This window comes from Diceros bicornis, chromosome 16 (genome assembly GCF_020826845.1).
Source record: "Diceros bicornis minor isolate mBicDic1 chromosome 16, mDicBic1.mat.cur, whole genome shotgun sequence".
Taxonomy (NCBI): domain Eukaryota; kingdom Metazoa; phylum Chordata; class Mammalia; order Perissodactyla; family Rhinocerotidae; genus Diceros; species Diceros bicornis.
In genome coordinates, this window is record NC_080755.1 from 2,198,535 (window position 1) to 2,270,623 (window position 72,089).

The following is a 72,089-nucleotide window of genomic DNA, read 5'->3' on the forward strand; positions in this document are numbered from 1 at the left end:
TGAAGTTATTTCTATGAGTTGGACACATACCAAGTTTAGCTCAGTTCTGGGCATCTTTGAAATACCTATACAAACTTGTTGCTACATAGTAACTTGCATCATTAATGAGAATGTGCTTGCTTACAGCAACGTGCTATATGTTCTGAATGCCCGAATTGAGAATCTGTGTCAAAACTTTGTTAGGAATTATGTGATCCTTACTAGCTGGAAGTAAGGGAGATGGGGCATGAAGTTATTTCTAGGAGTTGGACACATACCAAGTTTAGCTCAGTTCTGGGCATCTTTGAAATACCTATACAAACTTGTTCCTACATAGTAACTTGCAACTTTGAATTAGAATATGCTTGCTTACAGCAACGTGCTATATGTTCTGAATGCCCGAATTGGGAATCTGTGTCAAAACTTTGTTAGGAATTATGTGATCCTTACTAGCTGGAAGTAAGGGAGATGGGGCATGAAGTTATTTCTAGGAGTTGGACACATACCAAGTTTAGCTCAGTTCTGGGCATCTTTGAAATACCTATACAAACTTGTTCCTACATAGTAACTTGCATCTTTGAATGAGAATCTGCTTGCTTACAGCAACGTGCTATATGTTCTGAATGCCCGAATTGGGAATCTGTGTCAAAGCTTTGTTAGGAATTATGTGATCCTTACTAGCTGGAAGTAAGGGAGATGGGGCATGAAGTTATTTCTAGGAGTTGGACACATACTAAGTTTAGCTCAGTTCTGGGCATCTTTGAAATACCTATACAAACTTGTTCCTACATAGTAACTTGCATCTTTGAATGAGAATCTGCTTGCTTACAGCAACGTGCTATATGTTCTGAATGTCAGAATTGGCAATCTGTGTCAAAACTTTGTTAGGAATTATGTGATCCTTACTAGCTGGAAGTAAGGGAGATGGGGCATGAAGTTATTTCTAGGAGTTGGACACATACCAAGTTTAGCTCAGTTCTGGGCATCTTTGAAATACCTATACAAACTTGTTCCTACATAGTAACTTGCATCTTTGAATGAGAATCTGCTTGCTTACAGCAACGTGCTATATGTTCTGAATGCCCGAATTGGCAATCTGTGTCAAAACTTTGTAGGGAATTATGTGATCCGTACTAGCTGGAAGTAAGGGAGATGGGGCATGAAGTTATTTCTAGGAGTTGGACACATACCAAGTTTAGCTCAGTTCTGGGCATCTTTGAAATACCTATACAAACTTGTTGCTACATAGTAACTTGCATCATTAATGAGAATGTGCTTGCTTACAGCAACGTGCTATATGTTCTGAATGCCCGAATTGAGAATCTGTGTCAAAACTTTGTTAGGAATTATGTGATCCTTACTAGCTGGAAGTAAGGGAGATGGGGCATGAAGTTATTTCTAGGAGTTGGACACATACCAAGTTTAGCTCAGTTCTGGGCATCTTTGAAATACCTATACAAACTTGTTCCTACATAGTAACTTGCATCTTTGAATGAGAATCTGCTTGCTTACAGCAACGTGCTATATGTTCTGAATGCCCGAATTGGGAATCTGTGTCAAAACTTTGTTACGAATTATGTGATCCTTACTAGCTGGAAGTAAGGGAGATGGGGCATGAAGTTATTTCCAGGAGTTGGACACATACCAAGTTTAGCTCAGTTCTGGGCATCTTTGAAATACCTATACAAACTTGTTCCTACATAGTAACTTGCATCTTTGAATGAGAATCTGCTTGCTTACAGCAACGTGCTATATGTTCTGAATGTCAGAATTGGCAATCTGTGTCAAAACTTTGTTAGGAATTATGTGATCCTTACTAGCTGGAAGTAAGGGAGATGGGGCATGAAGTTATTTCTAGGAGTTGGACACATACCAAGTTTAGCTCAGTTCTGGGCATCTTTGAAATACCTATACAAACTTGTTCCTACATAGTAACTTGCATCTTTGAATGAGAATCTGCTTGCTTACAGCAACGTGCTATATGTTCTGAATGCCCGAATTGGGAATCTGTGTCAAAACTTTGTTAGGAATTATGTGATCCTTACTAGCTGGAAGTAAGGGAGATGGGGCATGAAGTTATTTCTAGGAGTTGGACACATACCAAGTTTAGCTCAGTTCTGGGCATCTTTGAAATACCTATACAAACTTGTTGCTACATAGTAACTTGCATCATTAATGAGAATGTGCTTGCTTACAGCAACGTGCTATATGTTCTGAATGCCCGAATTGAGAATCTGTGTCAAAACTTTGTTAGGAATTATGTGATCCTTACTAGCTGGAAGTAAGGGAGATGGGGCATGAAGTTATTTCTAGGAGTTGGACACATACCAAGTTTAGCTCAGTTCTGGGCATCTTTGAAATACCTATACAAACTTGTTCCTACATAGTAACTTGCAACTTTGAATGAGAATGTGCTTGCTTACAGCAACGTGCTATATGTTCTGAATGCCCGAATTGGGAATGTGTGTCAAAACTTTGTTAGGAATTATGTGATCCTTACTAGCTGGAAGTAAGGGAGATGGGGCATGAAGTTATTTCTAGGAGTTGGACACATACCAAGTTTAGCTTAGTTCTGGGCATCTTTGAAATACCTATACAAACTTGTTCCTACCTAGTAACTTGCATCTTTGAATGAGAATGTGCTTGCTTACAGCAACGTGCTATATGTTCTGAATGCCCGAATTGGGAATCTGTGTCAAAACTTTGTTAGGAATTATGTGATCCTTACTAGCTGGAAGTAAGGGAGATGGGGCATGAAGTTATTTCTAGGAGTTGGACACATACCAAGTTTAGCTCAGTTCTGGGCATCTTTGAAATACCTATACAAACTTGTTCCTACATAGTAACTTGCATCTTTGAATGAGAATCTGCTTGCTTACAGCAACGTGCTATATGTTCTGAATGCCCGAATTGGGAATCTGTGTCAAAACTTTGTTAGGAATTATGTGATCCTTACTAGCTGGAAGTAAGGGAGATGGGGCATGAAGTTATTTCTAGGAGTTGGACACATACCAAGTTTAGCTCAGTTCTGGGCATCTTTGAAATACCTATACAAACTTGTTCCTACATAGTAACTTGCATCTTTGAATGAGAATGTGCTTGCTTACAGCAACGTGCTATATGTTCTGAATGCCCGAATTGGCAATCTGTGTCAAAACTTTGTTAGGAATTATGTGATCCTTACTAGCTGGAAGTAAGGGAGATGGGGCATGAAGTTGTTTCTAGGAGTTGGAGACATACCAAGTTTAGCTCAGTTCTGGGCATCTTTGAAATACCTATACAAACTTGTTCCTACATAGTAACTTGCAACTTTGAATGAGAATCTGCTTGCTTACAGCAACGTGCTATATGTTCTGAATGCCCGAATTGGGAATCTGTGTCAAAACTTTGTTAGGAATTATGTGATCCTTACTAGCTGGAAGTAAGGGAGATGGGGCATGAAGTTATTTCTAGGAGTTGGACACATACCAAGTTTAGCTCAGTTCTGGGCATCTTTGAAATACCTATACAAACTTGTTCCTACATAGTAACTTGCATCTTTGAATGAGAATGTGCTTGCTTACAGCAACGTGCTATATGTTCTGAATGCCCGAATTGGGAATCTGTGTCAAAACTTTGTTAGGAATTATGTGATCCTTACTAGCTGGAAGTAAGGGAGATGGGGCATGAAGTTATTTCTAGGAGTTGGACACATACCAAGTTTAGCTCAGTTCTGGGCATCTTTGAAATACCTATACAAACTTGTTCCTACATAGTAACTTGCAACTTTGAATGAGAATGTGCTTGCTTACAGCAACGTGCTATATGTTCTGAATGCCCGAATTGGGAATGTGTGTCAAAACTTTGTTAGGAATTATGTGATCCTTACTAGCTGGAAGTAAGGGAGATGGGGCATGAAGATATTTCTAGGAGTTGGACACATACCAAGTTTAGCTCAGTTCTGGGCATCTTTGAAATACCTATACAAACTTGTTCCTACATAGTAACTTGCATCTTTGAATGAGAATGTGCTTGCTTACAGCAACGTGCTATATGTTCTGAATGCCCGAATTGGCAATCTGTGTCAAAACTTTGTTAGGAATTATGTGATCCTTACTAGCTGGAAGTAAGGGAGATGGGGCATGAAGTTATTTCTAGGAGTTGGAGACATACCAAGTTTAGCTCAGTTCTGGGCATCTTTGAAATACCTATACAAACTTGTTCCTACATAGTAACTTGCAACTTTGAATGAGAATCTGCTTGCTTACAGCAACGTGCTATATGTTCTGAATGCCCGATTTGGGAATCTGTGTCAAATCTTTGTTAGGAATTATGTGATCCTTACTAGCTGGAAGTAAGGGAGATGGGGCATGAAGTTATTTCTAGGAGTTGGACACATACCAAGTTTAGCTCAGTTCTGGGCATCTTTGAAATACCTATACAAACTTGTTCCTACATAGTAACTTGCATCTTTGAATGAGAATGTGCTTGCTTACAGCAACGTGCTATATGTTCTGAATGCCCGAATTGGCAATCTGTGTCAAAACTTTGTTAGGAATTATGTGATCCTTACTAGCTGGAAGTAAGGGAGATGGGGCATGAAGTTATTTCTAGGAGTTGGACACATACCAAGTTTAGCTCAGTTCTGGGCATCTTTGAAATACCTATACAAACTTGTTCCTACATAGTAACTTGCATCTTTGAATGAGAATGTGCTTGCATACAGCAACGTGCTATATGTTCTGAATGCCCGAATTTGGAATCTGTGTCAAAACTTTGTTAGGAATTATGTGATCCTTACTAGCTGGAAGTAAGGGAGATGGGGCATGAAGTTATTTCTAGGAGTTGGACACATACCAAGTTTAGCTCAGTTCTGGGCATCTTTGAAATACCTATACAAACTTGTTCCTACATAGTAACTTGCATCTTTGAATGAGAATGTGCTTGCTTACAGCAACGTGCTATATGTTCTGAATGCCCGAATTGGGAATCTGTGTCAGAACTTTGTTAGGAATTATGTGATCCTTACTAGCTGGAAGTAAGGGAGATGGGGCATGAAGTTATTTCTAGGAGTTGGACACATACCAAGTTTAGCTCAGTTCTGGGCATCTTTGAAATACATATACAAACTTGTTCCTACATAGTAACTTGCAACTTTGAATGAGAATGTGCTTGCTTACAGCAACGTGCTATATGTTCTGAATGCCCGAATTGGGAATGTGTGTCAAAACTTTGTTAGGAATTATGTGATCCTTACTAGCTGGAAGTAAGGGAGATGGGGCATGAAGATATTTCTAGGAGTTGGACACATACCAAGTTTAGCTCAGTTCTGGGCATCTTTGAAATACCTATACAAACTTGTTCCTGCATAGTAACTTGCATCTTTGAATGAGAATGTGCTTGCTTACAGCAACGTGCTATATGTTCTGAATGCCCGAATTGGCAATCTGTGTCAAAACTTTGTTAGGAATTATGTGATCCTTACTAGCTGGAAGTAAGGGAGATGGGGCATGAAGTTATTTCTAGGAGTTGGACACATAGCAAGTTTAGCTCAGTTCTGGGCATCTTTGAAATACCTATACAAACTTGTTCCTACATAGTAACTTGCATCTTTGAATGAGAATGTGCTTGCTTACAGCAACGTGCTGTATGTTCTGAATGCCCGAATTGGGAATCTGTGTCAAAACTTTGTTAGGAATTATGTGATCCTTACTAGCTGGAAGTAAGGGAGATGGGGCATGAAGTTATTTCTAGGAGTTGGACACATACCAAGTTTAGCTCAGTTCTGGGCATCTTTGAAATACCTATACAAACTTGTTCCTACATAGTAACTTGCATCTTTGAATGAGAATGTGCTTGCTTACAGCAACGTGCTATATGTTCTGAATGCCCGAATTGGGAATCTGTGTCAAAACTTTGTTAGGAATTATGTGATCCTTACTAGCTGGAAGTAAGGGAGATGGGGCATGAAGTTATTTCTAGGAGTTGGACACATACCAAGTTTAGCTCAGTTCTGGGCATCTTTGAAATACCTATACAAACTTGTTCCTACATAGTAACTTGCAACTTTGAATGAGAATGTGCTTGCTTACAGCAACGTGCTATATGTTCTGAATGCCCGAATTTGGAATGTGTGTCAAAACTTTGTTAGGAATTATGTGATCCTTACTAGCTGGAAGTAAGGGAGATGGGGCATGAAGATATTTCTAGGAGTTGGACACATACCAAGTTTAGCTCAGTTCTGGGCATCTTTGAAATACCTATACAAACTTGTTCCTACATAGTAACTTGCATCTTTGAATGAGAATGTGCTTGCTTACAGCAACGTGCTATATGTTCTGAATGCCCGAATTGGCAATCTGTGTCAAAACTTTGTTAGGAATTATGTGATCCTTACTAGCTGGAAGTAAGGGAGATGGGGCATGAAGTTATTTCTAGGAGTTGGACACATACCAAGTTTAGCTCAGTTCTGGGCATCTTTGAAATACCTATACAAACTTGTTGCTACATAGTAACTTGCCTCATTAATGAGAATGTGCTTGCTTACAGCAACGTGCTATATGTTCTGAATGCCCGAATTGGGAATCTGTGTCAAAACTTTGTTAGGAATTATGTGATCCTTACTAGCTGGAAGTAAGGGAGATGGGGCATGAAGTTATTTCTAGGAGTTGGACACATAGCAAGTTTAGCTCAGTTCTGGGCATCTTTGAAATACCTATACAAACTTGTTCCTACATAGTAACTTGCATCTTTGAATGAGAATGTGCTTGCTTACAGCAACGTGCTATATGTTCTGAATGCCCGAATTGGGAATCTGTGTCAAAACTTTGTTAGGAATTATGTGATCCTTACTAGCTGGAAGTAAGGGAGATGGGGCATGAAGTTATTTCTAGGAGTTGGACACATACCAAGTTTAGCTCAGTTCTGGGCATCTTTGAAATACCTATACAAACTTGTTCCTACATAGTAACTTGCATCTTTGAATGAGAATGTGCTTGCTTACAGCAACGTGCTATATGTTCTGAATGCCCGAATTGGGAATCTGTGTCAAAACTTTGTTAGGAATTATGTGATCCTTACTAGCTGGAAGTAAGGGAGATGGGGCATGAAGTTATTTCTAGGAGTTGGACACATACCAAGTTTAGCTCAGTTCTGGGCATCTTTGAAATACCTATACAAACTTCTTCCTACATAGGTACTTGCATCTTTGAATGAGAATGTGCTTGCTTACAGCAACGTGCTATATGTTCTGAATGCCCGAATTGGGAATCTGTGTCAAAACTTTGTTAGGAATTATGTGATCCTTACTAGCTGGAAGTAAGGGAGATGGGGCATGAAGTTATTTCTAGGAGTTGGACACATACCAAGTTTAGCTCAGTTCTGGGCATCTTTGAAATACCTATACAAACTTGTTCCTACATAGTAACTTGCATCTTTGAATGAGAATTAGCTTGCTTACAGCAACGTGCTATATGTTCTGACTGCCCGAATTGGCAATCTGTGTCAAAACTTTGTTAGGAATTATGTGATCCTTACTAGCTGGAAGTAAGGGAGATGGAGCATGAAGTTATTTCTAGGAGTTCGACACATACCAAGTTTAGCTGAGTTCTGGGCATCTTTGAAATACCTATACAAACTTGTTCCTACATAGTAACTTGCATCTTTAATGAGAATCTGCTTGCTTACAGCAACGTGCTATATGTTCTGAATGCCCGAATTGGCAATCTGTGTCAAAACTTTGTTAGGAATTATGTGATCCTTACTAGCTGGAAGTAAGGGAGATGGGGCATGAAGTTATTTCTAGGAGTTGGACACATACCAAGTTTAGCTCAGTTCTGGGCATCTTTGAAATACCTATACAAACTTGTTCCTACCTAGTAACTTGCATCTTTGAATGAGAATGTGCTTGCTTACAGCAACGTGCTATATGTTCTGAATGCCCGAATTGGCAATCTGTGTCAAAACTTTGTTAGGAATTATGTGATCCTTACTAGCTGGAAGTAAGGGAGATGGGGCATGAAGTTATTTCTAGGAGTTGGACACATACCAAGTTTAGCTCAGTTCTGGGCATCTTTGAAATACCTATACAAACTTGTTCCTACCTAGTAACTTGCATCTTTGAATGAGAATGTGCTTGCTTACAGCAACGTGCTATATGTTCTGAATGCCCGAATTGGCAATCTGTGTCAAAACTTTGTTAGGAATTATGTGATCCTTACTAGCTGGAAGTAAGGGAGATGGGGCATGAAGTTATTTCTAGGAGTTGGACACATACCAAGTTTAGCTCAGTTCTGGGCATCTTTGAAATACCTATACAAACTTGTTCCTACATAGTAACTTGCATCTTTGAATGAGAATGTGCTTGCTTACAGCAACGTGCTATATGTTCTGAATGCCCGAATTGGCAATCTGTGTCAAAACTTTGTTAGGAATTATGTGATCCTTACTAGCTGGAAGTAAGGGAGATGGGGCATGAAGTTTTTTCTAGGAGTTGGACACATACCAAGTTTAGCTCAGTTCTGGGCATCTTTGAAATACCTATACAAACTTGTTCCTACATAGTAACTTGCATCTTTGAATGAGAATGTGCTTGCATACAGCAACGTGCTATATGTTCTGAATGCCCGAATTGGGAATCTGTGTCAAAACTTTGTTAGGAATTATGTGATCCTTACTAGCTGGAAGTAAGGGAGATGGGGCATGAAGTTATTTCTAGGAGTTGGACACATACCAAGTTTAGCTCAGTTCTGGGCATCTTTGAAATACCTATACAAACTTGTTCCTACATAGTAACTTGCATCTTTGAATGAGAATGTGCTTGCTTACAGCAACGTGCTATATGTTCTGAATGCCCGAATTGGGAATCTGTGTCAAAACTTTGTTAGGAATTATGTGATCCTTACTAGCTGGAAGTAAGGGAGATGGGGCATGAAGTTATTTCTAGGAGTTGGACACATACCAAGTTTAGCTCAGTTCTGGGCATCTTTGAAATACATATACAAACTTGTTCCTACATAGTAACTTGCAACTTTGAATGAGAATGTGCTTGCTTACAGCAACGTGCTATATGTTCTGAATGCCCGAATTGGGAATGTGTGTCAAAACTTTGTTAGGAATTATGTGATCCTTACTAGCTGGAAGTAAGGGAGATGGGGCATGAAGATATTTCTAGGAGTTGGACACATACCAAGTTTAGCTCAGTTCTGGGCATCTTTGAAATACCTATACAAACTTGTTCCTGCATAGTAACTTGCATCTTTGAATGAGAATGTGCTTGCTTACAGCAACGTGCTATATGTTCTGAATGCCCGAATTGGCAATCTGTGTCAAAACTTTGTTAGGAATTATGTGATCCTTACTAGCTGGAAGTAAGGGAGATGGGGCATGAAGTTATTTCTAGGAGTTGGACACATACCAAGTTTAGCTCAGTTCTGGGCATCTTTGAAATACCTATACAAACTTGTTCCTACATAGTAACTTGCATCTTTGAATGAGAATGTGCTTGCTTACGGCAACGTGCTGTATGTTCTGAATGCCCGAATTGGGAATCTGTGTCAAAACTTTGTTAGGAATTATGTGATCCTTACTAGCTGGAAGTAAGGGAGATGGGGCATGAAGTTATTTCTAGGAGTTGGACACATACCAAGTTTAGCTCAGTTCTGGGCATCTTTGAAATACCTATACAAACTTGTTCCTACATAGTAACTTGCATCTTTGAATGAGAATGTGCTTGCTTACAGCAACGTGCTATATGTTCTGAATGCCCGAATTGGGAATCTGTGTCAAAACTTTGTTAGGAATTATGTGATCCTTACTAGCTGGAAGTAAGGGAGATGGGGCATGAAGTTATTTCTAGGAGTTGGACACATACCAAGTTTAGCTCAGTTCTGGGCATCTTTGAAATACCTATACAAACTTGTTCCTACATAGTAACTTGCAACTTTGAATGAGAATGTGCTTGCTTACAGCAACGTGCTATATGTTCTGAATGCCCGAATTTGGAATGTGTGTCAAAACTTTGTTAGGAATTATGTGATCCTTACTAGCTGGAAGTAAGGGAGATGGGGCATGAAGATATTTCTAGGAGTTGGACACATACCAAGTTTAGCTCAGTTCTGGGCATCTTTGAAATACCTATACAAACTTGTTCCTACATAGTAACTTGCATCTTTGAATGAGAATGTGCTTGCTTACAGCAACGTGCTATATGTTCTGAATGCCCGAATTGGCAATCTGTGTCAAAACTTTGTTAGGAATTATGTGATCCTTACTAGCTGGAAGTAAGGGAGATGGGGCATGAAGTTATTTCTAGGAGTTGGACACATACCAAGTTTAGCTCAGTTCTGGGCATCTTTGAAATACCTATACAAACTTGTTCCTACATAGTAACTTGCATCTTTAATGAGAATGTGCTTGCTTACAGCAACGTGCTATATGTTCTGAATGCCCGAATTGGGAATCTGTGTCAAAACTTTGTTAGGAATTATGTGATCCTTACTAGCTGGAAGTAAGGGAGATGGGGCATGAAGTTATTTCTAGGAGTTGGACACATACCAAGTTTAGCTCAGTTCTGGGCATCTTTGAAATACCTATACAAACTTGTTGCTACATAGTAACTTGCATCATTAATGAGAATGTGCTTGCTTACAGCAACGTGCTATATGTTCTGAATGCCCGAATTGGGAATCTGTGTCAAAACTTTGTTAGGAATTATGTGATCCTTACTAGCTGGAAGTAAGGGAGATGGGGCATGAAGTTATTTCTAGGAGTTGGACACATACCAAGTTTAGCTCAGTTCTGGGCATCTTTGAAATACCTATACAAACTTGTTCCTACATAGTAACTTGCATCTTTGAATGAGAATGTGCTTACTTACAGCAACGTGCTATATGTTCTGAATGCCCGAATTGGGAATCTGTGTCAAAACTTTGTTAGGAATTATGTGATCCTTACTAGCTGGAAGTAAGGGAGATGGGGCATGAAGTTATTTCTAGGAGTTGCACACATACCAAGTTTAGCTCAGTTCTGGGCATCTTTGAAATACCTATACAAACTTGTTCCTACATAGTAACTTGCATCTTTGAATGAGAATGTGCTTGCTTACAGCAACGTGCTATATGTTCTGAATGCCCGAATTGGGAATCTGTGTCAAAACTTTGTTAGGAATTATGTGATCCTTACTAGCTGGAAGTAAGGGAGATGGGGCATGAAGTTATTTCTAGGAGTTGGACACATACCAAGTTTAGCTCAGTTCTGGGCATCTTTGAAATACCTATACAAACTTCTTCCTACATAGGTACTTGCATCTTCGAATGAGAATGTGCTTGCTTACAGCAACGTGCTATATGTTCTGAATGCCCGAATTGGGAATCTGTGTCAAAACTTTGTTAGGAATTATGTGATCCTTACTAGCTGGAAGTAAGGGAGATGGGGCATGAAGTTATTTCTAGGAGTTGGACACATACCAAGTTTAGCTCAGTTCTGGGCATCTTTGAAATACCTATACAAACTTGTTCCTACATAGTAACTTGCATCTTTGAATGAGAATGTGCTTGCTTACAGCAACGTGCTATATGTTCTGACTGCCCGAATTGGCAATCTGTGTCAAAACTTTGTTAGGAATTATGTGATCCTTACTAGCTGGAAGTAAGGGAGATGGAGCATGAAGTTATTTCTAGGAGTTCGACACATACCAAGTTTAGCTGAGTTCTGGGCATCTTTGAAATACCTATACAAACTTGTTCCTACATAGTAACTTGCATCTTTAATGAGAATCTGCTTGCTTACAGCAACGTGCTATATGTTCTGAATGCCCGAATTGGCAATCTGTGTCAAAACTTTGTTAGGAATTATGTGATCCTTACTAGCTGGAAGTAAGGGAGATGGGGCATGAAGTTATTTCTAGGAGTTGGACACATACCAAGTTTAGCTCAGTTCTGGGCATCTTTGAAATACCTATACAAACTTGTTCCTACCTAGTAACTTGCATCTTTGAATGAGAATGTGCTTGCTTACAGCAACGTGCTATATGTTCTGAATGCCCGAATTGGCAATCTGTGTCAAAACTTTGTTAGGAATTATGTGATCCTTACTAGCTGGAAGTAAGGGAGATGGGGCATGAAGTTATTTCTAGGAGTTGGACACATACCAAGTTTAGCTCAGTTCTGGGCATCTTTGAAATACCTATACAAACTTGTTCCTACATAGTAACTTGCATCTTTGAATGAGAATGTGCTTGCTTACAGCAACGTGCTATATGTTCTGAATGCCCGAATTGGGAATCTGTGTCAAAACTTTGTTAGGAATTATGTGATCCTTACTAGCTGGAAGTAAGGGAGATGGGGCATGAAGTTATTTCTAGGAGTTGGACACATACCAAGTTTAGCTCAGTTCTGGGCATCTTTGAAATACCTATACAAACTTGTTCCTACATAGTAACTTGCAACTTTGAATGAGAATGTGCTTGCTTACAGCAACGTGCTATATGTTCTGAATGCCCGAATTGGGAATGTGTGTCAAAACTTTGTTAGGAATTATGTGATCCTTACTAGCTGGAAGTAAGGGAGATGGGGCATGAAGTTATTTCTAGGAGTTGGACACATACCAAGTTTAGCTCAGTTCTGGGCATCTTTGAAATACCTATACAAACTTGTTCCTACATAGTAACTTGCATCTTTGAATGAGAATGTGCTTCGTTACAGCAACGTGCTATATGTTCTGAATGCCCGAATTGGCAATCTGTGTCAAAACTTTGTTAGGAATTATGTGATCCTTACTAGCTGGAAGTAAGGGAGATGGGGCATGAAGTTATTTCTAGGAGTTGGACACATACCAAGTTTAGCTCAGTTCTGGGCATCTTTGAAATACCTATACAAACTTGTTCCTACATAGTAACTTGCATCTTTAATGAGAATGTGCTTGCTTACAGCAACGTGCTATATGTTCTGAATGCCCGAATTGGCAATTTGTGTCAAAACTTTGTTAGGAATTATGTGATCCTTACTAGCTGGAAGTAAGGGAGATGGGGCATGAAGTTATTTCTAGGAGTTGGACACATACCAAGTTTAGCTCAGTTCTGGGCATCTTTGAAATACCTATACAAACTTGTTGCTACATAGTAACTTGCAACTTTGAATGAGAATGTGCTTGCTTACAGCAACGTGCTATATGTTCTGAATGCCCGAATTGGGAATCTGTGTCAAAACTTTGTTAGGAATTATGTGATCCTTACTAGCTGGAAGTAAGGGAGATGGGGCATGAAGTTATTTCTAGGAGTTGGACACATACCAAGTTTAGCTCAGTTCTGGGCATCTTTGAAATACCTATACAAACTTGTTGCTACATAGTAACTTGCAACTTTGAATGAGAATGTGCTTGCTTACAGCAACGTGCTATATGTTCTGAATGCCCGAATTGGGAATGTGTGTCAAAACTTTGTTAGGAATTATGTGATCCTTACTAGCTGGAAGTAAGGGAGATGGGGCATGAAGTTATTTCTAGGAGTTGGACACATACCAAGTTTAGCTCAGTTCTGGGCATCTTTGAAATACCTATACAAACTTGTTCCTACATAGTAACTTGCATCTTTGAATGAGAATGTGCTTGCTTACAGCAACGTGCTATATGTTCTGAATGCCCGAATTGGCAATCTGTGTCAAAACTTTGTTAGGAATTATGTGATCCTTACTAGCTGGAAGTAAGGGAGATGGGGCATGAAGTTATTTCTAGGAGTTGGACACATACCAAGTTTAGCTCAGTTCTGGGCATCTTTGAAATACCTATACAAACTTGTTCCTACATAGTAACTTGCATCTTTGAATGAGAATGTGCTTGCTTACAGCAACGTGCTATATGTTCTGAATGCCCGAAGTGGCAATCTGTGTCAAAACTTTGTTAGGAATTATGTGATCCTTATGAGCTGGAAGTAAGGGAGATGGGGCATGAAGTTATTTCTAGGAGTTGGACACATACCAAGTTTAGCTCAGTTCTGGGCATCTTTGAAATACCTATACAAACTTGTTCCTACATAGTAACTTGCATCTTTGAATGAGAATGTGCTTGCTTACAGCAACGTGCTATATGTTCTGATTGCCCGAATTGGGAATCTGTGTCAAAACTTTGTTAGCAATTATGTGATCCTTACTAGCTGGAAGTAAGGGAGATGGGGCATGAAGTTATTTCTAGGAGTTGGACACATACCAAGTTTAGCTCAGTTCTGGGCATCTTTGAAATACCTATACAAACTTGTTCCTACATAGTAACTTGCATCTTTAATGAGAATCTGCTTGCTTACAGCAACGTGCTATATGTTCTGAATGCCCGAATTGGCAATCTGTGTCAAAACTTTGTTAGGAATTATGTGATCCTTACTAGCTGGAAGTAAGGGAGATGGGGCATGAAGTTATTTCTAGGAGTTGGACACATACCAAGTTTAGCTCAGTTCTGGGCATCTTTGAAATACCTATACAAACTTGTTCCTACATAGTAACTTGCATCTTTAATGAGAATCTGCTTGCTTACAGCAACGTGCTATATGTTCTGAATGCCCGAATTGGCAATCTGTGTCAAAACTTTGTTAGGAATTATGTGATCCTTACTAGCTGGAAGTAAGGGAGATGGGGCATGAAGTTATTTCTAGGAGTTGGACACATACCAAGTTTAGCTCAGTTCTGGGCATCTTTGAAATACCTATACAAACTTGTTCCTACATAGTAACTTGCAACTTTCAATGAGAATGTGCTTGCTTACAGCAACGTACTATATGTTCTGAATGCCCGAATTGGGAATCTGTGTCAAAACTTTGTTAGGAATTATGTGATCCTTACTAGCTGGAAGTAAGGGAGATGGGGCATGAAGTTATTTCTAGGAGTTGGACACATACCAAGTTTAGCTCAGTTCTGGGCATCTTTGAAATACCTATACAAACTTGTTCCTACATAGTAACTTGCAACTTTGAATGAGAATGTGCTTGCTTACAGCAACGTGCTATATGTTCTGAATGCCTGAATTGGGAATCTGTGTCAACACTTGGTTAGGAATTATGTGATCCTTACTAGCTGGAAGTAAGGGAGATGGGGCATGAAGTTATTTCTAGGAGTTGGACACATACCAAGTTTAGCTCAGTTCTGGGCATCTTTGAAATACCTATACAAACTTGTTCCTACATAGTAACTTGCATCTTTGAATGAGAATGTGCTTGCTTACAGCAACGTGCTGTATGTTCTGAATGCCCGAATTGGGAATCTGTGTCAAAACTTTGTTAGGAATTATGTGATCCTTACTAGCTGGAAGTAAGGGAGATGGGGCATGAAGTTATTTCTAGGAGTTGGACACATACCAAGTTTAGCTCAGTTCTGGGCATCTTTGAAATACCTATACAAACTTGTTCCTCCATAGTAACTTGCATCTTTGAATGAGAATCTGCTTGCTTACAGCAACGTGCTCTATGTTCTGAATGCCCGAATTGGGAATCTGTGTCAAAACTTTGTTAGGAATTATGTGATCCTTACTAGCTGGAAGTAAGGGAGATGGGGCATGAAGTTATTTCTAGGAGTTGGACACATACCAAGTTTAGCTCAGTTCTGGGCATCTTTGAAATACCTATACAAACTTGTTCCTACATAGTAACATGCATCTTTGAATGAGAATCTGCTTGCTTACAGCAACGTGCTATATGTTCTGAATGCCCGAATTGGGAATCTGTGTCAAAACTTTGTTAGGAATTATGTGATCCTTACTAGCTGGAAGTAAGGGAGATGGGGCATGAAGTTATTTCTAGGAGTTGGACACATACCAAGTTTAGCTCAGTTCTGGGCATCTTTGAAATACCTATACAAACTTGTTCCTACATAGTAACTTGCAACTTTGAATGAAAATGTGCTTGCTTACAGCAACGTGCTATTTGTTCTGAATGCCCGAATTGGCAATCTGTGTCAAAACTTTGTTAGGAGTTATGTGATCCTTACTAGCTGGAAGTAAGGGAGATGGGGCATGAAGTTATTTCTAGGAGTTGGACACATACCAAGTTTAGCTCAGTTCTGGGCATCTTTGAAATACCTATACAAACTTGTTCCTACATAGTAACTTGCATCTTTGAATGAGAATCTGCTTGCTTACAGCAACGTGCTATATGTTCTGAATGCCCGAATTGGGAATCTGTGTCAAAACTTTGTTAGGAATTATGTGATCCTTACTAGATGGAAGTAAGGGAGATGGGGCATGAAGTTATTTCTAGGAGTTGGACACATACCAAGTTTAGCTCAGTTCTGGGCATCTTTGAAATACCTATACAAACTTGTTCCTACATAGTAACTTGCAACTTTGAATGAGAATGTGCTTGCTTACAGCAACGTGCTATATGTTCTGAATGCCCGAATTGGGAATCTGTGTCAAAACTTTGTTAGGAATTATGTGATCCTTACTAGCTGGAAGTAAGGGAGATGGGGCATGAAGTTATTTCTAGTAGTTCGACACATACCAAGTTTAGCTCAGTTCTGGGCATCTTTGAAATACCTATACAAACTTGTTCCTACATAGTAACTTGCATCTTTGAATGAGAATGTGCTTGCTTACAGCAACGTGCTATATGTTCTGAATGCCCGAATTGGCAATCTGTGTCAAAACTTTGTTAGGAATTATGTGATCCTTACTAGCTGGAAGTAAGGGAGATGGGGCATGAAGTTATTTCTAGGAGTTGGACACATACCAAGTTTAGCTCAGTTCTGGGCATCTTTGAAATACCTATACAAACTTGTTCCTACATAGTAACTTGCATCTTTGAATGAGAATCTGCTTGCTTACAGCAACGTGCTATATGTTCTGAATGCCCGAATTGGGAATCTGTGTCAAAACTTTGTTAGGAATTATGTGATCCTTACTAGCTGGAAGTAAGGGAGATGGGGCATGAAGTTATTTCTAGGAGTTGGACACATACCAAGTTTAGCTCAGTTCTGGGCATCTTTGAAATACCTATACAAACTTGTTCCTACATAGTAACTTGCAACTTTGAATGAGAATGTGCTTGCTTACAGCAACGTGCTATATATTCTGAATGCCCGAATTGGGAATCTGTGTCAAAACTTTGTTAGGAATTATGTGATCCTTACTAGCTGGAAGTAAGGGAGATGGGGCATGAAGTTATTTCTAGGAGTTGGACACATACCAAGTTTAGCTCAGTTCTGGGCATCTTTGAAATACCTATACAAACTTGTTCCTACATAGTAACTTGCATCTTTGAATGAGAATGTGCTTGCTTACAGCAACGTGCTATATGTTCTGAATGCCCGAATTGGGAATCTGTGTCAAAACTTTGTTAGGAATTATGTGATCCTTACTAGCTGGAAGTAAGGGAGATGGGGCATGAAGTTATTTCTAGGAGTTGGACACATACCAAGTTTAGCTCAGTTCTGGGCATCTTTGAAATACCTATACAAACTTGTTCCTACATAGTAACTTGCATCTTTGAATGAGAATGTGCTTGCTTACAGCAACGTGCTATATGTTCTGAATGCCCGAATTGGCAATCTGTGTCAAAACTTTGTTAGGAATTATGTGATCCTTACTAGCTGGAAGTAAGGGAGATGGGGCATGAAGTTATTTCTAGGAGTTGGACACATACCAAGTTTAGCTCAGTTCTGGGCATCTTTGAAATACCTATACAAACTTGTTCCTACATAGTAACTTGCATCTTTGAATGGGAATCTGCTTGCTTACAGCAACGTGCTATATGTTCTGAATGCCCGAATTGGGAATCTGTGTCAAAACTTTGTTAGGAATTATGTGATCCTTACTAGCTGGAAGTAAGGGAGATGGGGCATGAAGTTATTTCTAGGAGCTGGACACATACCAAGTTTAGCTCAGTTCTGGGCATCTTTGAAATACCTATACAAACTTGTTCCTACATAGTAACTTGCAACTTTGAATGAGAATGTGCTTGCTTACAGCAACGTGCTATATGTTCTGAATGCCCGAATTGGGAATCTGTGTCAAAACTTTGTTAGGAATTATGTGATCCTTACTAGCTGGAAGTAAGGGAGATGGGTCATTAAGTTATTTCTAGGAGTTGGACACATACCAAGTTTAGCTCAGTTCTGGGCATCTTTGAAATACCTATACAAACTTGTTCCTACATAGTAACTTGCATCTTTGAATGAGAATGTGCTTGCTTACAGCAACGTGCTATATGTTCTGAATGCCCGAATTGGCAATCTGTGTCAAAACTTTGTTAGGAATTATGTGATCCTTACTAGCTGGAAGTAAGGGAGATGGGGCATGAAGTTATTTCTAGGAGTTGGACACATACCAAGTTTAGCTCAGTTCTGGGCATCTTTGAAATACCTATACAAACTTGTTCCTACCTAGTAACTTGCATCTTTGAATGAGAATGTGCTTGCTTACAGCAACGTGCTATATGTTCTTAATGCCCGAATTGGCAATCTGTGTCAAAACTTTGTTAGGAATTATGTGATCCTTACTAGCTGGAAGTAAGGGAGATGGGGCATGAAGTTATTTCTAGGAGTTGGACACATACCAAGTTTAGCTCAGTTCTGGGCATTTTTGAAATACCTATACAAACTTGTTCCTACATAGTAACTTGCAACTTTGAATGAGAATGTGCTTGCTTGCAGCAACGTGCTATATGTTCTGAATGCCCGAATAGGGAATTTGTGTCAAAACTTTGTTAGGAATTATGTGATCCTTACTAGCTGGAAGTAAGGGAGATGGAGCATGAAGTTATTTCTTGGAGTTGGACACATACCAAGTTTAGCTCAGTTCTGGGCATCTTTGAAATACCTATACAAACTTGTTCCTACCTAGTAACTTGCAACTTTGAATGAAAATGTGCTTGCTTACAGCAACGTGCTATATGTTCTTAATGCCCGAATTGGGAATCTGTGTCAAAACTTTGTTAGGAATTATGTGATCCTTACTAGCTGGAAGTAAGGGAGATGGGGCATGAAGTTATTTCTAGGAGTTGGACACATACCAAGTTTAGCTCAGTTCTGGGCATCTTTGAAATACCTATACAAACTTGTTCCTACATAGTAACTTGCAACTTTGAATGAAAATGTGCTTGCTTACCCCAACGTGCTATATGTTCTGAATGCCCGAATTGGGAATCTGTGTGAAAACATTGTTAGGAATTATGTGATCCTTACTAGCTGGAAGTAAGGGAGATGGGGCATGAAGTTATTTCTAGGAGTTGGACACATACCAAGTTTAGCTCAGTTCTGGGCATCTTTGAAATACCTATACAAACTTGTTCCTACCTAGTAACCTGCATCTTTGAATGAGAATGTGCTTGCTTACAGCAACGTGCTATATGTTCTGAATGCCCGAATTGGGAATCTGTGTCAAAACTTTGTTAGGAATTATGTGATCCTTACTAGCTGGAAGTAAGGGAGATGGGGCATGAAGTTATTTCTAGGAGTTGGACACATACCAAGTTTAGCTCAGTTCTGGGGATCTTTGAAATACCTATACAAACTTGTTCCTACATAGTAACTTGCATCTTTGAATGAGAATCTGCTTGCTTACTGCAACGTGCTATATGTTCTGAATGCCCGAATTGGGAATCTGTGTCAAAACTTTGTTAGGAATTATGTGATCCGTACTAGCTGGAAGTAAGGCAGATGGGGCATGAAGTTATTTCTAGGAGTTGGACACATACCAAGTTTAGCTCAGTTCTGGGCATCTTTGAAATACCTATACAAACTTGTTCCTACATAGTATCTTGCAACTTTGAATGAGAATGTGCTTGCTTACAGCAACGTGCTACATGTTCTGAATGCCCGAATTGGGAATCTGTGTCAAAACTTTGTTAGGAATTATGTGATCCTTACTAGCTGGAAGTAAGGGAGATGGGGCATGAAGTTATTTCTAGGAGTTGGACACATACCAAGTTTAGCTCAGTTCTGGGCATCTTTGAAATACCTATACAAACTTGTTCCTACATAGTAACTTGCAACTTTGAATGAGAATGTGCTTGCTTACAGCAACTTGCTATATGTTCTGAATGCCCGAATTGGGAATCTGTGTCAAAACTTTGTTAGGAATTATGTGATCCTTACTAGCTGGAAGTAAGGGAGATGGGGCATGAAGTTATTTCTAGGAGTTGGACACATACCAAGTTTAGCTCAGTTCTGGGCATCTTTGAAATACCTATACAAACTTGTTCCTACCTAGTAACTTGCATCTTTGAATGAGAATCTGCTTGCTTACAGCAACGTGCTATATGTTCTGAATGCCCGAATTGGGAATCTGTGTCAAAACTTTGTTAGGAATTATGTGATCCTTACTAGCTGGAAGTAAGGGAGATGGGGCATGAAGTTATTTCTAGGAGTTGGACACATACCAAGTTTAGCTCAGTTCTGGGCATCTTTGAAATACCTATACAAACTTGTTCCTACATAGTAACTTGCATCTTTAATGAGAATGTGCTTGCTTACAGCAACGTGCTATATTTTCTGAATGCCCGAATTGGGAATCTGTGTCAAAACTTTGTTAGGAATTATGTGATCCTTACTAGCTGGAAGTAAGGGAGATGGGGCATGAAGTTATTTCTAGGAGTTGGACACATACCAAGTTTAGCTCAGTTCTGGGCATCTTTGAAATACCTATACAAACTTGTTCCTACCTAGTAACTTGCATCTTTGAATGAGAATCTGCTTGCTTACAGCAACGTGCTATATGTTCTGAATGCCCGAATTGGGAATCTGTGTCAAAACTTTGTTAGGAATTATGTGATCCTTACTAGCTGGAAGTAAGGGAGATGGGGCATGAAGTTATTTCTAGGAGTTGGACACATACCAAGTTTAGCTCAGTTCTGGGCATCTTTGAAATACCTATACAAACTTGTTCCTACATAGTAACTTGCAACTTTGAATGAGAATGTGTTGCTTACAGCAACGTGCTTTATGTTCTGAATGCCCGAATTGGGAATCTGTGTCAAAACTTTGTTAGGAATTATGTGATCCTTACTAGCTGGAAGTAAGGGAGATGGGGCATGAAGTTATTTCTAGGAGTTGGACACATACCAAGTTTAGCTCAGTTCTGGGCATCTTTGAAATACCTATACAAACTTGTTCCTACATAGTAACTTGCAACTTTGAATGAAAATGTGCTTGCTTACAGCAACGTGCTATATGTTCTGAATGCCCGAATTGGGAATCTGTGTCAAAACTTTGTTAGGAATTATGTGATCCTTACTAGCTGGAAGTAAGGGAGATGGGGCATGAAGTTATTTCTAGGAGTTGGACACATACCAAGTTTAGCTCAGTTCTGGGCATCTTTGAAATACCTATACAAACTTGTTCCTACATAGTAACTTGCAACTTTGAATGAGAATCTGCTTGCTTACAGCAACGTGCTATATGTTCTGAATGCCCGAATTGGGAATCTGTGTCAAAACTTTGTTAGGAATTATGTGATCCTTACTAGCTGGAAGTAAGGGAGATGGGGCATGAAGTTATTTCTAGGAGTTGGACACATACCAAGTTTAGCTCAGTTCTGGGCATCTTTGAAATACCTATACAAACTTGTTCCTACATAGTAACTTGCATCTTTTAATGGAATCTGCTTGCTTACAGCAACGTGCTATATGTTCTGAATGCCCGAATTGGGAATCTGTGTCAAAACTTTGTTAGGAATTATGTGATCCGTACTAGCTGGAAGTAAGGCAGATGGGGCATGAAGTTATTTCTAGGAGTTGGACACATACCAAGTTTAGCTCAGTTCTGGGCATCTTTGAAATACCTATACAAACTTGTTCCTACATAGTATCTTGCAACTTTGAATGAGAATGTGCTTGCTTACAGCAACGTGCTACATGTTCTGAATGCCCGAATTGGGAATCTGTGTCAAAACTTTGTTAGGAATTATGTGATCCTTACTAGCTGGAAGTAAGGGAGATGGGGCATGAAGTTATTTCTAGGAGTTGGACACATACCAAGTTTAGCTCAGTTCTGGGCATCTTTGAAATACCTATACAAACTTGTTCCTACATAGTAACTTGCAACTTTGAATGAGAATGTGCTTGCTTACAGCAACTTGCTATATGTTCTGAATGCCCGAATTGGGAATCTGTGTCAAAACTTTGTTAGGAATTATGTGATCCTTACTAGCTGGAAGTAAGGGAGATGGGGCATGAAGTTATTTCTAGGAGTTGGACACATACCAAGTTTAGCTCAGTTCTGGGCATCTTTGAAATACCTATACAAACTTGTTCCTACCTAGTAACTTGCATCTTTGAATGAGAATCTGCTTGCTTACAGCAACGTGCTATATGTTCTGAATGCCCGAATTGGGAATCTGTGTCAAAACTTTGTTAGGAATTATGTGATCCTTACTAGCTGGAAGTAAGGGAGATGGGGCATGAAGTTATTTCTAGGAGTTGGACACATACCAAGTTTAGCTCAGTTCTGGGCATCTTTGAAATACCTATACAAACTTGTTCCTACATAGTAACTTGCATCTTTAATGAGAATGTGCTTGCTTACAGCAACGTGCTATATGTTCTGAATGCCCGAATTGGGAATCTGTGTCAAAACTTTGTTAGGAATTATGTGATCCTTACTAGCTGGAAGTAAGGGAGATGGGGCATGAAGTTATTTCTAGGAGTTGGACACATACCAAGTTTAGCTCAGTTCTGGGCATCTTTGAAATACCTATACAAACTTGTTCCTACCTAGTAACTTGCATCTTTGAATGAGAATCTGCTTGCTTACAGCAACGTGCTATATGTTCTGAATGCCCGAATTGGGAATCTGTGTCAAAACTTTGTTAGGAATTATGTGATCCTTACTAGCTGGAAGTAAGGGAGATGGGGCATGAAGTTATTTCTAGGAGTTGGACACATACCAAGTTTAGCTCAGTTCTGGGCATCTTTGAAATACCTATACAAACTTGTTCCTACATAGTAACTTGCAACTTTGAATGAGAATGTGTTGCTTACAGCAACGTGCTTTATGTTCTGAATGCCCGAATTGGGAATCTGTGTCAAAACTTTGTTAGGAATTATGTGATCCTTACTAGCTGGAAGTAAGGGAGATGGGGCATGAAGTTATTTCTAGGAGTTGGACACATACCAAGTTTAGCTCAGTTCTGGGCATCTTTGAAATACCTATACAAACTTGTTCCTACATAGTAACTTGCAACTTTGAATGAAAATGTGCTTGCTTACAGCAACGTGCTATATGTTCTGAATGCCCGAATTGGGAATCTGTGTCAAAACTTTGTTAGGAATTATGTGATCCTTACTAGCTGGAAGTAAGGGAGATGGGGCATGAAGTTATTTCTAGGAGTTGGACACATACCAAGTTTAGCTCAGTTCTGGGCATCTTTGAAATACCTATACAAACTTGTTCCTACATAGTAACTTGCAACTTTGAATGAGAATCTGCTTGCTTACAGCAACGTGCTATATGTTCTGAATGCCCGAATTGGGAATCTGTGTCAAAACTTTGTTAGGAATTATGTGATCCTTACTAGCTGGAAGTAAGGGAGATGGGGCATGAAGTTATTTCTAGGAGTTGGACACATACCAAGTTTAGCTCAGTTCTGGGCATCTTTGAAATACCTATACAAACTTGTTCCTACATAGTAACTTGCATCTTTGAATGAGAATGTGCTTGCTTACAGCAACTTGCTATATGTTCTGAATGCCCGAATTGGGAATCTGTGTCAAAACTTTGTTAGGAATTATGTGATCCTTACTAGCTGGAAGTAAGGGAGATGGGGCATGAAGTTATTTCTAGGAGTTGGACACATACCAAGTTTAGCTCAGTTCTGGGCATCTTTGAAATACCTATACAAACTTGTTCCTACATAGTAACTTGCATCTTTGAATGGAATCTGCTTGCTTACAGCAACGTGCTATATGTTCTGAATGCCCGAATTGGGAATCTGTGTCAAAACTTTGTTAGGAATTATGTGATCCTTACTAGCTGGAAGTAAGGGAGATGGGGCATGAAGTTATTTCTAGGAGTTGGACACATACCAAGTTTAGCTCAGTTCTGGGCATCTTTGAAATACCTATACAAACTTGTTGCTACATAGTAACTTGCATCATTAATGAGAATGTGCTTGCTTACAGCAACGTGCTATATGTTCTGAATGCCCGAATTGGGAATCTGTGTCAAAACTTTGTTAGGAATTATGTGATCCTTACTAGCTGGAAGTAAGGGAGATGGGGCATGAAGTTATTTCTAGGAGTTGGACACATACCAAGTTTAGCTCAGTTCTGGGCATCTTTGAAATACCTATACAAACTTGTTCCTACATAGTAACTTGCATCTTTGAATGAGAATGTGCTTGCTTACAGCAACGTGCTATATGTTCTGAATGCCCGAATTGGGAATCTGTGTCAAAACTTTGTTAGGAATTATGTGATCCTTACTAGCTGGAAGTAAGGGAGATGGGGCATGAAGTTATTTCTAGGAGTTGGACACATACCAAGTTTAGCTCAGTTCTGGGCATCTTTGAAATACCTATACAAACTTGTTCCTACATAGTAACTTGCATCTTTGAATGAGAATGTGCTTGCTTACAGCAACGTGCTATATGTTCTGAATGCCCGAATTGGGAATCTGTGTCAAAACTTTGTTAGGAATTATGTGATCCTTACTAGCTGGAAGTAAGGGAGATGGAGCATGAAGTTATTTCTAGGAGTTGGACACATACCAAGTTTAGCTCAGTTCTGGGCATCTTTGAAATACCTATACAAACTTCTTCCTACATAGGTACTTGCATCTTTGAATGAGAATGTGCTTGCTTACAGCAACGTGCTATATGTTCTGAATGCCCGAATTGGGAATCTGTGTCAAAACTTTGTTAGGAATTATGTGATCCTTACTAGCTGGAAGTAAGGGAGATGGGGCATGAAGTTATTTCTAGGAGTTGGACACATACCAAGTTTAGCTCAGTTCTGGGCATCTTTGAAATACCTATACAAACTTGTTCCTACATAGTAACTTGCAACTTTGAATGAAAATGTGCTTGCTTACAGCAACGTGCTATATGTTCTGAATGCCCGAATTGGGAATCTGTGTCAAAACTTTGTTAGGAATTATGTGATCCTTACTAGCTGGAAGTAAGGGAGACGGGGCATGAAGTTATTTCTAGGAGTTGGACACATACCAAGTTTAGCTCAGTTCTGGGCATCTTTGAAATACCTATACAAACTTGTTCCTACCTAGTAACTTGCATCTTTGAATGAGAATCTGCTTGCTTACAGCAACGTGCTATATGTTCTGAATGCCCGAATTGGGAATCTGTGTCAAAACTTTGTTAGGAATTATGTGATCCTTACTAGCTGGAAGTAAGGGAGATGGGGCATGAAGTTATTTCTAGGAGTTGAACACATATCAAGTTTAGCTCAGTTCTGGGCATCTTTGAAATACCTATACAAACTTGTTCCTACATAGTAACTTGCATCTTTGAATGAGAATGTGCTTGCTTACAGCAACGTGCTATATGTTCTGAATGCCCGAATTGGGAATCTTTGTCAAAACTTTGTTAGGAATTATGTGATCCTTACTAGCTGGAAGTAAGGGAGATGGGGCATGAAGTTATTTCTAGGAGTTGGACACATACCAAGTTTAGCTCAGTTCTGGGCATCTTTGAAATACCTATACAAACTTGTTCCTACATAGTAATTTGCATCTTTGAATGGAATCTGCTTGCTTACAGCAACGTGCTATATGTTCTGAATGCCCGAATTGGGAATCTGTGTCAAAACTTTGTTAGGAATTATGTGATCCTTACTAGCTGGAAGTAAGGGAGATGGGGCATGAAGTTATTTCTAGGATTTGGACACATACCAAGTTTAGCTCAGTTCTGGGCATCTTTGAAATACCTATACAAACTTGTTGCTACATAGTAACTTGCATCATTAATGAGAATGTGCTTGCTTACAGCAACGTGCTATATGTTCTGAATGCCCGAATTGGGAATCTGTGTCAAAACTTTGTTAGGAATTATGTGATCCTTACTAGCTGGAAGTAAGGGAGATGGGGCATGAAGTTATTTCTAGGAGTTGGACACATACCAAGTTTAGCTCAGTTCTGGGCATCTTTGAAATACCTATACAAACTTGTTCCTACATAGTAACTTGCATCTTTGAATGAGAATGTGCTTGCTTACAGCAACGTGCTATATGTTCTGAATGCCCGAATTGGGAATCTGTGTCAAAACTTTGTTAGGAATTATGTGATCCTTACTAGCTGGAAGTAAGGGAGATGGGGCATGAAGTTATTTCTAGGAGTTGGACACATACCAAGTTTAGCTCAGTTCTGGGCATCTTTGAAATACCTATACAAACTTGTTCCTACATAGTAACTTGCATCTTTGAATGAGAATGTGCTTGCTTACAGCAACGTGCTATATGTTCTGAATGCCCGAATTGGGAATCTGTGTCAAAACTTTGTTAGGAATTATGTGATCCTTACTAGCTGGAAGTAAGGGAGATGGAGCATGAAGTTATTTCTAGGAGTTCGACACATACCAAGTTTAGCTGAGTTCTGGGCATCTTTGAAATACCTATACAAACTTGTTCCTACATAGTAACTTGCATCTTTAATGAGAATCTGCTTGCTTACAGCAACGTGCTATATGTTCTGAATGCCCGAATTGGCAATCTGTGTCAAAACTTTGTTAGGAATTATGTGATCCTTACTAGCTGGAAGTAAGGGAGATGGGGCATGAAGTTATTTCTAGGAGTTGGACACATACCAAGTTTAGCTCAGTTCTGGGCATCTTTGAAATACCTATACAAACTTGTTCCTACATAGTAACTTGCATCTTTGAATGAGAATGTGCTTGCTTACAGCAACGTGCTATATGTTCTGAATGCCCGAATTGGGAATCTGTGTCAAAACTTTGTTAGGAATTATGTGATCCTTACTAGCTGGAAGTAAGGGAGATGGGGCATGAAGTTATTTCTAGGAGTTGGACACATACCAAGTTTAGCTCAGTTCTGGGCATCTTTGAAATACCTATACAAACTTGTTCCTACATAGTAACTTGCATCTTTGAATGAGAATGTGCTTGCTTACAGCAACGTGCTATATGTTCTGAATGCCCGAATTGGGAATCTGTGTCAAAACTTTGTTAGGAATTATGTGATCCTTACTAGCTGGAAGTAAGGGAGATGGGGCATGAAGTTATTTCTAGGAGTTGGACACATACCAAGTTTAGCTCAGTTCTGGGCATCTTTGAAATACCTATACAAACTTGTTCCTACATAGTAACTTGCAACTTTGAATGAGAATGTGCTTGCTTACAGCAACGTGCTATATGTTCTGAATGCCCGAATTGGGAATCTGTGTCAAAACTTTGTTAGGAATTATGTGATCCTTACTAGCTGGAAGTAAGGGAGATGGGGCATGAAGTTATTTCTAGGAGTTGGACACATACCAAGTTTAGCTCAGTTCTGGGCATCTTTGAAATACCTATACAAACTTGTTCCTACATAGTAACTTGTATCTTTGAATGAGAATGTGCTTGCTTACAGCAACGTGCTATATGTTCTGAATGCCCGAATTGGCAATCTGTGTCAAAACTTTGTTAGGAATTATGTGATCCTTACTAGCTGGAAGTAAGGGAGATGGGGCATGAAGTTATTTCTAGGAGTTGGACACATACCAAGTTTAGCTCAGTTCTGGGCATCTTTGAAATACCTATACAAACTTGTTCCTACATAGTAACTTGCATCTTTAATGAGAATGTGCTTGCTTACAGCAACGTGCTATATGTTCTGAATGCCCGAATTGGGAATCTGTGTCAAAACTTTGTTAGGAATTATGTGATCCTTACTAGCTGGAAGTAAGGGAGATGGGGCATGAAGTTATTTCTAGGAGTTGGACACATACCAAGTTTAGCTCAGTTCTGGGCATCTTTGAAATACCTATACAAACTTGTTGCTACATAGTAACTTGCAACTTTGAATGAGAATGTGCTTGCTTACAGCAACGTGCTATATGTTCTGAATGCCCGAATTGGGAATCTGTGTCAAAACTTTGTTAGGAATTATGTGATCCTTACTAGCTGGAAGTAAGGGAGATGGGGCATGAAGTTATTTCTAGGAGTTGGACACATACCAAGTTTAGCTCAGTTCTGGGCATCTTTGAAATACCTATACAAACTTGTTCCTACATAGTAACTTGCATCTTTGAATGAGAATGTGCTTGCTTACAGCAACGTGCTATATGTTCTGAATGCCCGAATTGGCAATCTGTGTCAAAACTTTGTTAGGAATTATGTGATCCTTACTAGCTGGAAGTAAGGGAGATGGGGCATGAAGTTATTTCTAGGAGTTGGACACATACCAAGTTTAGCTCAGTTCTGGGCATCTTTGAAATACCTATACAAACTTGTTCCTACATAGTAACTTGCATCTTTGAATGAGAATGTGCTTGCTTACAGCAACGTGCTATATGTTCTGAATGCCCGAATTGGGAATGTGTGTCAAAACTTTGTTAGGAATTATGTGATCCTTACTAGCTGGAAGTAAGGGAGATGGGGCATGAAGTTATTTCAAGGAGTTGGACACATACCAAGTTTAGCTCAGTTCTGGGCATCTTTGAAATACCTATACAAACTTGTTCCTACATAGTAACTTGCATCTTTGAATGAGAATGTGCTTGCTTACAGCAACGTGCTATATGTTCTGAATGCCCGAATTGGCAATCTGTGTCAAAACTTTGTTAGGAATTATGTGATCCTTACTAGCTGGAAGTAAGGGAGATGGGGCATGAAGTTATTTCTAGGAGTTGGACACATACCAAGTTTAGCTCAGTTCTGGGCATCTTTGAAATACCTATACAAACTTGTTCCTACATAGTAACTTGCATCTTTGAATGAGAATGTGCTTGCTTACAGCAACGTGCTATATGTTCTGATTGCCCGAATTGGCAATCTGTGTCAAAACTTTGTTAGGAATTATGTGATCCTTACTAGCTGGAAGTAAGGGAGATGGGGCATGAAGTTATTTCTAGGAGTTGGACACATACCAAGTTTAGCTCAGTTCTGGGCATCTTTGAAATACCTATACAAACTTGTTCCTACATAGTAACTTGCATCTTTAATGAGAATCTGCTTGCTTACAGCAACGTGCTATATGTTCTGAATGCCCGAATTGGCAATCTGTGTCAAAACTTTGTTAGGAATTATGTGATCCTTACTAGCTGGAAGTAAGGGAGATGGGGCATGAAGTTATTTCTAGGAGTTGGACACATACCAAGTTTAGCTCAGTTCTGGGCATCTTTGAAATACCTATACAAACTTGTTCCTACATAGTAACTTGTAACTTTGAATGAGAATGTGCTTGCTTACAGCAACGTGCTATATGTTCTGAATGCCCGAATTGGGAATCTGTGTCAAAACTTTGTTAGGAATTATGTGATCCTTACTAGCTGGAAGTAAGGGAGATGGGGCATGAAGTTATTTCTAGGAGTTGGACACATACCAAGTTTAGCTCAGTTCTGGGCATCTTTGAAATACCTATACAAACTTGTTCCTACATAGTAACTTGCATCTTTGAATGAGAATGTGCTTGCTTACAGCAACGTGCTATATGTTCTGAATGCCCGAATTGGGAATCTGTGTCAAAACTTTGTTAGGAATTATGTGATCCTTACTAGCTGGAAGTAAGGGAGATGGGGCATGAAGTTATTTCTAGGAGTTGGACACATACCAAGTTTAGCTCAGTTCTGGGCATCTTTGAAATACCTATACAAACTTGTTCCTACATAGTAACTTGCATCTTTGAATGAGAATGTGCTTGCTTACAGCAACGTGCTATATGTTCTGAATGCCCGAATTGGGAATCTGTGTCAAAACTTTGTTAGGAATTATGTGATCCTTACTAGCTGGAAGTAAGGGAGATGGAGCATGAAGTTATTTCTAGGAGTTCGACACATACCAAGTTTAGCTGAGTTCTGGGCATCTTTGAAATACCTATACAAACTTGTTCCTACATAGTAACTTGCATCTTTAATGAGAATCTGCTTGCTTACAGCAACGTGCTATATGTTCTGAATGCCCGAATTGGCAATCTGTGTCAAAACTTTGTTAGGAATTATGTGATCCTTACTAGCTGGAAGTAAGGGAGATGGGGCATGAAGTTATTTCTAGGAGTTGGACACATACCAAGTTTAGCTCAGTTCTGGGCATCTTTGAAATACCTATACAAACTTGTTCCTACATAGTAACTTGCATCTTTGAATGAGAATGTGCTTGCTTACAGCAACGTGCTATATGTTCTGAATGCCCGAATTGGGAATCTGTGTCAAAACTTTGTTAGGAATTATGTGATCCTTACTAGCTGGAAGTAAGGGAGATGGGGCATGAAGTTATTTCTAGGAGTTGGACACATACCAAGTTTAGCTCAGTTCTGGGCATCTTTGAAATACCTATACAAACTTGTTCCTACATAGTAACTTGCATCTTTGAATGAGAATGTGCTTGCTTACAGCAACGTGCTATATGTTCTGAATGCCCGAATTGGGAATCTGTGTCAAAACTTTGTTAGGAATTATGTGATCCTTACTAGCTGGAAGTAAGGGAGATGGGGCATGAAGTTATTTCTAGGAGTTGGACACATACCAAGTTTAGCTCAGTTCTGGGCATCTTTGAAATACCTATACAAACTTGTTCCTACATAGTAACTTGCAACTTTGAATGAGAATGTGCTTGCTTACAGCAACGTGCTATATGTTCTGAATGCCCGAATTGGGAATCTGTGTCAAAACTTTGTTAGGAATTATGTGATCCTTACTAGCTGGAAGTAAGGGAGATGGGGCATGAAGTTATTTCTAGGAGTTGGACACATACCAAGTTTAGCTCAGTTCTGGGCATCTTTGAAATACCTATACAAACTTGTTCCTACATAGTAACTTGTATCTTTGAATGAGAATGTGCTTGCTTACAGCAACGTGCTATATGTTCTGAATGCCCGAATTGGCAATCTGTGTCAAAACTTTGTTAGGAATTATGTGATCCTTACTAGCTGGAAGTAAGGGAGATGGGGCATGAAGTTATTTCTAGGAGTTGGACACATACCAAGTTTAGCTCAGTTCTGGGCATCTTTGAAATACCTATACAAACTTGTTCCTACATAGTAACTTGCATCTTTAATGAGAATGTGCTTGCTTACAGCAACGTGCTATATGTTCTGAATGCCCGAATTGGGAATCTGTGTCAAAACTTTGTTAGGAATTATGTGATCCTTACTAGCTGGAAGTAAGGGAGATGGGGCATGAAGTTATTTCTAGGAGTTGGACACATACCAAGTTTAGCTCAGTTCTGGGCATCTTTGAAATACCTATACAAACTTGTTGCTACATAGTAACTTGCAACTTTGAATGAGAATGTGCTTGCTTACAGCAACGTGCTATATGTTCTGAATGCCCGAATTGGGAATCTGTGTCAAAACTTTGTTAGGAATTATGTGATCCTTACTAGCTGGAAGTAAGGGAGATGGGGCATGAAGTTATTTCTAGGAGTTGGACACATACCAAGTTTAGCTCAGTTCTGGGCATCTTTGAAATACCTATACAAACTTGTTCCTACATAGTAACTTGCATCTTTGAATGAGAATGTGCTTGCTTACAGCAACGTGCTATATGTTCTGAATGCCCGAATTGGGAATGTGTGTCAAAACTTTGTTAGGAATTATGTGATCCTTACTAGCTGGAAGTAAGGGAGATGGGGCATGAAGTTATTTCAAGGAGTTGGACACATACCAAGTTTAGCTCAGTTCTGGGCATCTTTGAAATACCTATACAAACTTGTTCCTACATAGTAACTTGCATCTTTGAATGAGAATGTGCTTGCTTACAGCAACGTGCTATATGTTCTGAATGCCCGAATTGGCAATCTGTGTCAAAACTTTGTTAGGAATTATGTGATCCTTACTAGCTGGAAGTAAGGGAGATGGGGCATGAAGTTATTTCTAGGAGTTGGACACATACCAAGTTTAGCTCAGTTCTGGGCATCTTTGAAATACCTATACAAACTTGTTCCTACATAGTAACTTGCATCTTTGAATGAGAATGTGCTTGCTTACAGCAACGTGCTATATGTTCTGATTGCCCGAATTGGCAATCTGTGTCAAAACTTTGTTAGGAATTATGTGATCCTTACTAGCTGGAAGTAAGGGAGATGGGGCATGAAGTTATTTCTAGGAGTTGGACACATACCAAGTTTAGCTCAGTTCTGGGCATCTTTGAAATACCTATACAAACTTGTTCCTACATAGTAACTTGCATCTTTAATGAGAATCTGCTTGCTTACAGCAACGTGCTATATGTTCTGAATGCCCGAATTGGCAATCTGTGTCAAAACTTTGTTAGGAATTATGTGATCCTTACTAGCTGGAAGTAAGGGAGATGGGGCATGAAGTTATTTCTAGGAGTTGGACACATACCAAGTTTAGCTCAGTTCTGGGCATCTTTGAAATACCTATACAAACTTGTTCCTACATAGTAACTTGTAACTTTGAATGAGAATGTGCTTGCTTACAGCAACGTGCTATATGTTCTGAATGCCCGAATTGGGAATCTGTGTCAAAACTTTGTTAGGAATTATGTGATCCTTACTAGCTGGAAGTAAGGGAGATGGGGCATGAAGTTATTTCTAGGAGTTGGACACATACCAAGTTTAGCTCAGTTCTGGGCATCTTTGAAATACCTATACAAACTTGTTCCTACATAGTAACTTGCATCTTTGAATGAGAATGTGCTTGCTTACAGCAACGTGCTATATGTTCTGAATGCCCGAATTGGGAATCTGTGTCAAAACTTTGTTAGGAATTATGTGATCCTTACTAGCTGGAAGTAAGGGAGATGGGGCATGAAGTTATTAGTAGGAGTGGACACATACCAAGTTTAGCTCAGTTCTGGGCATCTTTGAAATACCTATACAAACTTGTTCCTACATAGTAACTTGCATCTTTGAATGAGAATCTGCTTGCTTACAGCAACGTGCTATATGTTCTGAATGCCCGAATTGGGAATCTGTGTCAAAACTTTGTTAGGAATTATGTGATCCTTACTAGCTGGAAGTAAGGGAGATGGGGCATGAAGTTATTTCTAGGAGTTGGACACATACCAAGTTTAGCTCAGTTCTGGGCATCTTTGAAATACCTATACAAACTTGTTCCTACATAGTAACTTGCAACTTTGAATGAAAATGTGCTTGCTTACAGCAACGTGCTATATGTTCTGAATGCCCGAATTGGCAATCTGTGTCAAAACTTTGTTAGGAATTATGTGATCCTTACTAGCTGGAAGTAAGGGAGATGGGGCATGAAGTTATTTCTAGGAGTTGGACACATACCAAGTTTAGCTCAGTTCTGGGCATCTTTGAAATACCTATACAAACTTGTTCCTACATAGTAACTTGCATCTTTGAATGAGAATCTGCTTGCTTACAGCAACGTGCTATATGTTCTGAATGCCCGAATTGGCAATCTGTGTCAAAACTTTGTTAGGAATTATGTGATCCTTACTAGCTGGAAGTAAGGGAGATGGGGCATGAAGTTATTTCTAGGAGTTGGACACATGCCAAGTTTAGCTCAGTTCTGGGCATCTTGGAAATACCTATACAAACTTGTTCCTACATAGTAACTTGCATCTTTGAATGAGAATGTGCTTGCTTACAGCAACGTGCTATATGTTCTGAATGCCCGAATTGGCAATCTGTGTCAAAACTTTGTTAGGAATTATGTGATCCTTACTAGCTGGAAGTAAGGGAGATGGGGCATGAAGTTATTTCTAGGAGTTGGACACATACCAAGTTTAGCTCAGTTCTGGGCATCTTTGAAATACCTATACAAACTTGTTCCTACATAGTAACTTGCATCTTTGAATGGGAATCTGCTTGCTTACAGCAACGTGCTATATGTTCTGAATGCCCGAACTGGGAATCTGTGTCAAAACTTTGTTAGGAATTATGTGATCCTTACTAGCTGGAAGTAAGGGAGATGGGGCATGAAGTTATTTCTAGGAGCTGGACACATACCAAGTTTAGCTCAGTTCTGGGCATCTTTGAAATACCTATACAAACTTGTTCCTACATAGTAACTTGCAACTTTGAATGAGAATGTGCTTGCTTACAGCAACGTGCTATATGTTCTGAATGCCCGAATTGGGAATCTGTGTCAAAACTTTGTTAGGAATTATGTGATCCTTACTAGCTGGAAGTAAGGGAGATGGGGCATGAAGTTATTTCTAGGATTTGGACACATACCAAGTTTAGCTCAGTTCTGGGCATCTTTGAAATACCTATACAAACTTGTTCCTACATAGTAACTTGCATCTTTGAATGAGAATGTGCTTGCTTACAGCAACGTGCTATATGTTCTGAATGCCCGAATTGGCAATCTGTGTCAAAACTTTGTTAGGAATTATGTGATCCTTACTAGCTGGAAGTAAGGGAGATGGGGCATGAAGTTATTTCTAGGAGTTGGACACATACCAAGTTTAGCTCAGTTCTGGGCATCTTTGAAATACCTATACAAACTTGTTCCTACATAGTAACTTGCATCTTTGAATGAGAATGTGCTTGCTTACAGCAACGTGCTATATGTTCTGAATGACCGAATTGGCAATCTGTGTCAAAACTTTGTTAGGAATTATGTGATCCTTACTAGCTGGAAGTAAGGGAGATGGGGCATGAAGTTATTTCTAGGAGTTGGACACATACCAAGTTTAGCTCAGTTCTGGGCATCTTTGAAATACCTATACAAACTTGTTCCTACATAGTAACTTGCAACTTTGAATGAGAATGTGCTTGCTTACAGCAACTTGCTATATGTTCTGAATGCCCGAATTGGGAAACTGTGTCAAAACTTTGTTAGGAATTATGTGATCCTTACTAGCTGGAAGTAAGGGAGATGGGGCATGAAGTTATTTCTAGGAGTTGGACACATACCAAGTTTAGCTCAGTTCTGGGCATCTTTGAAATACCTATACAAACTTGTTCCTACCTAGTAACTTGCATCTTTGAATGAGAATCTGCTTGCTTACAGCAACGTGTTATATGTTCTGAATGCCCGAATTGGGAATCTGTGTCAAAACTTTGTTAGGAATTATGTGATCCTTACTAGCTGGAAGTAAGGGAGATGGGGCATGAAGTTATTTCTAGGAGTTGGACACATACCAAGTTTAGCTCAGTTCTGGGCATCTTTGAAATACCTATACAAACTTGTTCCTACATAGTAACTTGCAACTTTGAATGAAAATGTGTTGCTTACAGCAACGTGCTATATGTTCTGAATGCCCGAATTGGGAATCTGTGTCAAAACTTTGTTAGGAATTATGTGATCCTTACTAGCTGGAAGTAAGGGAGATGGGGCATGAAGTTATTTCTAGGAGTTGGACACATACCAAGTTTAGCTCAGTTCTGGGGATCTTTGAAATACCTGTACAAACTTGTTCCTACATAGTAACTTGCATCTTTGAATGAGAATCTGCTTGCTTACAGCAACGTGCTATATGTTCTGAATGCCCGAATTGGGAATCTGTGTCAAAACTTTGTTAGGAATTATGTCATCCTTACTAGCTGGAAGTAAGGGAGATGGAGCATGAAGTTATTTCTAGGAGTTGGACACATACCAAGTTTAGCTCAGTTCTGGGCATCTTTGAAATACCTATACAAACTTGTTCCTACATAGTAACTTGCAACTTTGAATGAAAATGTGCTTGCTTACAGCAACGTGCTATATGTTCTGAATGCCCGAATTGGGAATCTGTGTCAAAACTTTGTTAGGAATTATGTGATCCTTACTAGCTGGATGTAAGGGAGATGGCGCATGAAGTTATTTCTAGGAGTTGGACACATACCAAGTTTAGCTCAGTTCTGGGCATCTTTGAAATACCTATACAAACTTGTTCCTACATAGTAACTTGCAACTTTGAATGAGAATGTGCTTGCTTACAGCAACGTGCTATATGTTCTGAATGCCCGAATTGGGAATCTGTGTCAAAACTTTGTTAGGAATTATGTGATCCTTACTAGCTGGAAGTAAGGGAGATGGGGCATGAAGTTATTTCTAGGAGTTGGACACATACCAAGTTTAGCTCAGTTCTGGGCATCTTTGAAATACCTATACAAACTTGTTCCTACATAGTAACTTGCAACTTTGAATGAGAATGTTCTTGCTTACAGCAACGTGCTATATGTTCTGAATGCCCGAATTGGGAATCTGTGTCAAAACTTTGTTAGGAATTATGTGATCCTTACTAGCTGGAAGTAAGGGAGATGGGGCATGAAGTTATTTCTAGGAGTTGGACACATACCAAGTTTAGCTCAGTTCTGGGCATCTTTGAAATACCTATACAAACTTGTTCCTACATAGTAACTTGCATCTTTGAATGAGAATGTGCTTGCGTACAGCAACGTGCTATATGTTCTGAATGCCCGAATAGGGAATCTGTGTCAAAACTTTGTTAGGAATTATGTGATCCTTACTAGCTGGAAGTAAGGGAGATGGGGCATGAAGTTATTTCTAGGAGTTGGACACATACCAAGTTTAGCTCAGTTCTGGGCATTTTTGAAATACCTATACAAACTTGTTCCTACATAGTAACTTGCAACTTTGAATGAGAATGTGCTTGCTTGCAGCAACGTGCTATATGTTCTGAATGCCCGAATAGGGAATCTGTGTCAAAACTTTGTTAGGAATTATGTGATCCTTACTAGCTGGAAGTAAGGGAGATGGAGCATGAAGTTATTTCTTGGAGTTGGACACATACCAAGTTTAGCTCAGTTCTGGGCATCTTTGAAATACCTATACAAACTTGTTCCTACCTAGTAACTTGCAACTTTGAATGAGAATGTGCTTGCTTACAGCAACGTGCTATATGTTCTGAATGCCCGAATTGGGAATCTGTGTCAAAACTTTGTTAGGAATTATGTGATCCTTACTAGCTGGAAGTAAGGGAGATGGGGCATGAAGTTATTTCTAGGAGTTGGACACATACCAAGTTTAGCTCAGTTCTGGGCATCTTTGAAATACCTATACAAACTTGTTCTTACATAGTAACTTGCAACTTTTAATGAAAATGTGCTTGCTTACACAAACGTGCTATATGTTCTGAATGCCCGAATTGGGAATCTGTGTGAAAACATTGTTAGGAATTATGTGATCCTTACTAGCTGGAAGTAAGGGAGATGGGGCATGAAGTTATTTCTAGGAGTTGGACACATACCAAGTTTAGCTCAGTTCTGGGCATCTTTGAAATACCTATACAAACTTGGTCCTACCTAGTAACTTGCATCTTTGAATTAGAATGTGCTTGCTTACAGCAACGTGCTATATGTTCTGAATGCCCGAATAGGGAATCTGTGTCAAAACTTTGTTAGGAATTATGTGATCCTTACTAGCTGGAAGTAAGGGAGATGGGGCATGAACTTATTTCTAGGAGTTGGACACATACCAAGTTTAGCTCAGTTCTGGGCATCTTTGAAATACCTGTACAAACTTGTTCCTACATAGTAACATGCATCTTTGAATGAGAATCTGCTTGCTTACAGCAACGTGCTACATGTTCTGAATGCCCGAATTGGGAATCTGTGTCAAAACTTTGTTAGGAATTATGTGATCCTTACTAGCTGGAAGTAAGGGAGATGGGGCATGAAGTTATTTCTAGGAGTTGGACACATACCAAGTTTAGCTCAGTTCTGGGCATCTTTGAAATACCTATACAAACTTGTTCCTACATAGTAACTTGCAACTTTGAATGAGAATGTGCTTGCTTACAGCAACGTGCTATATGTTCTGAATGCCCGAATTGGGAATCTGTGTCAAAACTTTGTTAGGAATTATGTGATCCTTACTAGCTGGAAGTAAGGGAGATGGGGCATGAAGTTATTTCTAGGAGTTGGACACATACCAAGTTTAGCTCAGTTCTGGGCATCTTTGAAATACCTATACAAACTTGTTCCTACATAGTAACTTGCAACTTTGAATGAGAATGTGCTTGCTTACAGCAACTTGCTATATGTTCTGAATGCCCGAATTGGGAAACTGTGTCAAAACTTTGTTAGGAATTATGTGATCCTTACTAGCTGGAAGTAAGGGAGATGGGGCATGAAGTTATTTCTAGGAGTTGGACACATACCAAGTTTAGCTCAGTTCTGGGCATCTTTGAAATACCTATACAAACTTGTTCCTACCTAGTAACTTGCATCTTTGAATGAGAATCTGCTTGCTTACAGCAACGTGTTATATGTTCTGAATGCCCGAATTGGGAATCTGTGTCAAAACTTTGTTAGGAATTATGTGATCCTTACTAGCTGGAAGTAAGGGAGATGGGGCATGAAGTTATTTCTAGGAGTTGGACACATACCAAGTTTAGCTCAGTTCTGGGCATCTTTGAAATACCTATACAAACTTGTTCCTACATAGTAACTTGCAACTTTGAATGAAAATGTGTTGCTTACAGCAACGTGCTATATGTTCTGAATGCCCGAATTGGGAATCTGTGTCAAAACTTTGTTAGGAATTATGTGATCCTTACTAGCTGGAAGTAAGGGAGATGGGGCATGAAGTTATTTCTAGGAGTTGGACACATACCAAGTTTAGCTCAGTTCTGGGGATCTTTGAAATACCTGTACAAACTTGTTCCTACATAGTAACTTGCATCTTTGAATGAGAATCTGCTTGCTTACAGCAACGTGCTATATGTTCTGAATGCCCGAATTGGGAATCTGTGTCAAAACTTTGTTAGGAATTATGTCATCCTTACTAGCTGGAAGTAAGGGAGATGGAGCATGAAGTTATTTCTAGGAGTTGGACACATACCAAGTTTAGCTCAGTTCTGGGCATCTTTGAAATACCTATACAAACTTGTTCCTACATAGTAACTTGCAACTTTGAATGAAAATGTGCTTGCTTACAGCAACGTGCTATATGTTCTGAATGCCCGAATTGGGAATCTGTGTCAAAACTTTGTTAGGAATTATGTGATCCTTACTAGCTGGATGTAAGGGAGATGGCGCATGAAGTTATTTCTAGGAGTTGGACACATACCAAGTTTAGCTCAGTTCTGGGCATCTTTGAAATACCTATACAAACTTGTTCCTACATAGTAACTTGCAACTTTGAATGAGAATGTGCTTGCTTACAGCAACGTGCTATATGTTCTGAATGCCCGAATTGGGAATCTGTGTCAAAACTTTGTTAGGAATTATGTGATCCTTACTAGCTGGAAGTAAGGGAGATGGGGCATGAAGTTATTTCTAGGAGTTGGACACATACCAAGTTTAGCTCAGTTCTGGGCATCTTTGAAATACCTATACAAACTTGTTCCTACATAGTAACTTGCAACTTTGAATGAGAATGTTCTTGCTTACAGCAACGTGCTATATGTTCTGAATGCCCGAATTGGGAATCTGTGTCAAAACTTTGTTAGGAATTATGTGATCCTTACTAGCTGGAAGTAAGGGAGATGGGGCATGAAGTTATTTCTAGGAGTTGGACACATACCAAGTTTAGCTCAGTTCTGGGCATCTTTGAAATACCTATACAAACTTGTTCCTACATAGTAACTTGCATCTTTGAATGAGAATGTGCTTGCGTACAGCAACGTGCTATATGTTCTGAATGCCCGAATAGGGAATCTGTGTCAAAACTTTGTTAGGAATTATGTGATCCTTACTAGCTGGAAGTAAGGGAGATGGGGCATGAAGTTATTTCTAGGAGTTGGACACATACCAAGTTTAGCTCAGTTCTGGGCATTTTTGAAATACCTATACAAACTTGTTCCTACATAGTAACTTGCAACTTTGAATGAGAATGTGCTTGCTTGCAGCAACGTGCTATATGTTCTGAATGCCCGAATAGGGAATCTGTGTCAAAACTTTGTTAGGAATTATGTGATCCTTACTAGCTGGAAGTAAGGGAGATGGAGCATGAAGTTATTTCTTGGAGTTGGACACATACCAAGTTTAGCTCAGTTCTGGGCATCTTTGAAATACCTATACAAACTTGTTCCTACCTAGTAACTTGCAACTTTGAATGAGAATGTGCTTGCTTACAGCAACGTGCTATATGTTCTGAATGCCCGAATTGGGAATCTGTGTCAAAACTTTGTTAGGAATTATGTGATCCTTACTAGCTGGAAGTAAGGGAGATGGGGCATGAAGTTATTTCTAGGAGTTGGACACATACCAAGTTTAGCTCAGTTCTGGGCATCTTTGAAATACCTATACAAACTTGTTCTTACATAGTAACTTGCAACTTTTAATGAAAATGTGCTTGCTTACACAAACGTGCTATATGTTCTGAATGCCCGAATTGGGAATCTGTGTGAAAACATTGTTAGGAATTATGTGATCCTTACTAGCTGGAAGTAAGGGAGATGGGGCATGAAGTTATTTCTAGGAGTTGGACACATACCAAGTTTAGCTCAGTTCTGGGCATCTTTGAAATACCTATACAAACTTGGTCCTACCTAGTAACTTGCATCTTTGAATTAGAATGTGCTTGCTTACAGCAACGTGCTATATGTTCTGAATGCCCGAATAGGGAATCTGTGTCAAAACTTTGTTAGGAATTATGTGATCCTTACTAGCTGGAAGTAAGGGAGATGGGGCATGAACTTATTTCTAGGAGTTGGACACATACCAAGTTTAGCTCAGTTCTGGGCATCTTTGAAATACCTGTACAAACTTGTTCCTACATAGTAACATGCATCTTTGAATGAGAATCTGCTTGCTTACAGCAACGTGCTACATGTTCTGAATGCCCGAATTGGGAATCTGTGTCAAAACTTTGTTAGGAATTATGTGATCCTTACTAGCTGGAAGTAAGGGAGATGGGGCATGAAGTTATTTCTAGGAGTTGGACACATACCAAGTTTAGCTCAGTTCTGGGCATCTTTGAAATACCTATACAAACTTGTTCCTACATAGTAACTTGCAACTTTGAATGAGAATGTGCTTGCTTACAGCAACGTGCTATATGTTCTGAATGCCCGAATTGGGAATCTGTGTCAAAACTTTGTTAGGAATTATGTGATCCTTACTAGCTGGAAGTAAGGGAGATGGGGCATGAAGTTATTTCTAGGAGTTGGACACATACCAAGTTTAGCTCAGTTCTGGGCATCTTTGAAATACCTATACAAACTTGTTCCTACATAGTAACTTGCATCTTTGAATGAGAATGTGCTTGCTTGCAGCAACGTGCTATAAGTTCTGAATGCCCGAATAGGGAATCTGTGTCAAAACTTTGTTAGGAATTATGTGATCCTTACTAGCTGGAAGTAAGGGAGATGGGGCATGAAGTTATTTCTAGGAGTTGGACACATACCAAGTTTAGCTCAGTTCTGGGCATCTTTGAAATACCTATACAAACTTGTTCCTACACAGTAACTTGCATCTTTGAATGAGAATGTGCTTGCTTACAGCAACGTGCTATATGTTCTGAATGCCCGAATTGGGAATCTGTGTCAAAACTTTGTTAGGAATTATGTGATCCTTACTAGCTGGAAGTAAGGGAGATGGGGCATGAAGTTATTTCTAGGAGTTGGACACATACCAAGTTTAGCTCAGTTCTGGGCATCTTTGAAATACCTATACAAACTTGTTCCTACATAGTAACTTGCAACTTTGAATGAGAATGTGCTTGCTTACAGCAACGTGCTATATTTTCTGAATGCCCGAATTGGGAATCTGTGTCAAAACTTTGTTAGGAATTATGTGATCCTTACTAGCTGGAAGTAAGGGAGATGGGGCATGAAGTTATTTCTTGGAGTTGGACACATACCAAGTTTAGCTCAGTTCTGGGCATCTTTGAAATACCTATACAAACTTGTTCCTACATAGTAACTTGCAACTTTGAATGAGAATGTGCTTGCTTGCAGCAACGTGCTATATGTTCTGAATGCCCGAATAGGGAATCTGTGTCAAAACTTTGTTAGGAATTATGTGATCCTTACTAGCTGGAAGTAAGGGAGATGGGGCATGAAGTTATTTCTAGGAGTTGGACACATACCAAGTTTAGCTCAGTTCTGGGCATCTTTGAAATACCTATACAAACTTGTTCCTACATAGTAACTTGCATCTTTGAATGAGAATGTGCTTGCTTACAGCAACGTGCTATATGTTCTGAATGCCCGAATTGGCAATCTGTGTCAAAACTTTTTTAGGAATTATGTGATCCTTACTAGCTGGAAGTAAGGGAGATGGGGCATGAAGTTATTTCTAGGAGTTGGACACATACCAAGTTTAGCTCAGTTCTGGGCATCTTTGAAATACCTATACAAACTTGTTCCTACATAGTAACTTGCATCTTTGAATGGGAATCTGCTTGCTTACAGCAACGTGCTATATGTTCTGAATGCCCGAATTGGGAATCTGTGTCAAAACTTTGTTAGGAATTATGTGATCCTTACTAGCTGGAAGTAAGGGAGATGGGGCATGAAGTTATTTCTAGGAGCTGGACACATACCAAGTTTAGCTCAGTTCTGGGCATCTTTGAAATACCTATACAAACTTGTTCCTACATAGTAACTTGCAACTTTGAATGAGAATGTGCTTGCTTACAGCAACGTGCTATATGTTCTGAATGCCCGAATTGGGAATCTGTGTCAAAACATTGTTAGGAATTATGTGATCCTTACTAGCTGGAAGTAAGGGAGATGGGGCATGAAGTTATTTCTAGGAGTTGGACACATACCAAGTTTAGCTCAGTTCTGGGCATCTTTGAAATACCTATACAAACTTGTTCCTACATAGTAACTTGCATCTTTGAATGAGAATGTGCTTGCTTACAGCAACGTGCTATATGTTCTGAATGCCCGAATTGGCAATCTGTGTCAAAACTTTGTTAGGAATTATGTGATCCTTACTAGCTGGAAGTAAGGGAGATGGGGCATGAAGTTATTTCTAGGAGTTGGACACATACCAAGTTTAGCTCAGTTCTGGGCATCTTTGAAATACCTATACAAACTTGTTCCTACCTAGTAACTTGCATCTTTGAATGAGAATGTGCTTGCTTACAGCAACGTGCTATATGTTCTGAATGCCCGAATTGGCAATCTGTGTCAAAACTTTGTTAGGAATTATGTGATCCTTACTAGCTGGAAGTAAGGGAGATGGGGCATGAAGTTATTTCTAGGAGTTGGACACATACCAAGTTTAGCTCAGTTCTGGGCATTTTTGAAATACCTATACAAACTTGTTCCTACATAGTAACTTGCAACTTTGAATGAGAATGTGCTTGCTTGCAGCAACGAGCTATATGTTCTGAATGCCCGAATAGGGAATTTGTGTCAAAACTTTGTTAGCAATTATGTGATCCTTACTAGCTGGAAGTAAGGGAGATGGAGCATGAAGTTATTTCTTGGAGTTGGACACATACCAAGTTTAGCTCAGTTCTGGGCATCTTTGAAATACCTATACAAACTTGTTCCTACCTAGTAACTTGCAACTTTGAATGAAAATGTGCTTGCTTACAGCAACGTGCTATATGTTCTGAATGCCCGAATTGGGAATCTGTGTCAAAACTTTGTTAGGAATTATGTGATCCTTACTAGCTGGAAGTAAGGGAGATGGGGCATGAAGTTATTTCTAGGAGTTGGACACATACCAAGTTTAGCTCAGTTCTGGGCATCTTTGAAATACCTATACAAACTTGTTCCTACATAGTAACTTGCATCTTTGAAAGAGAATCTGCTTGCTTACAGCAACGTGCTATATGTTCTGAATGCCCGAATTGGGAATCTGTGTCAAAACTTTGTTAGGAATTATGTGATCCTTACTAGCTGGAAGTAAGGGAGATGGGGCATGAAGTTATTTCTAGGAGTTGGACACATACCAAGTTTAGCTCAGTTCTGGGCATCTTTGAAATACCTATACAAACTTGTTCCTACATAGTATCTTGCAACTTTGAATGAGAATGTGCTTGCTTACAGCAACGTGCTACATGTTCTGAATGCCCGAATTGGGAATCTGTGTCAAAACTTTGTTAGGAATTATGTGATCCTTACTAGCTGGAAGTAAGGGAGATGGGGCATGAAGTTATTTCTAGGAGTTGGACACATACCAAGTTTAGCTCAGTTCTGGGCATCTTTGAAATACCTATACAAACTTGTTCCTACATAGTAACTTGCAACTTTGAATGAGAATGTGCTTGCTTACAGCAACGTGCTATATGTTCTGAATGCCCGAATTGGGAAACTGTGTCAAAACTTTGTTAGGAATTATGTGATCCTTACTAGCTGGAAGTAAGGGAGATGGGGCATGAAGTTATTTCTAGGAGTTGGACACATACCAAGTTTAGCTCAGTTCTGGGCATCTTTGAAATACCTATACAAACTTGTTCCTACCTAGTAACTTGCATCTTTGAATGAGAATCTGCTTGCTTACAGCAACGTGCTATATGTTCTGAATGCCCGAATTGGGAATCTGTGTCAAAACTTTGTTAGGAATTATGTGATCCTTACTAGCTGGAAGTAAGGGAGATGGGGTATGAAGTTATTTCTAGGAGTTGGACACATACCAAGTTTAGCTCAGTTCTGGGCATCTTTGAAATACCTATACAAAATTGTTCCTACATAGTAACTTGCATCTTTAATGAGAATGGGCTTGCTTACAGCAACGTGCTATATGTTCTGAATGCCTGAATTGGGAATCTGTGTCAAAACTTTGTTAGGAATTATGTGATCCTTACTAGCTGGAAGTAAGGGAGATGGGGCATGAAGTTATTTCTAGGAGTTGGACACATACCAAGTTTAGCTCAGTTCTGGGCATCTTTGAAATACCTATACAAACTTGTTCCTACCTAGTAACTTGCATCTTTGAATGAGAATGTGCTTGCTTACAGCAACGTGCTATATGTTCTGAATGCCCGAATTGGGAATCTGTGTCAAAACTTTGTTAGGAATTATGTGATCCTTAATAGCTGGAAGTAAGGGAGATGTGGCATGAAGTTATTTCTAGGAGTTGGACACATACCAAGTTTAGCTCAGTTCTGGGCATCTTTGAAATACCTATACAAACTTGTTCCTACATAGTAACTTGCAACTTTGAATGAAAATGTGTTGCTTACAGCAACGTGCTATATGTTCTGAATGCCCGAATTGGGAATCTGTGTCAAAACTTTGTTAGGAATTATGCGATCCTTACTAGCTGGAAGTAAGGGAGATGGGGCATGAAGTTATTTCTAGGAGTTGGACACATACCAAGTTTAGCTCAGTTCTGGGCATCTTTGAAATACCTATACAAACTTGTTCCTACATAGTAACTTGCATCTTTAATGAGAATGTGCTTGCTTACAGCAACGTGCTGTATGTTCTGAATGCCCGAATTGGGAATCTGTGTCAAAACTTTGTTAGGAATTATGTGATCCTTACTAGCTGGAAGTAAGGGAGATGGGGCATGAAGTTATTTCTAGGAGTTGGACACATACCAAGTTTAGCTCAGTTCTGGGCATCTTTGAAATACCTATACAAACTTGTTCCTACATAGTACCTTGCAACTTTGAATGAAAATGTGCTTGCTTACAGCAACGTGCTATATGTTCTGAATGCCCGAATTGGGAATCTGTGTCAAAACTTTGTTAGGAATTATGTGATCCTTACTAGCTGGAAGTAAGGGAGATGGGGCATGAAGTTATTTCTAGGAGTTGGACACATACCAAGTTTAGCTCAGTTCTGGGCATCTTTGAAATACCTATACAAACTTGTTCCTACATAGTAACTTGCAACTTTGAATGAGAATCTGCTTGCTTACAGCAACGTGCTATATGTTCTGAATGCCCGAATTGGCAATCTGTGTCAAAACTTTGTTAGGAATTATGTGATCCTTACTAGCTGGAAGTAAGGGAGATGGGGCATGAAGTTATTTCTAGGAGTTGGACACATACCAAGTTTAGCTCAGTTCTGGGCATCTTTGAAATACCTATACAAACTTGTTCCTACATAGTAACTTGCATCTTTGAATGAGAATGTGCTTGCTTACAGCAACGTGCTATATGTTCTGAATGCCCGAATTGGGAATCTGTGTCAAAACTTTGTTAGGAATTATGTGATCCTTACTAGCTGGAAGTAAGGGAGATGGGGCATGAAGTTATTTCTAGGAGTTGGACACATACCAAGTTTAGCTCAGTTCTGGGCATCTTTGAAATACCTATACAAACTTGTTCCTACATAGTAACTTGCATCTTTGAATGGAATCTGCTTGCTTACAGCAACGTGCTATATGTTCTGAATGCCCGAATTGGGAATCTGTGTCAAAACTTTGTTAGGAATTATGTGATCCTTACTAGCTGGAAGTAAGGGAGATGGGGCATGAAGTTATTTCTAGGAGTTGGACACATACCAAGTTTAGCTCAGTTCTGGGCCTCTTTGAAATACCTATACAAACTTGTTCCTACATAGTAACTTGCAACTTTGAATGAGAATGTGCTTGCTTACAGCAACGTGCTATATGTTCTGAATGCCCGAATTGGGAATCTGTGTCAAAACTTTGTTAGGAATTATGTGATCCTTACTAGCGGGAAGTAAGGGAGATGGGGCATGAAGTTATTTCTAGGAGTTGGACACATACCAAGTTTGCTCAGTTCTGGGCATCTTTGAAATACCTATACAAACTTGTTCCTACATAGTAACGTGCAACTTTGAATGAAAATGTGCTTGCTTACCCCAACGTGCGCTATGTTCTGAATGCCCGAATTGGGAATCTGTGTGAAATCATTGTTAGGAATTATGTGATCCTTACTAGCTGGAAGTAAGGGAGATGGGGCATGAAGTTATTTCTAGGAGTTGGACACATACCAAGTTTAGCTCAGTTCTGGGCATCTTTGAAATACCTATACAAACTTGTTCCTACCTAGTAACTTGCATCTTTGAATGAGAATCTGCTTGCTTACAGCAACGTGCTATATGTTCTGAATGCCCGAATTGGGAATCTGTGTCAAAACTTTGTTAGGAATTATGTGATCCTTACTAGCTGGAAGTAAGGGAGATGGGGCATGAAGTTATTTCTAGGAGTTGGACACATACCAAGTTTAGCTCAGTTCTGGGCATCTTTGAAATACCTATACAAAATTGTTCCTACATAGTAACTTGCATCTTTAATGAGAATGTGCTTGCTTACAGCAACGTGCTATATGTTCTGAATGCCTGAATTGGGAATCTGTGTCAAAACTTTGTTAGGAATTATGTGATCCTTACTAGCTGGAAGTAAGGGAGATGGGGCATGAAGTTATTTCTAGGAGTTGGACACATACAAGTTTAGCTCAGTTCTGGGCATCTTTGAAATACCTATACAAACTTGTTCCTACCTAGTAACTTGCATCTTTGAATGAGAATGTGCTTGCTTACAGCAACGTGCTATATGTTCTGAATGCCCGAATTGGGAATCTGTGTCAAAACTTTGTTAGGAATTATGTGATCCTTAATAGCTGGAGTAAGGGAGATGTGGCATGAAGTTATTTCTAGGAGTTGGACACATACCAAGTTTAGCTCAGTTCTGGGCATCTTTGAAATACCTATACAAACTTGTTCCTACATAGTAACTTGCAACTTTGAATGAAAATGTGTTGCTTACAGCAACGTGCTATATGTTCTGAATGCCCGAATTGGGAATCTGTGTCAAAACTTTGTTAGGAATTATGTGATCCTTACTAGCTGGAAGTAAGGGAGATGGGGCATGAAGTTATTTCTAGGAGTTGGACACATACCAAGTTTAGCTCAGTTCTGGGCATCTTTGAAATACCTATACAAACTTGTTCCTACATAGTAACTTGCATCTTTAATGAGAATGTGCTTGCTTACAGCAACGTGCTGTATGTTCTGAATGCCCGAATTGGGAATCTGTGTCAAAACTTTGTTAGGAATTATGTGATCCTTACTAGCTGGAAGTAAGGGAGATGGGGCATGAAGTTATTTCTAGGAGTTGGACACATACCAAGTTTAGCTCAGTTCTGGGCATCTTTGAAATACCTATACAAACTTGTTCCTACATAGTACCTTGCAACTTTGAATGAAAATGTGCTTGCTTACAGCAACGTGCTATATGTTCTGAATGCCCGAATTGGGAATCTGTGTCAAAACTTTGTTAGGAATTATGTGATCCTTACTAGCTGGAAGTAAGGGAGATGGGGCATGAAGTTATTTCTAGGAGTTGGACACATACCAAGTTTAGCTCAGTTCTGGGCATCTTTGAAATACCTATACAAACTTGTTCCTACATAGTAACTTGCAACTTTGAATGAGAATCTGCTTGCTTACAGCAACGTGCTATATGTTCTGAATGCCCGAATTGGGAATCTGTGTCAAAACTTTGTTAGGAATTATGTGATCCTTACTAGCTGGAAGTAAGGGAGATGGGGCATGAAGTTATTTCTAGGAGTTGGACACATACCAAGTTTAGCTCAGTTCTGGGCATCTTTGAAATACCTATACAAACTTGTTCCTACATAGTAACTTGCATCTTTGAATGAGAATGTGCTTGCTTACAGCAACGTGCTATATGTTCTGAATGCCCGAATTGGGAATCTGTGTCAAAACTTTGTTAGGAATTATGTGATCCTTACTAGCTGGAAGTAAGGGAGATGGGGCATGAAGTTATTTCTAGGAGTTGGACACATACCAAGTTTAGCTCAGTTCTGGGCATCTTTGAAATACCTATACAAACTTGTTCCTACATAGTAACTTGCATCTTTGAATGGAATCTGCTTGCTTACAGCAACGTGCTATATGTTCTGAATGCCCGAATTGGGAATCTGTGTCAAAACTTTGTTAGGAATTATGTGATCCTTACTAGCTGGAAGTAAGGGAGATGGGGCATGAAGTTATTTCTAGGAGTTGGACACATACCAAGTTTAGCTCAGTTCTGGGCCTCTTTGAAATACCTATACAAACTTGTTCCTACATAGTAACTTGCAACTTTGAATGAGAATGTGCTTGCTTACAGCAACGTGCTATATGTTCTGAATGCCCGAATTGGGAATCTGTGTCAAAACTTTGTTAGGAATTATGTGATCCTTACTAGCGGGAAGTAAGGGAGATGGGGCATGAAGTTATTTCTAGGAGTTGGACACATACCAAGTTTAGCTCAGTTCTGAGCATCTTTGAAATACCTATACAAACTTGTTCCTACATAGTAACGTGCAACTTTGAATGAAAATGTGCTTGCTTACCCCAACGTGCGCTATGTTCTGAATGCCCGAATTGGGAATCTGTGTGAAATCATTGTTAGGAATTATGTGATCCTTACTAGCTGGAAGTAAGGGAGATGGGGCATGAAGTTATTTCTAGGAGTTGGACACATACCAAGTTTAGCTCAGTTCTGGGCATCTTTGAAATACCTATACAAACTTGTTCCTACCTAGTAACTTGCATCTTTGAATGAGAATCTGCTTGCTTACAGCAACGTGCTATATGTTCTGAATGCCCGAATTGGGAATCTGTGTCAAAACTTTGTTAGGAATTATGTGATCCTTACTAGCTGGAAGTAAGGGAGATGGGGCATGAAGTTATTTCTAGGAGTTGGACACATACCAAGTTTAGCTCAGTTCTGGGGATCTTTGAAATACCTATACAAACATGTTCCTACATAGTAACTTGCATCTTTGAAAGAGAATCTGCTTGCTTACAGCAACGTGCTATATGTTCTGAATGCCCGAATTGGGAATCTGTGTCAAAACTTTGTTAGGAATTATGTGATCCTTACTAGCTGGAAGTAAGGGAGATGGGGCATGAAGTTATTTCTAGGAGTTGGACACATACCAAGTTTAGCTCAGTTCTGGGCATCTTTGAAATACCTATACGAACTTGTTCCTACATAGTATCTTGCAACTTTGAATGAGAATGTGCTTGCTTACAGCAACGTGCTACATGTTCTGAATGCCCGAATTGGGAATCTGTGTCAAAACTTTGTTAGGAATTATGTGATCCTTACTAGCTGGAAGTAAGGGAGATGGGGCATGAAGTTATTTCTAGGAGTTGGACACATACCAAGTTTAGCTCAGTTCTGGGCATCTTTGAAATACCTATACAAACTTGTTCCTACATAGTAACTTGCAACTTTGAATGAGAATGTGCTTGCTTACAGCAACTTGCTATATGTTCTGAATGCCCGAATTGGGAATCTGTGTCAAAACTTTTTTAGGAATTATGTGATCCTTACTAGCTGGAAGTAAGGGAGATGGGGCATGAAGTTATTTCTAGGAGTTGGACACATACCAAGTTTAGCTCAGTTCTGGGCATCTTTGAAATACCTAGACAAACTTGTTCCTACCTAGTAACTTGCATCTTTGAATGAGAATCTGCTTGCTTACAGCAACGTGCTATATGTTCTGAATGCCCGAATTGGGAATCTGTGTCAAAACTTTGTTAGGAATTATGTGATCCTTACTAGCTGGAAGTAAGGGAGATGGGGCATGAAGTTATTTCTAGGAGTTGGACACATACCAAGTTTAGCTCAGTTCTGGGCATCTTTGAAATACCTATACAAACTTGTTCCTACATAGTAACTTGCATCTTTAATGAGAATGTGCTTGCTTACAGAAACGTGCTATATTTTCTGAATGCCCGAATTGGGAATCTGTGTCAAAACTTTGTTAGGAATTATGTGATCCTTACTAGCTGGAAGTAAGGGAGATGGGGCATGAAGTTATTTCTAGGAGTTGGACACATACCAAGTTTAGCTCAGTTCTGGGCATCTTTGAAATACCTATACAAAATTGTTCCTACATAGTAACTTGCATCTTTAATGAGAATGTGCTTGCTTACAGCAACGTGCTATATGTTCTGAATGCCTGAATTGGGAATCTGTGTCAAAACTTTGTTAGGAATTATGTGATCCTTACTAGCTGGAAGTAAGGGAGATGGGGCATGAAGTTATTTCTAGGAGTTGGACACATACTAAGTTTAGCTCAGTTCTGGGCATCTTTGAAATACCTATACAAACTTGTTCCTACCTAGTAACTTGCATCTTTGAATGAGAATGTGCTTGCTTACAGCAACGTGCTATATGTTCTGAATGCCCGAATTGGGAATCTGTGTCAAAACTTTGTTAGGAATTATGTGATCCTTAATAGCTGGAAATAAGGGAGATGTGGCATGAAGTTATTTCTAGGAGTTGGACACATACCAAGTTTAGCTCAGTTCTGGGCATCTTTGAAATACCTATACAAACTTGTTCCTACATAGTAACTTGCAACTTTGAATGAAAATGTGTTGCTTACAGCAACGTGCTATATGTTCTGAATGCCCGAATTGGGAATCTGTGTCAAAACTTTGTTAGGAATTATGCGATCCTTACTAGCTGGAAGTAAGGGAGATGGGGCATGAAGTTATTTCTAGGAGTTGGACACATACCAAGTTTAGCTCAGTTCTGGGCATCTTTGAAATACCTATACAAACTTGTTCCTACATAGTAACTTGCATCTTTAATGAGAATGTGCTTGCTTACAGCAACGTGCTGTATGTTCTGAATGCCCGAATTGGGAATCTGTGTCAAAACTTTGTTAGGAATTATGTGATCCTTACTAGCTGGAAGTAAGGGAGATGGGGCATGAAGTTATTTCTAGGAGTTGGACACATACCAAGTTTAGCTCAGTTCTGGGCATCTTTGAAATACCTATACAAACTTGTTCCTACATAGTACCTTGCAACTTTGAATGAAAATGTGCTTGCTTACAGCAACGTGCTATATGTTCTGAATGCCCGAATTGGGAATCTGTGTCAAAACTTTGTTAGGAATTATGTGATCCTTACTAGCTGGAAGTAAGGGAGATGGGGCATGAAGTTATTTCTAGGAGTTGGACACATACCAAGTTTAGCTCAGTTCTGGGCATCTTTGAAATACCTATACAAACTTGTTCCTACATAGTAACTTGCAACTTTGAATGAGAATCTGCTTGCTTACAGCAACGTGCTATATGTTCTGAATGCCCGAATTGGGAATCTGTGTCAAAACTTTGTTAGGAATTATGTGATCCTTACTAGCTGGAAGTAAGGGAGATGGGGCATGAAGTTATTTCTAGGAGTTGGACACATACCAAGTTTAGCTCAGTTCTGGGGATCTTTGAAATACCTATACAAACTTGTTCCTACATAGTAACTTGCATCTTTGAATGAGAATCTGCTTGCTTACAGCAACGTGCTATATGTTCTGAATGCCCGAATTGGGAATCTGTGTCAAAACTTTGTTAGGAATTATGTCATCCTTACAAGCTGGAAGTAAGGGAGATGGAGCATGAAGTTATTTCTAGGAGTTGGACACATACCAAGTTTAGCTCAGTTCTGGGCATCTTTGAAATACCTATACAAACTTGTTCCTACATAGTAACTTGCAACTTTGAATGAAAATGTGCTTGCTTACAGCAACGTGCTATATGTTCTGAATGCCCGAATTGGGAATCTGTGTCAAAACTTTGTTAGGAATTTTGTGATCCTTACTAGCTGGAAGTAAGGGAGATGGGGCATGAAGTTATTTCTAGGAGTTGGACACATACCAAGTTTAGCTCAGTTCTGGGCATCTTTGAAATACCTATACAAACTTGTTCCTACATAGTAACTTGCAACTTTGAATGAGAATGTGCTTGCTTACAGCAACGTGCTATATGTTCTGAATGCCCGAATTGGGAATCTGTGTCAAAACTTTGTTAGGAATTATGTGATCCTTACTAGCTGGAAGTAAGGGAGATGGGGCATGAAGTTATTTCTAGGAGTTGGACACATACCAAGTTTAGCTCAGTTCTGGGCATCTTTGAAATACCTATACAAACTTGTTCCTACATAGTAACTTGCAACTTTGAATGAGAATGTTCTTGCTTACAGCAACGTGCTATATGTTCTGAATGCCCGAATTGGGAATCTGTGTCAAAACTTTGTTAGGAATTATGTGATCCTTACTAGCTGGAAGTAAGGGAGATGGGGCATGAAGTTATTTCTAGGAGTTGGACACATACCAAGTTTAGCTCAGTTCTGGGCATCTTTGAAATACCTATACAAACTTGTTCCTACATAGTAACTTGCATCTTTGAATGAGAATGTGCTTGCTTACAGCAACGTGCTATATGTTCTGAATGCCCGAATAGGGAATCTGTGTCAAAACTTTGTTAGGAATTATGTGATCCTTACTAGCTGGAAGTAAGGGAGATGGGGCATGAAGTTATTTCTAGGAGTTGGACACATACCAAGTTTAGCTCAGTTCTGGGCATCTTTGAAATACCTATACAAACTTGTTCCTACCTAGTAACTTGCATCTTTGAATGAGAATGTGCTTGCTTACAGCAACGTGCTATATGTTCTGAATGCCCGAATTGGGAATCTGTGTCAAAACTTTGTTAGGAATTATGTGATCCTTACTAGCTGGAAGTAAGGGAGATGGAGCATGAAGTTATTTCTAGGAGTTGGACACATAGCAAGTTTAGCTCAGTTCTGGGCATCTTTGAAATACCTATACAAACTTGTTCCTACATAGTAACTTGCATCTTTGAATGAGAATCTGCTTGCTTACAGCAACGTGCTATATGTTCTGAATGCCCGAATTGGGAATCTGTGTCAAAACTTTGTTAGGAATTATGCGATTCTTACTAGCTGGAAGTAAGGGAGATGGGGCATGAAGTTATTTCTAGGAGTTGGACACATACCAAGTTTAGCTCAGTTCTGGGCATCTTTGAAATACCTATACAAACTTGTTCCTACATAGTATCTTGCAACTTTGAATGAGAATGTGCTTGCTTACAGCAACGTGCTACATGTTCTGAATGCCCGAATTGGGAATCTGTGTCAAATCTTTGTTAGGAATTATGTGATCCTTACTAGCTGGAAGTAAGGGAGATGGGGCATGAAGTTCTTTCTAGGAGTTGGACACATACCAAGTTTAGCTCAGTTCTGGGCATCTTTGAAATACCTATACAAACTTGTTCCTACATAGTAACTTGCAACTTTGAATGAGAATGTGCTTGCTTACAGCAACTTGCTATATGTTCTGAATGCCCGAATTGGGAAACTGTGTCAAAACTTTGTTAGGAATTATGTGATCCTTACTAGCTGGAAGTAAGGGAGATGGGGCATGAAGTTATTTCTAGGAGTTGGACACATACCAAGTTTAGCTCAGTTCTGGGCATCTTTGAAATACCTATACAAACTTGTTCCTACATAGTAACTTGCATCTTTAATGAGAATGTGCTTGCTTACAGCAACGTGCTATATGTTCTGAATGCCCGAATTGGGAATCTGTGTCAAAACTTTGTTAGGAATTATGTGATCCTTACTAGCTGGAAGTAAGGGAGATGGGGCATGAAGTTATTTCTAGGAGTTGGACACATACCAAGTTTAGCTCAGTTCTGGGCATCTTTGAAATACCTATACAAACTTGTTCCTACATAGTAACTTGCATCTTTGAATGAGAATGTGCTTGCTTACAGCAACGTGCTATATGTTCTGAATGCCCGAATTGGGAATCTGTGTCAAAACTTTGTTAGGAATTATGTGATCCTTACTAGCTGGAAGTAAGGGAGATGGGGCATGAAGTTATTTCTAGGAGTTGGACACATACCAAGTTTAGCTCAGTTCTGGGCATTTTTGAAATACCTATACAAACTTGTTCCTACATAGTAACTTGCAACTTTGAATGAGAATGTGCTTGCTTGCAGCAACGTGCTATATGTTCTGAATGCCCGAATTGGGAATCTGTGTCAAAACTTTGTTAGGAATTATGTGATCCTTACTAGCTGGAAGTAAGGGAGATGGAGCATGAAGTTATTTCTTGGAGTTGGACACATACCAAGTTTAGCTCAGTTCTGGGCATCTTTGAAATACCTATACAAACTTGTTCCTACCTAGTAACTTGCAACTTTGAATGAGAATGTGCTTGCTTACAGCAACGTGCTATATGTTCTGAATGCCCGAATTGGGAATCTGTGTCAAAACTTTGTTAGGAATTATGTGATCCTTACTAGCTGGAAGTAAGGGAGATGGGGCATGAAGTTATTTCTAGGAGTTGGACACATACCAAGTTTAGCTCAATTCTGGGCATCTTTGAAATACCTATACAAACTTGTTCCTACATAGTAACTTGCAACTTTGAATGAAAATGTGCTTTCTTACACCAACGTGCTATATGTTCTGAATGCCCGAATTGGGAATCTGTGTGAAAACATTGTTAGGAATTATGTTATCCTTACTAGCTGGAAGTAAGGGAGATGGGGCGTGAAGTTATTTCTAGGTGTTGGACACATACCAAGTTTAGCTGAGTTCTGGGCATCTTTGAAATACCTATACAAACTTGTTCCTACCTAGTAACTTGCATCTTTGAATTAGAATGTGCTTGCTTACAGCAACGTGCTATATGTTCTGAATGCCCGAATAGGGAATCTGTGTCAAAACTTTGTTAGGAATTATGTGATCCTTACTAGCTGGAAGTAAGGGAGATGGGGCATGAACTTATTTCTAGGAGTTGGACACATACCAAGTTTAGCTCAGTTCTGGGCATCTTTGAAATACCTGTACAAACTTGTTCCTACATAGTAACTTGCATCTTTGAATGAGAATCTGCTTGCTTACAGCAACGTGCTATATGTTCTGAATGCCCGAATTGGGAATCTGTGTCAAAACTTTGTTAGGAATTATGTGATCCTTACTAGCTGGAAGAAAGGGAGATGGGGCATGGAGTTATTTCTAGGAGTTGGACACATACCAAGTTTAGCTCAGTTCTGGGCATCTTTGAAATACCTATACAAACTTGTTCCTACATAGTATCTTGCAACTTTGAATGAGAATGTGCTTGCTTACAGCAACGTGCTACATGTTCTGAATGCCCGAATTGGGAATCTGTGTCAAAACTTTGTTAGGAATTAGGTGATCCTTACTAGCTGGAAGTAAGGGAGATGGGGCATGAAGTTATTTCTAGGAGTTGGACACATACCAAGTTTAGCTCAGTTCTGGGCATCTTTGAAATACCTATACAAACTTGTTCCTACCTAGTAACTTGCAACTTTGAATGAGAATGTGCTTGCTTACAGCAACGTGCTATATGTTCTGAATGCCCGAATTGGGAATCTGTGTCAAAACTTTGTTAGGAATTATGTGATCCTTACTAGCTGGAAGTAAGGGAGATGGGGCATGAAGTTATTTCTTGGAGTTGGACACATACCAAGTTTAGCTCAGTTCTGGGCATCTTTGAAATACCTATACAAACTTGTTCCTACATAGTAACTTGCAACTTTGAATGAGAATGTGCTTGCTTGCAGCAACGTGCTATATGTTCTGAATGCCCGAATAGGGAATCTGTGTCAAAACTTTGTTAGGAATTATGTGATCCTTACTAGCTGGAAGTAAGGGAGATGGGGCATGAAGTTATTTCTAGGAGTTGGACACATACCAAGTTTAGCTCAGTTCTGGGCATCTTTGAAATACCTATACAAACTTGTTCCTACATAGTAACTTGCATCTTTGAATGAGAATGTGCTTGCTTGCAGCAACGTGCTATATGTTCTGAATGCCCGAATAGGGAATCTGTGTCAAAACTTTGTTAGGAATTATGTGATCCTTACTAGCTGGAAGTAAGGGAGATGGGGCATGAAGTTATTTCTAGGAGTTGGACACATACCAAGTTTAGCTCAGTTCTGGGCATCTTTGAAATACCTATACAAACTTGTTCCTACATAGTAACATGCATCTTTGAATGAGAATGTGCTTGCTTGCAGCAACGTGCTATATGTTCTGAATGCCCGAATAGGGAATCTGTGTCAAAACTTTGTTAGGAATTATGTGATCCTTACTAGCTGGAAGTAAGGGAGATGGGGCATGAAGTTATTTCTAGGAGTTGGACACATACCAAGTTTAGCTCAGTTCTGGGCATCTTTGAAATACCTATACAAACTTGTTCCTACATAGTAACTTGCATCTTTGAATGAGAATGTGCTTGCTTACAGCAACGTGCTATATGTTCTGAATGCACGAATTGGGAATCTGTGTCAAAACTTTGTTAGGAATTATGTGATCCTTACTAGCTGGAAGTAAGGGAGATGGGGCATGAAGTTATTTCTAGGAGTTGGACACATACCAAGTTTAGCTCAGTTCTGGGCATCTTTGAAATACCTATACAAACTTGTTCCTACATAGTAACTTGCATCTTTGAATGAGAATGTGCTTGCTTACAGCAACGTGCTATATGTTCTGAATGCCCGAATTGGCAATCTGTGTCAAAACTTTGTTAGGTATTATGTGATCCTTACTAGCTGGAAGTAAGGGAGATGGTGCATGAAGTTATTTCTAGGAGTTGGACACATACCAAGTTTAGCTCAGTTCTGGGCATCTTTGAAATACCTATACAAACTTGTTCCTACATAGTAACTTGCAACTTTGAATGAGAATCTGCTTGCTTACAGCAACGTGCTATATGTTCTGAATGCCCGAATTGGGAATCTGTGTCAAAACTTTGTTAGGAATTATGTGATCCTTACTAGCTGGAAGTAAGGGAGATGGGGCATGAAGTTATTTCTAGGAGTTGGACACATACCAAGTTTAGCTCAGTTCTGGGCATCTTTGAAATACCTATACAAACTTGTTCCTACATAGTAACTTGCATCTTTGAATGAGAATGTGCTTGCTTGCAGCAACGTGCTATATGTTCTGAATGCCCGAATAGGCAATCTGTGTCAAAACTTTGTTAGGAATTATGTGATCCTTACTAGCTGGAAGCAAGGGAGATGGGGCATGAAGTTATTTCTAGGAGTTGGACACATACCAAGTTTAGCTCAGTTCTGGGCATCTTTGAAATACCTATACAAACTTGTTCCTACATAGTAACTTGCATCTTTGAATGGGAATCTGCTTGCTTACAGCAACGTGCTATATGTTCTGAATGCCCGAATTGGGAATCTGTGTCAAAACTTTGTTAGGAATTATGTGATCCTTACTAGCTGGAAGTAAGGGAGATGGGGCATGAAGTTATTTCTAGGAGTTGGACACATACCAAGTTTAGCTCAGTTCTGGTCATCTTTGAAATACCTATACAAACTTGTTCCTACATAGTAACTTGCAACTTTGAATGAGAATGTGCTTGATTACAGCAACGTGCTATATGTTCTGAATGCCCGAATAGGGAATCTGTGTCAAAACTTTGTTAGGAATTATGTGATCCTTACTAGCTGGAAGTAAGGGAGATGGGGCATGAAGTTATTTCTAGGAGTTGGACACATACCAAGTTTAGCTCAGTTCTGGGCATCTTTGAAATACCTATACAAACTTGTTCCTACATAGTAACTTGCATCTTTGAATGAGAATGTGCTTGCTTACAGCAACGTGCTATATGTTCTGAATGCCCGAATTGGCAATCTGTGTCAAAACTTTGTTAGGTATTATGTGATCCTTACTAGCTGGAAGTAAGGGAGATGGTGCATGAAGTTATTTCTAGGAGTTGGACACATACCAAGTTTAGCTCAGTTCTGGGCATCTTTGAAATACCTATACAAACTTGTTCCTACATAGTAACTTGCAACTTTGAATGAGAATCTGCTTGCTTACAGCAACGTGCTATATGTTCTGAATGCCCGAATTGGGAATCTGTGTCAAAACTTTGTTAGGAATTATGTGATCCTTACTAGCTGGAAGTAAGGGAGATGGGGCATGAAGTTCTTTCTAGGAGTTGGACACATACCAAGTTTAGCTCAGTTCTGGGCATCTTTGAAATACCTATACAAACTTGTTCCTACATAGTAACTTGCATCTTTGAATGAGAATGTGCTTGCTTACAGCAACGTGCTATATGTTCTGAATGCCCGAATTGGCAATCTGTGTCAAAACTTTGTTAGGAATTATGTGATCCTTACTAGCTGGAAGTAAGGGAGATGGGGCATGAAGTTATTTCTAGGAGTTGGACACATACCAAGTTTAGCTCAGTTCTGGGCATCTTTGAAATACCTATACAAACTTGTTCCTACATAGTAACTTGCATCTTTGAATGGGAATCTGCTTGCTTACAGCAACGTGCTATATGTTCTGAATGCCCGAATTGGGAATCTGTGTCAAAACTTTGTTAGGAATTATGTGATCCTTACTAGCTGGAAGTAAGGGAGATGGGGCATGAAGTTATTTCTAGGAGTTGGACACATACCAAGTTTAGCTCAGTTCTGGGCATCTTTGAAATACCTATACAAACTTGTTCCTACATAGTAACTTGCAACTTTGAATGAGAATGTGCTTGCTTACAGCAACGTGCTATATGTTCTGAATGCCCGAATTGGGAATCTGTGTCAAAACTTTGTTAGGAATTATGTGATCCTTACTAGCTGGAAGTAAGGGAGATGGGGCATGAAGTTATTTCTAGGAGTTGGACACATACCAAGTTTAGCTCAGTTCTGGGCCTCTTTGAAATACCTATACAAACTTGTTCCTACATAGTAACTTGCATCTTTGAATGAGAATGTGCTTGCTTACAGCAACGTGCTATATGTTCTGAATGCCCGAATTGGCAATCTGTGTCAAAACTTTGTTAGGAATTATGTGATCCTTACTAGCTGGAAGTAAGGGAGATGGGGCATGAAGTTATTTCTAGGAGTTGGACACATACCAAGTTTAGCTCAGTTCTGGGCATCTTTGAAATACCTATACAAACTTGTTCCTACCTAGTAACTTGCATCTTTGAATGAGAATGTGCTTGCTTACAGCAACGTGCTATATGTTCTGAATGCCCGAATTGGCAATCTGTGTCAAAACTTTGTTAGGAATTATGTGATCCTTACTAGCTGGAAGTAAGGGAGATGGGGCATGAAGTTCTTTCTAGGAGTTGGACACATACCAAGTTTAGCTCAGTTCTGGGCATCTTTGAAATACCTATACAAACTTGTTCCTACATAGTAACTTGCAACTTTGAATGAGAATGTGCTTGCTTGCAGCAACGTGCTATATGTTCTGAATGCCCGAATTGGGAATCTGTGTCAAAACTTTGTTAGGAATTATGTGATCCTTACTAGCTGGAAGTAAGGGAGATGGGGCATGAAGTTATTTCTAGGAGTTGGACACATACCAAGTTTAGCTCAGTTCTGGGCATCTTTGAAATACCTATACAAACTTGTGCCTACATAGTAACTTGCAACTTTGAATGAAAATGTGCTTGCTTACCGCAACGTGCTATATGTTCTGAATGCCCGAATTGGGAATCTGTGTGAAAACATTGTTAGGAATTATGTGATCCTTACTAGCTGGAAGTAAGGGAGATGGGGCATGAAGTTATTTCTAGGAGTTGGACACATACCAAGTTTAGCTCAGTTCTGGGCATCTTTGAAATACCTATACAAACTTGTTCCTACCTAGTAACTTGCATCTTTGAATGAGAATCTGCTTGCTTACAGCAACGTGCTATATGTTCTGAATGCCCGAATTGGGAATCTGTGTCAAAGCTTTGTTAGGAATTATGTGATCCTTACTAGCTGGAAGTAAGGGAGATGGGGCATGAAGTTATTTCTAGGAGTTGGACACATACCAAGTTTAGCTCAGTTCTGGGCATCTTTGAAATACCTATACAAACTTGTTCCTACATAGTATCTTGCAACTTTGAAGGAGAATGTGCTTGCTTACAGCAACGTGCTACATGTTCTGAATGCCCGAATTGGGAATCTGTGTCAAAACTTTGTTAGGAATTATGTGATCCTTACTAGCTGGAAGTAAGGGAGATGGGGCATGAAGTTATTTCTAGGAGTTGGACACATACCAAGTTTAGCTCAGTTCTGGGCATCTTTGAAATACCTATACAAACTTGTTCCTACATAGTAACTTGCAACTTTGAATGAGAATGTGCTTGCTTACAGCAACTTGCTATATGTTCTGAATGCCCGAATTGGGAATCTGTGTCAAAACTTTGTTAGGAATTATGTGATCCTTACTAGCTGGAAGTAAGGGAGATGGGGCATGAAGTTATTTCTAGGAGTTGGACACATACCAAGTTTAGCTCAGTTCTGGGCATCTTTGAAATACCTATACAAACTTGTTCCTACCTAGTAACTTGCATCTTTGAATGAGAATCTGCTTGCTTACAGCAACGTGCTATATGTTCTGAATGCCCGAATTGGGAATCTGTGTCAAAACTTTGTTAGGAATTATGTGATCCTTACTAGCTGGAAGAAAGGGAGATGGGGCATGAAGTTATTTCTAGGAGTTGGACACATACCAAGTTTAGCTCAGTTCTGGGCATCTTTGAAATACCTATACAAACTTGTTCCTACATAGTATCTTGCAACTTTGAATGAGAATGTGCTTGCTTACAGCAACGTGCTACATGTTCTGAATGCCCGAATTGGGATTCTGTGTCAAAACTTTGTTAGGAATTATGTGATCCTTACTAGCTGGAAGTAAGGGAGATGGGGCATGAAGTTATTTCTAGGAGTTGGACACATACCAAGTTTAGCTCAGTTCTGGGCATCTTTGAAATACCTATACAAACTTGTTCCTACATAGTAACTTGCAACTTTGAATGAGAATGTGCTTGCTTACAGCAACGTGCTATATGTTCTGAATGCCCGAATTGGGAATCTGTGTCAAAACTTTGTTAGGAATTATGTGATCCTTACTAGCTGGAAGTAAGGGAGATGGGGCATGAAGTTATTTCTAGGAGTTGGACACATACCAAGTTTAGCTCAGTTCTGGGGATCTTTGAAATACCTATACAAACTTGTTCCTACATAGTAACTTGCAACTTTGAATGAGAATGTGCTTGCTTGCAGCAACGTGCTATATGTTCTGAATGCCCTAATAGGGAATCTGTGTCAAAACTGTGTTAGGAATTATGTGATCCTTACTAGCTGGAAGTAAGGGAGATGGGGCATGAAGTTATTTCTAGGAGTTGGACACATACCAAGTTTAGCTCAGTTCTGGGCATCTTTGAAATACCTATACAAACTTGTTCCTACATAGTAACTTGCATCTTTGAATGAGAATGTGCTTGCTTGCAGCAACGTGCTATATGTTCTGAATGCCCGAATAGGGAATCTGTGTCAAAACTTTGTTAGGAATTATGTGATCCTTACTAGCTGGAAGTAAGGGAGATGGGGCATGAAGTTATTTCTAGGAGTTGGACACATACCAAGTTTAGCTCAGTTCTGGGCATCTTTGAAATACCTATACAAACTTGTTCCTACATAGTAACTTGCATCTTTGAATGAGAATGTGCTTGCTTACAGCAACGTGCTATATGTTCTGAATGCCCGAATTGGCAATCTGTGTCAAAACTTTGTTAGGAATTATGTGATCCTTACTAGCTGGAAGTAAGGGAGATGGGGCATGAAGTTATTTCTAGGAGTTGGACACATACCAATTTTAGCTCAGTTCTGGGCATCTTTGAAATACCTATACAAACTTGTTCCTACATAGTAACTTGCAACTTTGAATGAGAATGTGCTTGCTTACAGCAACGTGCTATATGTTCTGAATGCCCGAATTGGGAATCTGTGTCAAAACTTTGTTAGGAATTATGTGATCCTTACTAGCTGGAAGTAAGGGAGATGGGGCATGAAGTTATTTCTAGGGGTTGGACACATACCAAGTTTAGCTCAGTTCTGGGCATCTTTGAAATACCTATACAAACTTGTTCCTACATAGTAACTTGCATCTTTGAATGAGAATGTGCTTGCTTACAGCAACGTGCTATATGTTCTGAATGCCCGAATTGGGAATCTGTGTCAAAACTTTGTTAGGAATTATGTGATCCTTACTAGCTGGAAGTAAGGGAGATGGGGCATGAAGTTATTTCTAGGAGTTGGACACATACCAAGTTTAGCTCAGTTCTGGGCATCTTTGAAATACCTATACAAACTTGTTCCTACATAGTAACTTGCAACTTTGAATGAAAATGTGCTTGCTTACAGCAACGTGCTATATGTTCTGAATGCACGAATTGGGAATCTGTGTCAAAACTTTGTTAGGAATTATGTGATCCTTACTAGCTGGAAGTAAGGGAGATGGGGCATGAAGTTATTTCTAGGACTTGGACACATACCAAGTTTAGCTCAGTTCTGGGCATCTTTGAAATACCTATACAAACTTGTTCCTACATAGTAACTTGCATCTTTGAATGAGAATCTGCTTGCTTACAGCAACGTGCTATATGTTCTGAATGCCCGAATTGGGAATCTGTGTCAAAACTTTGTTAGGAATTATGTCATCCTTACTAGCTGGAAGTAAGGGAGATGGGGCATGAAGTTATTTCTAGGAGTTGGACACATACCAAGTTTAGCTCAGTTCTGGGCATCTTTGAAATACCTATACAAACTTGTTCCTACCTAGTAACTTGCATCTTTGAATGAGAATGTGCTTGCTTACAGCAACGTGCTATATGTTCTGAATGCCCGAATTGGGAATCTGTGTCAAAACTTTGTTAGGAATTATGTGATCCTTACTAGCTGGAAGTAAGGGAGATGGAGCATGAAGTTATTTCTAGGAGTTGGACACATAGCAAGTTTAGCTCAGTTCTGGGCATCTTTGAAATACCTATACAAACTTGTTCCTACATAGTAACTTGCATCTTTGAATGAGAATCTGCTTGCTTACAGCAACGTGCTATATGTTCTGAATGCCCGAATTGGGAATCTGTGTCAAAACTTTGTTAGGAATTATGTGATCCTTACTAGCTGGAAGTAAGGGAGATGGGGCATGAAGTTATTTCTAGGAGTTGGACACATACCAAGTTTAGCTCAGTTCTGGGCATCTTTGAAATACCTATACAAACTTGTTCCTACATAGTAACTTGCATCTTTGAATGAGAATGTGCTTGCTTGCAGCAACGTGCTATATGTTCTGAATGCCCGAATAGGCAATCTGTGTCAAAACTTTGTAAGGAATTATGTGATCCTTACTAGCTGGAAGCAAGGGAGATGGGGCATGAAGTTATTTCTAGGAGTTGGACACATACCAAGTTTAGCTCAGTTCTGGGCATCTTTGAAATACCTATACAAACTTGTTCCTACATAGTAACTTGCATCTTTGAATGGGAATCTGCTTGCTTACAGCAACGTGCTATATGTTCTGAATGCCCGAATTGGGAATCTGTGTCAAAACTTTGTTAGGAATTATGTGATCCTTACTAGCTGGAAGTAAGGGAGATGGGGCATGAAGTTATTTCTAGGAGTTGGACACATACCAAGTTTAGCTCAGTTCTGGGCATCTTTGAAATACCTATACAAACTTGTTCCTACATAGTAACTTGCAACTTTGAATGAGAATGTGCTTGCTTACAGCAACGTGCTATATGTTCTGAATGCCCGAATTGGGAATCTGTGTCAAAACTTTGTTAGGAATTATGTGATCCTTACTAGCTGGAAGTAAGGGAGATGGGGCATGAAGTTATTTCTAGGAGTTGGACACATACCAAGTTTAGCTCAGTTCTGGGCATCTTTGAAATACCTATACAAACTTGTTCCTACATAGTAACTTGCATCTTTGAATGAGAATGTGCTTGCTTACAGCAACGTGCTATATGTTCTGAATGCCCGAATTGGCAATCTGTGTCAAAACTTTGTTAGGTATTATGTGATCCTTACTAGCTGGAAGTAAGGGAGATGGTGCATGAAGTTATTTCTAGGAGTTGGACACATACCAAGTTTAGCTCAGTTCTGGGCATCTTTGAAATACCTATACAAACTTGTTCCTACATAGTAACTTGCAACTTTGAATGAGAATCTGCTTGCTTACAGCAACGTGCTATATGTTCTGAATGCCCGAATTGGGAATCTGTGTCAAAACTTTGTTAGGAATTATGTGATCCTTACTAGCTGGAAGTAAGGGAGATGGGGCATGAAGTTCTTTCTAGGAGTTGGACACATACCAAGTTTAGCTCAGTTCTGGGCATCTTTGAAATACCTATACAAACTTGTTCCTACATAGTAACTTGCATCTTTGAATGAGAATGTGCTTGCTTACAGCAACGTGCTATATGTTCTGAATGCCCGAATTGGCAATCTGTGTCAAAACTTTGTTAGGAATTATGTGATCCTTACTAGCTGGAAGTAAGGGAGATGGGGCATGAAGTTATTTCTAGGAGTTGGACACATACCAAGTTTAGCTCAGTTCTGGGCATCTTTGAAATACCTATACAAACTTGTTCCTACATAGTAACTTGCATCTTTGAATGGGAATCTGCTTGCTTACAGCAACGTGCTATATGTTCTGAATGCCCGAATTGGGAATCTGTGTCAAAACTTTGTTAGGAATTATGTGATCCTTACTAGCTGGAAGTAAGGGAGATGGGGCATGAAGTTATTTCTAGGAGTTGGACACATACCAAGTTTAGCTCAGTTCTGGGCATCTTTGAAATACCTATACAAACTTGTTCCTACATAGTAACTTGCAACTTTGAATGAGAATGTGCTTGCTTACAGCAACGTGCTATATGTTCTGAATGCCCGAATTGGGAATCTGTGTCAAAACTTTGTTAGGAATTATGTGATCCTTACTAGCTGGAAGTAAGGGAGATGGGGCATGAAGTTATTTCTAGGAGTTGGACACATACCAAGTTTAGCTCAGTTCTGGGCCTCTTTGAAATACCTATACAAACTTGTTCCTACATAGTAACTTGCATCTTTGAATGAGAATGTGCTTGCTTACAGCAACGTGCTATATGTTCTGAATGCCCGAATTGGCAATCTGTGTCAAAACTTTGTTAGGAATTATGTGATCCTTACTAGCTGGAAGTAAGGGAGATGGGGCATGAAGTTATTTCTAGGAGTTGGACACATACCAAGTTTAGCTCAGTTCTGGGCATCTTTGAAATACCTATACAAACTTGTTCCTACATAGTAACTTGCATCTTTGAATGAGAATGTGCTTGCTTACAGCAACGTGCTATATGTTCTGAATGCCCGAATTGGCAATCTGTGTCAAAACTTTGTTAGGAATTATGTGATCCTTACTAGCTGGAAGTAAGGGAGATGGGGCATGAAGTTCTTTCTAGGAGTTGGACACATACCAAGTTTAGCTCAGTTCTGGGCATCTTTGAAATACCTATACAAACTTGTTCCTACATAGTAACTTGCAACTTTGAATGAGAATGTGCTTGCTTGCAGCAACGTGCTATATGTTCTGAATGCCCGAATTGGGAATCTGTGTCAAAACTTTGTTAGGAATTATGTGATCCTTACTAGCTGGAAGTAAGGGAGATGGGGCATGAAGTTATTTCTAGGAGTTGGACACATACCAAGTTTAGCTCAGTTCTGGGCATCTTTGAAATACCTATACAAACTTGTGCCTACATAGTAACTTGCAACTTTGAATGAAAATGTGCTTGCTTACCGCAACGTGCTATATGTTCTGAATGCCCGAATTGGGAATCTGTGTGAAAACATAGTTAGGAATTATGTGATCCTTACTAGCTGGAAGTAAGGGAGATGGGGCATGAAGTTATTTCTAGGAGTTGGACACATACCAAGTTTAGCTCAGTTCTGGGCATCTTTGAAATACCTATACAAACTTGTTCCTACCTAGTAACTTGCATCTTTGAATGAGAATCTGCTTGCTTACAGCAACGTGCTATATGTTCTGAATGCCCGAATTGGGAATCTGTGTCAAAGCTTTGTTAGGAATTATGTGATCCTTACTAGCTGGAAGTAAGGGAGATGGGGCATGAAGTTATTTCTAGGAGTTGGACACATACCAAGTTTAGCTCAGTTCTGGACATCTTTGAAATACCTATACAAACTTGTTCCTACATAGTATCTTGCAACTTTGAAGGAGAATGTGCTTGCTTACAGCAACGTGCTACATGTTCTGAATGCCCGAATTGGGAATCTGTGTCAAAACTTTGTTAGGAATTATGTGATCCTTACTAGCTGGAAGTAAGGGAGATGGGGCATGAAGTTATTTCTAGGAGTTGGACACATACCAAGTTTAGCTCAGTTCTGGGCATCTTTGAAATACCTATACAAACTTGTTCCTACATAGTAACTTGCAACTTTGAATGAGAATGTGCTTGCTTACAGCAACTTGCTATATGTTCTGAATGCCCGAATTGGAAATCTGTGTCAAAACTTTGTTAGGAATTATGTGATCCTTACTAGCTGGAAGTAAGGGAGATGGGGCATGAAGTTATTTCTAGGAGTTGGACACATACCAAGTTTAGCTCAGTTCTGGGCATCTTTGAAATACCTATACAAACTTGTTCCTACCTAGTAACTTGCATCTTTGAATGAGAATCTGCTTGCTTACAGCAACGTGCTATATGTTCTGAATGCCCGAATTGGGAATCTGTGTCAAAACTTTGTTAGGAATTATGTGATCCTTACTAGCTGGAAGTAAGGGAGATGGGGCATGAAGTTATTTCTAGGAGTTGGACACATACCAAGTTTAGCTCAGTTCTGGGCATCTTTGAAATACCTATACAAATTGTTCCTACATAGTATCTTGCAACTTTGAATGAGAATGTGCTTGCTTACAGCAACGTGCTACATGTTCTGAATGCCCGAATTGGGATTCTGTGTCAAAACTTTGTTAGGAATTATGTGATCCTTACTAGCTGGAAGTAAGGGAGATGGGGCATGAAGTTATTTCTAGGAGTTGGACACATACCAAGTTTAGCTCAGTTCTGGGCATCTTTGAAATACCTATACAAACTTGTTCCTACATAGTAACTTGCAACTTTGAATGAGAATGTGCTTGCTTACAGCAACGTGCTATATGTTCTGAATGCCCGAATTGGGAATCTGTGTCAAAACATTGTTTGGAATTATGTGATCCTTACTAGCTGGAAGTAAGGGAGATGGGGCATGAAGTTATTTCTAGGAGTTGGACACATACAACGTTTAGCTCAGTTCTGGGCATCTTTGAAATACCTATACAAACTTGTTCCTACATAGTAACTTGCAACTTTGAATGAGAATGTGCTTGCTTACAGCAACGTGCTATATGTTCTGAATGCCCGAATTGGGAATCTGTGTCAAAACTTTGTTAGGAATTATGTGATCCTTACTAGCTGGAAGTAAGGGAGATGGGGCATGAAGTTATTTCTAGGAGTTGGACACATACCAAGTTTAGCTCAGTTCTGGGCATCTTTGAAATACCTATACAAACTTGTTCCTACATAGTAACTTGCATCTTTGAATGCGAATGTGCTTGCTTACAGCAACGTGCTATATGTTGTGAATGCCCGAATTGGGAATCTGTGTCAAAACTTTGTTAGGAATTATGTGATGCTTACTAGCTGGAAGTAAGGGAGATGGGGCATGAAGTTATTTCTAGGAGTTGAACACATACCAAGTTTAGCTCAGTTCTGGGCATCTTTGAAAGTCCTATTCAAACTTGTTCCTACATAGTAACTTGCAACTTTGAATGAGAATGTGCTTGCTTACAGCAACGTGCTATATGTTCTGAATGCCCGAATTGGGAATCTGTGTCAAAACTTTGTTAGGAATTATGTGATCCTTACTAGCTGGAAGTAAGGGAGTTGGGGCATGAAGTTATTTCTAGGAGTTGGACACATACCAAGTTTAGCTCAGTTCTGGGCATCTTTGAAATACCTATACAAACTTGTTCCTACATAGTAACTTGCAACTTTGAATGAGAATGTGCTTGCTTACAGCTACGTGCTATAGGTTGTGAATGCCCGAATTGGGAATCTGTGTCAAAACTTTGTTAGGAATTATGTGATGCTTACTAGCTGGAAGTAAGGGAGATGGGGCATGAAGTTATTTCTAGGAGTTGGACACATACCAAGTTTAGCTCAGTTCTGGGCATCTTTGAAATACCTATACAAACTTGTTCCTACATAGTAACTTGCAACTTTGAATGAGAATGTGCTTGCTTACAGCAACGTGCTATATGTTGTGAATGCCCGAATTGGGAATCTGTGTCAAAACTTTGTTAGGAATTATGTGATCCTTACTAGATGGAAGTAAGTGAGATGGGGCATGAAGTTATTTCTAGGAGTTGGAGACATACCTAGTTTAGCTCAGTTCTGGGCATCTTTGAAAGACCTATACAAACTTGTTCCTACATAGTAACTTGCAACTTTGAATGAGAATGTGCTTGCTTATAGCAACGTGCTATATGTTCTGAATGCCCGAATTGGGAATCTGTGTCAAAACTTTGTTAGGAATTATGTGATCCTTACTAGCTGGATGTAAGGGAGTTGGGGCATGAAGTTATTTCTAGGAGTTGGACACATACCAAGTTTAGCTCAGTTCTGGGCATCTTTGAAAGTCCTATTCAAACTGGTTCCTACATAGTAACTTGCAACTTTGAATGAGAATGTGCTTGCTTACAGCAACGTGCTATATGTTCTGAATGCCCGAATTGGGAATCTGTGTCAAAACTTTGTTAGGAATTATGTGATCCTTACTAGATGGAAGTCAGGGAGATGGGGCATGAAGTTATTTCTAGGAGTTGGACACATACCAAGTTTAGCTTAGTTCTGGGCATCTTTGAAATACCTATACAAACTTGTTCCTACTTAGTAACTTGCAACTTTGAATGAGAATGTGCTTGCTTAGAGCAACGTGCTATATGTTCTGAATGCCGGAATTGGGAATCTGTGTCAAAATTTGTTAGGAATTATGTGATCCTTATTAGCTGGAAGTAAGGGTGTTGGGGCAGGAAGGTATTTCTAGGAGTTGGACACATACCAAGTTTAGCACAGTTTTGGGCATCTTTGAAATACCTATACAAACTTGTTCCTACATAGTAACTTGCAACTTTGAAGGAGAATGTGCTTGCTTACAGCAACGTGCTATATGTTCTGAATGCCCGAATTGGGAATCTGTGTCAAAACTTTGATAGGAATTATGTGATCCTTACTAGCTGGAAGTAAGGGAGATGGGGCATGAAGTTATTTCTAGGAGTTGGAGACATACCAAGTTTAGCTCAGTTCTGGGCATCTTTGAAATACCTATACAAACTTGTTCCTACATAGTAACTTGCAACTTTGAATGAGAATGTGCTTGCTTACAGCAACGTGCTATATGTTCTGAATGCCCGTATTGGGAATCTGTGTCAAAACTTTGTTAGGAATTATGTGATCCTTACAAGCTGGAAGTAAGGGAGAAGGGGCATGAAGTTATTTCTAGGAGTTTGAGACATACCAAGTTTAGCTCAGTTCTGGGCATCTTTGAAATACCTATACAAACTTGTTCCTACATAGTAACTTGCAACTTTGAATGAGAATGTGCTTGCTTACAGCAACGTGCTATATGTTCTGAATGCCCGAATTGGGAATCTGTGTCAAAATTTGTTAGGAATTATGTGAATGTTACTAGCTGGAAGTAAGGGAGTTGGGGCATGAAGGTATTTTTGGAGTTGGACACATACCAAGTTTAGCACAGTTCTGGGCATCTTTGAAATACCTATACAAACTTGTTCCTACATAGTAACTTGCAACTTTGAATGAGAATGTGCTTGCTTACAGCAACGTGCTATATGTTCTGAATGCCCGAATTGGGAATCTGTGTCAAAACTTTGTTAGGAATTATGTGATCCTTACTAGCTGGAAGTAAGGGAGATGGGGCATGAAGTTATTTCTAGGAGTTGGACACATACCAAGTTTAGCTCAGTTCTGGGCATCTTTGAAATACCTATACAAACTTGTTCCTACATAGTAACTTGCATCTTTGAATGAGAATGTGCTTGCTTACAGCAACGTGCTATATGTTGTGAATGCCCGAATTGGGAATCTGTGTCAAAACTTTGTTAGGAATTATGTGATCCTTACTAGCTGGAAGTAAGGGAGATGGGGCATGAAGTTATTTCTAGGAGTTGGACACATACCAAGTTTAGCTCAGTTCTGGGCATCTTTGAAATACCTATACAAACTTGTTCCTACATAGTAACTTGCAACTTTGAATGAGAATGTGCTTGCTTACGGCAACGTGCTATATGTTCTGAATGCCCGAATTGGGAATCTGTGTCAAAACTTTGTTAGGAATTATGTGATCCTTACTAGCTGGAAGTAAGGGAGTTGGGGCATGAAGTTATTTCTAGGAGTTGGACACATACCAAGTTTAGCTCAGTTCTGGGCATCTTTGAAATACCTATACAAACTTGTTCCTACATAGTAACTTGCAACTTTGAATGAGAATGTGCTTGCTTACAGCAACGTGCTATATGTTCTGAATGCCCGAATTGGGAATCTGTGTCAAAACTTTGTTAGGAATTATGTGATCCTTACTAGATGGAAGTAAGGGAGATGGGGCATGAAGTTATTTCTAGGAGTTGGAGACATACCAAGTTTAGCTCAGTTCTGGGCATCTTTGAAATACCTATACAAACTTGTTCCTACATCGTAACTTGCATCTTTGAATGAGCATGTGCTTGCTTACAGCAACGTGCTATATGTTCTGAATGCCCGAATTGGGAATCTGTGTCAAAACTTTGTTAGGTATTATGTGATCCTTACTAGCTGGAAGTAAGGGAGTTGGGGCATGAAGTTATTTCTAGGAGTTGGACACATCCCAAGTTTAGCTCAGTTCTGGGCATCTTTGAAAGTCCTATTCAAACTTGTTCCTACATAGTAACTTGCAACTTTGAATGAGAATGTGCTTGCTTACAGCAACGTGCTATATCTTCTGAATGCCCGAATTGGGAATCCGTGTCAAAACTTTCTTAGGAATTATGTGATCCTTACTAGCTGGAAGTAAGGGAGTTGGGGCATGAAGTTATTTCTAGGAGTTGGACACATACCAAGTTTAGCTCAGTTCTGGGCATCTTTGAAATACCTATACAAATTTGTTCCTACATAGTAACTTGCAACTTTGAATGAGAATGTGCTTGCTTAGAGCAACGTGCTATATGTTGTGAATGCCCGAATTGGGAATCCGTGTCAAAACTTTGTTAGGAATTATGTGATCCTTACTAGCTGGAAGGAGGGGGGTTGGGGCATGAAGATATTTCTAGGAGTTGGAGACATACCAAGTTTAGCTCAGTTCTGGGCATCTTTGAAATACCTATACAAACTTGTTCCTATATAGTAACTTGCAACTTTGAATGAGAATGTGCTTGCTTACAGCAACGTGCTATATGTTCTGAATGCCCGAATTGGGAATCTGTGTCAAAACTTTGTTAGGAATTATGTGATCCTTGCTAGCTGGAAGTAAATGAGATGGGGCATGATGTTATTTCTAGGAGTTGGAGACATACCAAGTTTAGCTCAGTTCTGGGCATCTTTGAAATACCTATACAAACTTGTTCCTACATAGT